Raw genomic sequence first — 72089 nt, 5'->3', positions numbered from 1 at the left:
CACAAGTTGCAGTTTCCTGCTTGTTACGTCCCAGCAATCCCCACATACAAATTTCTAGCTTTGATTTACTACTAACCTTCATTTCATATTTTCCAACTCCCATCTGCTAATAGGAATTTCAACATTTGCACATGCCCGCTCAATTGACTTTATTTAAAATAAAAATTAATAACATAGAATTTAGAATTAAACACTGCAGTTGGTAGTTATGGATTCATTCCAGACACAGTGATCAACAAGATCTCCAAAGTTTTATATTGATTCTGCAAAACTTTGAGGTCTGTCTAGGATAGCACGTCTGCCCTGTAAGAGGTGTGCGTTTTTGCAAGCAAACAGACACCACCAACAACCCCAGCCCAGTGATTTCAGCGTGACATTTGTCTGGGAAAGAAACATAAGCACTGAATAAGGATATTAGAGTTTATCCACATGTTAGACTGGAGTACTAACCAGTTCAGCCACTCTCATTCACATGTTCTAAAACATACAGTTTTCTCTTCTTGATGAAGTCAAGCAGACTCTTACTCAATCTGATCAGGAACTAGGAGGCATCAGAAGGGAAAGCCATGCACAATTTGGAAGGTATTTCCAAGAAGAGATATACCACATGCACTGCCTGTGTGTATCATCCAGCCCGCAGGAGAGCAAGTAGCACACTGAGAAAAGAGCTGACAGTGAGTTTGAGTGGGAAGGAAAAGAAAAACTTGCCCGAGGCAAGATCATCATACCATCCTGCTGAAAACATTGTATAGTCTCCAAAGCATTCCTCTCTGTATCCTAAGGGCAGCCAGTTCACAGATGACACCATTTTGGGAAATCTACTTTATAAGAGATGAAAGCTTCCTCCAGGGGTAGTATGTGGGGAACTTGGAAGAAAAGGTTTCCTGCTGGACTCTTTCCACAGCCTCCTAGACTCCAGTATCTTTTATACATCACTATTTTGTTTTTCCTCTCGCTGTCATATTTAACAATAGTACATATGCCTGCGAAAGGTTTAGGCATAAATGGACACATGGATTCCCAGAACAAGTTCCTCTGGATCCCATTTATATAGATTAATAATATCTCATCATCTCAGCACCATAAAGCTGGCTTTATTTATCTTCTTTACTCTGGGGCGGGAACAAAACAAAAAACAACACAGAGAATTTGAAAGCTTTCAGATTTCCTTAGTGGAAACCTACCCTGTTAATCCCACCACTTGCTAGCATACACAATCTATGTTCTCATTTCTCCAGAGGATTTCAGCCCACTATGGTGAACTCAGCCAGCTTTCGGGGTGTGAAATGTTCCTCTTACAAAATGCTCTTCTGTTACCTTCAGTTTTTCATAAATGCCTGAGTTCCTGCAAACCAGGGATTATCATCTTGATCAACAAGACACTTGTGAGTGACCATTACATAGCAGAAGTCACTGTCTCCAGAAGCAGCAACAGGTGTCCTAGCTACTACTTTGACCCACCATCAATACCACCTCCCTCCACGCTCAACAAAAACCCAACCCAACCCAAACAAACTCCCACCTCCAAAAGAAATCTTGCTAAAAGAAGATATTGATCTTTTCCTCCTTTTCCTTTTGCCTCAGGTTTTCTCCCCTTAGTACAAATGGAGTTAGTTTATCCTATTCTTCACCCAGACTGCAAACATTAATAATACAGAATAAGATTCTCAATTGCCTGAAGCAATTTTATTTTCCACTAGCTGCCCACTAAATAGCAGTTAGGAGCTATTCCAGCAAATGGAGTGCTCCATGGCCTAGGGGGACAACACGCCACATTCTCCTTCACAGTCACTGCTTTAGTTCCCCTGCAGATTATCTAAATTATCCGTAATACAGCCTTCTTCATTACAGCTGTATGAACAGAGCAGGACTATATGAAATTTTAACATTTCTACAATGCATCAGTAACCCCATCATTAGCTCAATATATTCATTAGTATTTGGAATATTCAGAAGCAGAACTTGGATAAATTTGTTGATCCACTATAATCCTATTTTTAAGAAAAAAAATCCCATGTTTCCACAAACAAATCAACACAGAATTGAGGATGTTTTTACTGTATGAGACCTCTTCTGCAAAATATTAAACACAAAACCCAATTTCAAATGTTTTCAACTGTGACGGCTTGTCTCTTCCTAACGTTAAAGCAAAAATCAATCTTTTCTGATTAAATTGTGTCTTTTCCTAGGACATGTCTATTTGGTAGAGATGGAGTGTGAAGCCAGTACAAATTTATCTGAAGCACGAAACTCCAAAAGGCTGTTTTCTTCAATTTATAAAAATACCTAGGTACACATCTAGAAAAAGCCTGCACAAGAGGGATGGACTTCATCTGAACTGTAAGGGGACCAAGCTGCTAGTACTTTAAACAAAGTACTAAACAAATTTTAAACAAAGACTGTGAGTGAACTTTGAAACCAATGAGTGAGAAAAAGCCAAATGAGTGCAGAAGAACACACAGTTCGGAATAGTATTTCTTAGTATGCAAATATGAAAATTCTTTACCTTATGTAATGACAGGTCAGAGGATGAAAATCAAATCAGAAACAGAAAGCAATTTCCACCAGGTAGAATTAGTGGGCAACTACAAAAATTGGGCTTGTGCTGTTCATTTTATTCATTCATAACATTGAAAAAGGTGTGAGTGGTAAGGCAAGGAACTGTGCCAGTGATGCAAAGTACATTCAGAGGAGTAAGGATGAGATCAGACTATGAAACCTGAAGGACCTTACAAAACTGTTCAATAAAATGGCAGGTGAAACCCAATAGAAATAAGTGCAAAGCGATGCACGCAAGGAAAAAGAATCCTAGCTTTACACAGGAAATGATGGCTCTGAGCTGGCCATTACCAGAGCAAGAACTAGAGGTCACAGGAGTTGGTTCCACAGAGTAACAAGCCAGTGCTCAATTGCAGTGAAAAACCTAAGGAAACTTTTGGAATTAGGAAAAGGACGAAGAACAGAACAGGTCACTATGCCACTGTTTAAATCGATAGTTCACCTTAGTGAACACACATATATATATATATATATATATATATATATATATATATAAACAGTGTGTGCATTCCTGAACCCCTTGGCTTGAAAATCACCCATTTTTAGAAAACCAAAAACATTCAGAAGAGGGCAACAGGGACAGTCAAAAGCACAGAGTGGCTTCCATATGAGGAACAACAGGTAGCCAAAACATTTCAGCCTGTGGCAGGGATTTAGGTGTGGTATGACATGTGTGCAAAATTGTGAGTGACATGGAAGGGCTGGATAGGGAGGGATAGACAGTCTTTTCAAGGCAGTCCAGTAAATGAAACTAGAGGGAGCCATGTTCAAAATAGCCAGGAAGGCACAGGGTAGCATAACCCTGGAATACCTTGCTAAAGGAGTTGAGAATGCAAAAATATTTCCATGGGTTCAAGGCAAGAAGGGACAAATGCTTAGGGGTGAGATCCATTGAGCATTATCAGACAGACAAACCACAACAGAACTGGGAAATCCCCTGAACTGAAAAAAACAGGAGGTTTGGAGAGCATGCACACGTGTGTTAAGCCTTGTACATGCTTGCCCCATTTTTATTCTTCCTTAGGTATTTGTATATGGGTACTGTTAATTTTTGTTGTTTTAGTGATTAACTGTTTCACTTCAGAAAACTGCTTTTAAACACCCTGACCCCAGTATAAACCCGTCCTCTCCCTCTGCCTTGTACTACTTCCCCCAGAGGAAGGTAGAGCCTAATTTCCTAGCCTGTGCACTTCAATAATGTGTGCTTTCAATCTAGACCTCCACTGAAATGAAAAAAAGTAAGTTTCCATACTTCCAGTGTCATTTCCTTTAAAATGAACACCAGCCCTACTTTAAACATAACTCCCCATCCCCAAGACAAAGCAAAACTATTTTTGTAAGCATTTTTATCTTTATATTACAAACATTAACTCTCAATGGGGCCTTCTTTCTTCTCCCTGTGCCCCCCAAAGTATCAGGAGTTCCACTCTCCAACATTATAATTCCATTGAGGTGGGTAGTTAAACCAGTATAAAATTAATGAAATGGACAAGAGAGGTTAGCCCATACTATACATGAATTCCTACATCCACTACAGTGAATTTATAATGCAGCCCTGCAGTTTCATAATGAAGAGGAGAACAACTACACAGTTTATAAAGAGGGAATTAGAGGAAGCAGAACAGTTGCCTAAGCTGAAATTTGGCTGCAAACACTACAAATAAAGACCCTTGCTCTTGGGAAAACAGCAAAAATGTTCTTCTGTTCAAGACATTGACACTGCTGGGGTAGCTCAGTCAATCGTGTTGGATCACATTTTTTTATACATATAAAAAAAATTATAAATATATAAAAATATTTTTATATATGAATTACATATAGATATATAAAAATACATTTTTTAAAAGCTTTTCCTGTTGTTTAAAAACTAATGATAAAAGTACAAGAGGAGAAGAGAAAAGTAAAAAGAAAGATTTCCAGGGACAAAAAGGATAATGTAACCTTTGAAAATTTGCTAAGGCTTAAGATTTGTCTACTCAGACCCTGCTTTCTACCTCCCTTTAATTAGATTTTAATTTTCTTTTTACATCCTTTTCCTCTACAGATTCTGGGAAGTAATTATTTCAATATCAATTGATTTGAAGGAACAGTCCCAAGTCAGAGTTAAGCAGCTTATGGAAGTTTGTCTTGTTCCTGGTTAAACATTCCTGCTATGCAGCTGGGTAAGCTGCTTGCAGTAATAAAATCCAGCTGAAATAATGGAATTGTGCTTGTGAGCCCAAACTTGGCCTGGCTAAGGGGAACTTCTCAAATGGCTCTCATCAATGTCAGAGATTTAGAGAAAGCCTTCCCAAATAATCAAGCAGAGGCAGAGAAACAAAGCTCAATCTCTTCCCTCCAGTGTGCCTTTCATCAAAACAATATCAAATTTTTACATGTTTCATAAACAGCACATAACATAAACAGTTCATCTTCTGCTTATGTTGTAATAGGCAATTAGGTTCACAAACAAATGTGGTCTTTACACTCCATATACAAAATGCCAATCCTCTGTAAAGAGAACTTCAAATAGGCAGTTTTTTTCTTTCAGATATAAGTTCAGAGAACTTAGCAAACCAGAAATAAAGATACTTAAAATAATAATAATTAAAAAAACCCACAAGCCCAAAACAGTGGATATTTTTGAGGGGTTTGTTATAAATTATTTGCAAGAGCCAGAGGAAGACAGAGAAAGAAATTCCAGAAACTTAGCCTTACGCTTTGGCTTTTCATCTCTTTTACCTTTTTACTTATAGCTGACAAAGACTAGTAGGAAAAAAGCATAAAACTATACATTTTAATAACATTAGTTATTAAATGAAGTGTAAGTAGGGGCTGGTCAATAATAACTGTAAAAAAACCAAACAAACACAAAAAAGGCGCCTCAGTCACATTTGTGATCTCTTACATGCTCCTTTTGTGATCCCTGTGAGTCAGTTTGCACAAGAGCTGCAGCAGCAGGTTGCTATCAGTACCCCTTTTCTACAAAGTGGAAATGGCTGCTTAGATTAGAAAAAACACAGCATATCTCAGGGTCTGTAATCGTGGACTTCACAAGACATATCTTATAATCCATTCCATTATATAGACATTAAATATGCCACAGAAAGCTACTTTGAAAGCACCTGCCTATTAGCAGAAATGCAAGAAAACACATTCTGTGCACCCATGCAGACAATTTTCTCATTGAGGGGGGAACAAAATCTTTGCTCTATGGAGAGCAAAATTAGAAGACAGCATTGCACAAATGAAACTCAAGCATTATTTCTACAGCCCTGGCCGGCACCCTACTGGGACGCTTACCAGACTTCAGCAAGGATCTCCATTCTCTGGCTATCTCATGCCCTTAAACTGCGAGGCATAACCAGATTCCAATGGTATCTCACAAGCTCTGCACTTCTAATCATGCTTTTTGGGATTCAGATATTCTCACTTTTACTCTTTCCTGAAAACTAAGACTCTGCAGTCTGACAGCCCATGTCCACGTAACAGTGCTATTCTTCCAGAGCCTTTTCAGGAGCAACTGCATATTCCCCCAGATTCTGGGTTTTGGGGCTTAGCTTCTCAACGATTAGAAATGATGCAACAGCTAAAGTGAGACTTGGAGAATATTCTCAATGGGACTCCTAAAAGAAATCATGCTTCACACATGGACACCCCACATGATATAATCAGAGCTATGAAAATAAACAGCCAAATATAACTGCCTTTCAGTGTCTCTATCTATTTTAGTCAGTTCCTTCATTCCTTTAGGTCCTCCCTCATTTTCCTGTGCAAGCCTCCTCATTTCTTTTAAATGCCTATTATTGAAGTTCCCCTTCTGTAAAGTTTCAGCCCCACTTAGTGACCTTTTCTCCCACTCCCAGCACAAGCCAGTCAATATTTTTGTTTGGCTGCAGCCCACCTAAAATACTAACTATTCCCTGTAGGCTGCAGCTAACTTGCTTGTCAAGGACAAGAAAGCAGACTCCACATTTCAAGCTAGCACCATACAATCCAGCAGGGACGAATGTCCAGAAGGAATCCAAGATACAGTGTCATTTATAAATCAAATCAACATTCACAACCACAAGTGGATTTTGCAGGCTGATATATAGCCATACAGTGTTTCAGCCTAATTTCTTAACCACCCATCTGAGATGTACAAACTGACCTTTAAACAATTCCAAAAACAGGACAGGATAAATCTCCTATCTGTCACATTAAAAGCATTGTGCAAAGAAAACCATTTACAACACATAAAAGGCTGTTTCCTTGATCTTTTGAAAATTGGAGACCATCACATATTCCTTGCTACTTCATACTTTCTTCTGAAATATATTTAGAAGTGGATAGTTCTAAGCACAAACATTGATTATTTAAAGACTGTTCCTACTGTTGCCTGTGCTAGACTTTCCTAGGACCACAGCAGACTTGGGGGAAGGGTCTGGCAGGGTGCCAGAAACAACTGCCAGGAAAGCCACAACCATACTACATAAGATATTTCAACCAGATTCCTCCTTAGCCAAATTTCTCTTCAACTTAAGCTGTACCTTCACCTTCCTGTGGAGTCACGGACTTTTGCTGTTGACTTAGATACAGCTTCTGCTCAGACGACCTTGAATGACCAGGTCATCACTGGTACTCATTGGGGACTTTATTTATTTATTTTTAAATTATTCTGTATTGGGGTAGATAGCAACAGTGACATGAAAAATAAGGTCTTTGGTAGAGAACCATGGTCTTGGTTTTTTTTACATTTACATAAATTTATATAATTTAAAAGTTATTGATAATATAATTTAAGTTAATTTGATATATAATTTAAGTTATTGATAGATATGTATAAAAAAATCCAGCATCTTAGCAGGAGATGGTTGCAGGCATAGTTTTGTTTGTTTTTCTAAAAAGGGATAATAATTAGTGAATGCAGGCTGTATTTGTACCTTGCGTACCTGACAACAAGTTCTTGCCCTCTTTCTCTTTTATTCAAATCCCCCCATTCTCTTATCTCAGACTGCAATTTCTTCAGGCAGGGAACATTCCTTTATTTTAGAGCTTGTCAGTGATTAGTGGAACAATAAACTTTATTAGAGCTTTTAGGTATTACTATGATACAAGCACATAACAAGAGCATTCAGTCTCCCATTAGACTAGCCACACACAAGTCTTTTTTCAGGGGAAAAACATAGGCATTTTTAGCTAATGTTTAATAATTTCATATACAGTGCAACTACCAGGTATGTCCTATATCAAGGGTAATCATGATGTGTTTATTGAGGAATGTCCTACGATTTATAACATCTGATTGGATAACAGTCCAGTTGGGGAATATTTTATGAAGCAGTTTTCTGAAACTATACTTTTTCTGAGCAATTGCCAGGACCACATGAGAGGCAACAGGCAGCTTTCAGTACAAAATCACTCTGAATTACCCATAGTCTGCATGCTCTAAATTGGATTGCTGCTCAGTCATACTAGCTGGGCAAAAGAAGGTAATGAAGAAACAACTCTCAGTTTTAGGCTCCAGGACTGGCTCATGTAGGCTTTCTTTATCTGCAGCTCAAAAAAGGGGGAAAAAAAAGACCTTAGCAATATTCCTCTTTCCTGCTCCAAACGGAAAAGTTGATTTCACTGAACACCAGAGAAGCTCAGTGTAAAACCTGTTTCTTCTTTGTGGTTGTTGTGGTTTAACCCGGCAGGCTCCTAAACACCACACAGCCGTTTGCTCACTCCCCACCACCCCACCCCCCGCCACAGTGGGATGGGGGAGACAATCAGAAAAAAAAAAGTAAAATTCGTGGGTTGATATAAAGACAGTTTAATACAACAGAAAAGGAAGAGAAAACAATAATAATAATAGTGATAAAAGAATATACAAAATAAATGATGCACAATGCAATTGCCCACCACCCACCGACCGATGCCCAGCCAGTTCCTGAACAGTGGTCACAACCCCCCGGCCAACTCCCCCCACTTTATATACTGAGCATGACGTCATATGGTATGGAATAGCCCTTTGGCCAGTTTGGGTCAGCTGTCCTGTCTGTGCCCCCTCCCAGCTTCTTGCTGGCAGGGCTTTAGAAGCTGAAAAGTCCTTGACTAGTGTAAGCACTGCTTAGCAACAACTAAAACATAGGTGTGTTATCAACATTATTCTCCCCCTAAATCCAAAACACAGCACTGTACCAGCTACTAGGAAGAAAATTAACTCTATCCCAGCCAAAACCAGGACAATATCCACTCCTTATTCTATACCATCTACGTCATGCCCAGGTCCCCACACTTTCCAATAAATCCCAACTAATCACCACCACTTTTCCTGTCTTTTGATATATACACACAAATATAATTCCCTTAGTCTATTGGCCATCCCTCTAAAATGTTTGTTGAGTTTATTTAGTCCATGACTTTGGGCTCCATCTGTCATAACAGTCCTTCAGGGCAGGAGAGATGGTGTGTGGTGTTGCATTGTTGCACGCTGAAGCCAGTTTTGGTCCCATCACCGCTGCACTTGTCCAGTTCTGTCATCGCTGCACTTTGCTCGGTTTCATCAAAGTTCATTCTTCATTAATCTGGGTGATTCTTACTGTGATACTCTTGATATGGCATATAGCCACCATAGAAGTGATGATATACAGTATTACATAGTAATTAACATCATACAATTTAATTCCTTGGCTATTCTCACCCAAAATCAAATCCCCTTAAGGTACACATCGGACTTCCCCATCCTCCCACAGCACCCACCAAGTGCACCCAGGTCCTTGAGCAAAAGCAATCCCACGGATGGGTTTGCCTTTGCCCGAGGCAGGAATAACCCAGACTCTCTTCCCCAGCATATTTTTTATGTGCACTACAGGGACTTCATCCCCTTCTACAGTACGTAAAAGTTTTGACTGGGCAGGGCCTGCTCGATTGGCAGATCCCCTAGTGTTGACTAACCAGGTGGCCTTTGCTAAATGTGTATCCCAATGTTTGAATGTCCCGCCACCCATTGCTCTCAGTGAAGTCTTTAACAGTCCATTGTATCGTTCGATTTTCCCGGAGGCTGATGCATGATAGGGGATGTGATACACCCACTCAATGCCGTGCTCTTTGGCCCAGGTGTCTATGAGGTTGTTTTGGAAATGAGTCCCTGACTCAATTCTTTCTGGGGTGCCATGTCACCATAAGACCTGTTTTTCAGGGCCCAGGATAGTGATCCGGGCGGTGGCATGGGGCACGGGATATGTTTCCAGCCATCCGGTGGTTGCCTCCACCATTGTAAGCACATGGCGCTTGCCTTGGCGGGTCTGTGGGAGTGTGATATAATCGATCTGCCAGGCCTCCCCATATTTATATTTCAGCCATCGTCCTCCATACCAAAGAGGCTTTAACCGCTTGGCTTGCTTGATCTCAGCGCATGTTTCACATTCATGGATAACCTGTGCAATAGTGTCCATGGTGAAGTCCACCCCTCGATCATGAGCCCACCTATATGTTGCACCTCTTCCTTGGTGGCCTGAGGTGTCATGGGCCCACCGAGCTATAAATAACTCACCCTTATGTTGCCAGTCCAGATCCACCTGAGTCACTTCAATCTCAGCAGCCTGATCCACCTGCTGGTTGTTTTGAAGTTTTCAGTGGCACAACTCTTGGGTACGTGAGCATCTACGTGACGTACTTTTACAACCAGGTTCTCCACCCGGGCAGCAATATCTTGCCACAATGCGGCAGCCCAGATGGGTTTGCCTCTGCGCTGCCAGGTGCTCTGCTTCCATTGCTTCAACCACCCCCACAGGACATTTGCCACCATCCATGAGTCGGTATAGAGATAGAGCACTGGCCACTTTTCTCGGTCAGCAATGTCTAAAGCCAGCTGGATGGCTTTCACCTCTGCAAACTGACTCGATTCACCTTCTCCTTCAGCAGTTTCCGCGACTTGTCGTATAGGACTCCACACAGCAGCCTTCCACCTCTGATGCTTTCCCACAAGACAACAAGATCCGTCAGCGAACAGGGCATATTGCTTCTCATTTTCTTGTAGTTCATTATACATTGGGGCCTCCTCAGCACGCATCACCTCCTCCTCTGGCGACATTCCAAAATCTTTGCCTTCTGGCCAATCCATGATCACTTCCAGGATTCCTGGGCGACTGGGGCTTTCTATTCAAGCCCGTTGTGTGATCAGTGCGACCCACTTACTCCACGTAGCATCAGTTGCATGATGTGTACAGGCGACCCTCCCTTTAAACATCCAGCCCAGCACCGGCAGTCGGGGTGCCAGGAGGAGCTGTGCTTCAGTACCAACCACTTCCGAAGCAGCTCGAACCCCTTCATATGCTGCCAATATCTCTTTTTCAGTTGGAGTGTAGTGGGCCTCGGATCCTCTGTATCCCCGACTCCAAAACCCTAGGGGTCGACCTCGAGTCTCCCCTGGTGCTTTCTGCCAGAGGCTCCAGGTAGGGCCATTCTCCCCGCTGCGGTGTAGAGCACATTTTTTACATCTTGTCCTGCCTGGACTGGCCCAAGGGCTACTGCATGAACTATCTCCTGTTTAATTTGTTCAAAGGCTTGTCGTTGCTCAGGGCCCCATTTGAAATCGTTCTTCTTCCGGGTCACTTGATAGAGAGGGCTTACGATCAGACTGTAATTTGGAATATGCATTCTCCAAAACCCCACAACACCTAAGAAAGCTTGTGTTTCTTTTTTGCTAGTTGGTGGAGACATGGCTGTTATTTTGTTGATAACATCCATTGGGATTTGATGACGTCCATCTTGCCATTTTATTCCTAAAAACTGGATCTCCTGTGCAGGTCCCTTGACCTTACTTTGTTTTATGGCAAAACTCGCTTTCAGAAGGATTTGGACTATTTTCTTCCCTTTCTCAAAAACTTCTGCTCTGTTGCCCCATACGATGATGCCATCAATGTACTGCAGATATTCTGGAGCTTCACCCAGTGCAGTCTGGATCAGTCCATGGCAAATGGTGGGGCTGTGTTTCCACTCCTGGGGCAGTCGGTTCCAGGTATACTGGACGTCCCTCCAAGTGAAAGGAAACTGTGGCCTGCACTCTGCTGCCAAAGGGATTGAGAAAAACGCATTAGCAATATCAATTGTGGCATACCACTTGGCTGCATTTGACTCCAGTTCATACTGAAGTTCTAGCATGTCCAGCACGGCAGCACTCAGTGGCAGCGTGACTTCGTTCAGGCCACGATAGTCTACTGTTAGTCTCCTGACTTCGTTCAGGCCATGATAGTCTACTGTTAGTCTCCACTCTCCATTAGACTTTTGCACTGGCCATATGGGACTATTAAAGGGTGAGTGAGTCTTGCTGATCACTCCTTGGCTCTCCAGTTGATGAATCAGCTTATGGATGGGAATCAGGGAGTCTCGGTTGGGGCGATATTGCCGCCGGTGCACCGTTGTGGTGGCAATCGGCACCTGTTGTTCTTCGACCCTCAGCAACCCCACAACAGAAGGGTCCTTCGAGAGACTGGGCAAGGTAGACAGCTGTTTAATTTCTTCTGTCTCCAAGGCAGCTATACCAAAAGCCCACCAGTACCCTTTTGGGTCCTTGAAATACCCTCTCCTGAGGTAGTCTATGCCAAGGATGCACGGAGCCTCTGGCACAATGGGGTGCTTCTGCCACCCATTCCCAGTTAGGCTCACTTCAGCCTCCAATACAGTTAGCTGTTGGGATCCCGCTGTCACTCCAGAAATACAGATGGGTTCTGCCCCTTTATAGCTTGATGGCATTAGGGTACACTGTGCACTGGTGTCTACTAGAGCCTTATACTCCTGTGGGTCTGATGTGCCAGGCCACTGAATCGACACAGTCCAGTAAACCCGGTTGTCCCCTTCCTCCACGTGGCTGGAGGCAGGGCCCCTCTAGTCCTGGTCATAGTATTCGTTTCTCATTTCTAGTAAATGTGAGTCAGAAGTCTCTTCATTAAGATCAGAAGTAAGATCGGCCCTTCTACTCTGTTTGGGGAACTGCCCGCTGAAAACTGGAGCAGCAATTTTCCTGGAAGAAACCGTTTTGTGATTGTTTTTTCTTGCAACTCACGTACCCATGCCTCTAGGGCTGAGGTGGGTTTTCCATCCCACTTCCTCATGCCACCTCCGTGGTCATGCAGGTAAAACCATAGGGTGGCCCGTGATGTGTACCCTTTATATCCTCTCTCTTGAGTAAAAGAATGCTGACTCGTAATAGAATAGAAACGAATACTATGACCAGGACTAGAGGGGCCCTGCCTCCAGCCACGTGGAGGAAGGGGACAACCGGGTTTACTGGACTGTGTCGATTCGGTGGCCTGGCACATCAGACCCACAGGAGTATAAGGCTCTAGTAGACACTGGTGCACAGTGTACCCTAATGCCATCAAGCTATAAAGGGGCAGAACCCATCTGTATTTCTGGAGTGACAGCGGGATATAGTCGAGATACTGGTCCGTACAGGTGGGGAGTAGGACCTATCCTCTTCAAGTTGCTGGACCTTCCAGGACAGTTTCTCCACAGCTGAGATGAGGGAGGAAGAGAAACTTTCTTTGTATTGCCAGAGCTGGCCAGCCAATTCATCCACCGTTTTTCCCTCTGTCTTTCCAGGTCATTACTGCCAATGAGTTGACATATGACAATGGCGTGCTCTGTACAAACTTCCGCCACATGGGTCGCGTGCACTTGACTTCATCTGGATCTTTGGATAACTGCTCGTTGTTCAGGTCATCATAAAACACCTCCAGCACAGCTAATTCCCTCAGGTACTGGATACCTCTCTCCATGGTGGTCCACTTGCCTGGGTGACATAGAACATCTTCCTTGACGGGATACCTTTCCTTCATGCCTGACAGGAGTTGCCTCCGGCTACTGGCCCTGTTATCCCAGCATTGGAGCAGCCAGGTGACAACATGCTCACCTGGACGACAACTGAAATCTTCTCGCATATCTTGCAGCTCACTCAGGGATAGGGATCGGATGGTTACCATCTCATTTATGGGTTCTGCCTCTTCCTGCTCCTGTTCTCGTGATGGCCCTGGTTCACCTTCATCCCTTACTAAATGAGTTGATTTTCTTGTGTATTCCTTCTTGTGTATAGGGATGACTGTTACTGGCACGGGTTGGTTCTCTGGTTCAGCCACAGTGCCTGTCATCGGGATTTGAGTAGCTGCAGTGCCTGTCATGGGGGCTGGAGTAGTTGCGGTGCCTGTCACTGGGGTTTGAGTAGCTGCAATGCTTGTCACAGGGGTTGGAATAACCGCAGTGCCTGTCACCGGCGTTTGAGTAGCCGCAGTGCCTGTCAGCGGGGTTTGAGTAGCCACAGTGCCTGTCGTGGGAGTTGATCTCTGGATGGTATTCTTAAATAATTGTTTAATTTTAAACAAGACTTGAACCACATTCAGGAGCCATAGCAATAGGACCATGCTGGTTTGAACATCCCAAGGATATTCAAAATTCTCAAGAGCTGTTGTAACTTGCCTGAAGGAGAAAGGGAAGGTGAAGGAGCAGGGGAAAGTGTTCCCCTGTGTCTCCCCGATAGATTGGTTCCCCAAGGATAAAAGTAAAAGGTGTAATTATTAATAGTTTCCGAAAAGTGGCTCCCAAGGTACGGAGATGACAGCAATGCTGAGTAGAAATACCAAAGTAAAATACACAAATTAGTCTCACGACCAATAATTTTATCATGTCCTAAACCAGTAGTGTTACACAGTGCAGCAAAATGATATCCTTGATCCAGCTCCCAGAGGTGATGAACAGCACAACAGGGAACACATACAGCAAGCAAGGTGTTACATAACACAACTTTGAGAGCAAGCACGACAGATTTGAGAATAAATTAATCAACATTCTGACCAGTGACTATTAAACCCATATAATGAATGCTTGTAACAAATTTGCCTTAACACGCTCTGGTCAGATCTGTCATTATCTCAACTGTTTGTGTCCCATGTTGGGCGCCAAAAAGACTGTTGTGGTTTAACCCGGCAGGCAGCGAAACACTGTACAGCCGTTCGCCCACTGCCCCTGCCCCCCGCCCCACAGTGGGATGGGGGAGAGAATAGGAAAAAAAAAAAAAGTAAAATTCGTGGGTTGAGATGAAGACAGTTTAATAGAACAGAAAAGGAAGGGAAAATAATAATAATGATAAGAGAATATACAAAACAAGTGATGCACAATGCAATTGCTCACCACCTGCCAACCAATACCTAGCCAGTTTATATACTGAGCATGATGTCATATGCTATGGAATACCCCTTTAGCCAGTTTGGGTCAGCTGTCCTGGCTGTGCCCCCTCCCAGCTTCTCACTGGCAGGGCTTTAGAAGCTGAAAAGTCCTTGACTAGTGTAAGCACTACTTAGCCACAACTAAAACATCAGTGTGTTATCAACATTATTCTCAACCTAAATCCAGAACACAGGACTGTACCAGCTACTAGGAAGGAAATTAACTCTATGCCAGCCAAAACCAGGACAGTGGCCAAAGCTGATTAGGTAATCAGCTACACATGTGCCCATCTCCACTGCTGAGGCATCACCTGCCCCCTTTGCTGTTCCTGGGAGAGTCTGGCAACACCTGCTTGCCCACTAAGTGAAAGCCATTGCACTTTTAACTTCTGTATAGTTGACCACAGTACAATACTCTTCAACCAGGCTGAGCTGGACCTAGGCTTCAAAACAACTTTGCTGTGACTGGTCTCAGCCCAGGGGTCACCTGAGGTACTCCTTTTCAGTTGTAAATACACCACTGACAGTCTGTGGAGGCAACACGCTGCACTTCCAGACAAGTGCAACAACATACATCCACAGACAAGATTTTTAGTCTTTTTCTTTCCCTTGGAAACAAAGCTTATGCAATCAAGCTGTGAGGGCCCTTCCTCCAATGACTGATTTCAACCAAATTTAAAAGAAGATTAGATGGCACAAATGTAATTAGGATCCTAAAAATGTCATGAATGTATTAATGTTCTGGCTGACAGAAGAGCTGAAAAGTGACCTCTTATTAGACATCAGGCAATCCACATAGGAGAGAAGCTTCAAATTCTATACCCCCAGTAGTGTCTGCTCACCTCTTAGAGATCAAGCTTAATTTACCACAGGGTATTAATCTATAGGAAATATAGCTCCCTTAGTTCTGGGATGCCATGATCTCGGGGTTTTAAAAAAATTTATTAACAACTTCTGAACTTCGTAATCATAATAAATATGCTTTTCTATATTTAACCAGTTAGGGCAACAGTTTCTTAGGTAAACAATCGAAAAACCAAATAAACACATGAAAAATCTTGTTTTGGCTTTTGAAACTGCCAGTTAAACAGAAAAAAAATTGCTTTCATTACCTCTTGTTAGCATAAACAGGACAAAACCCAAATGAATAGTTACTGATTCAGTTAACCCAATGGGTTATCCATTAGTTGGCTATTGCCAGATGCCTCCTGGAGAGGTGTGTAAACTTTAGGCAAGTATGTAACTCAAATTTTTTTCTTGTTTTACACCTGCATGTAATGGGGTCAGTCCAATATGTCACCATTAAAAAGCTCAACTGCATTCCTGTTTCTGGGGTTGTGACTGATATTGTAATTGTTCTGGCACGGAAGCTGCTGGGTAATCCCCATTGCTAGCTGTAAGAAGGAGTCAGCTGGTGCTGAGGAAACTGCTGTGCCACCCGGGTCCTGCTGAGTGTCCAAGTACCTTCCCCTACCTAGAATGGGGTAGGATGGGCTTACTTTTGTTGGAGAAGTTGTGGTTAGGGTTCTCTTCCCCCTTGAGTTTTGCCTCATGTGTGATATGTGGTTTGAGACTTTCTGGTGTGCAGAGAGTTTTAAGAGTTGTCTCAGAAGCTGAGAGATGTTGTTTAATCCAGGCAAGCAGAAATATAAAGCCTGCCTACAGGTTCTGAATGTAAGGTGGGAGTAGTAAGCAAAGTGCAAACTTCAAATTAGAATTATTTGTATGTTCACTGCATAAGTTATTTGATTTAAATTTGTGGGGCCTTTCACTTTACAGGGTAGTTCTTGTGTTATATAGTACTTTACCTACGGTCAAGTATCTTATACATTTAAATTATGGAAATAATGAAGCTAATGGCATACAGCTATGGAAAGATGGTGGGAATCCTACTTAATAATTCTGTGGATAAGAAGGATGGGACCTGGGGGGTAGTAAGTGCCCCAGTGTTTCTTTTAATTTCCTAGGTTTTATAAGAAAGTGAAGGGTCCTTTGAAGAGATATCTAATTTTCCTAGTTCTCTCTTTTTACTTGTTAATTCTGAATAATTCAGGTAAAGATGAGTTACATCTATTTATCAATATTTGATGTTTAAATCACCACAGTACAATGTTCACAGTGCTCTCATGGTTGAGCTTTCTGACTAACATGAGTGCGGTTTCTGCACAAGATACATCAATTCACGAAGACAGCAATGTGAAGTGGTATATATAGTGTTTGTAACCAGACTGTGCTAGCATACAAGATTACACACAGGGTGTTTGAGGAAAGAATGTGATTGAAGTTACAAAATTTTTGTTAAAGAAATGGCAGTAGTTAAATTTAGGATTAAATATCTTAAACTATATGAGAACTTGAAAATATCTTAGACATTCCACATGAAGCACCACATTTCTGTGTCTTGTTCCTAGCTTGAAACAAATTCCTTTTAATTCAGTAAAAGTTAACAACATGGTTCACACTGAAAACTGTTCTGCACATATTTTCTTCGACCCTGCTTTGGGTGTTCACTGAAAGCAGGACAAAGACAGGCTATAACAGCACGAGTGATTATATATGGATAAACACAAAATGAACAACTTGACCCTGAGTGCCATTTGCTCTGACCTCAGCCAAGCAGCAATACATTTAAACACTATTACAGGAGTTTTGCTGTTGCACCAGTCAATTGCTGCAGATAAAGACTGAACTAGTTTTTAGAGAAGCAACTAATGGTCCTAAGAGGTTTTGCCCTATTCATCCTCCTCTCTCTGAGATTGACCGAAGAGGAGCAGGTCAATCTACCCCTTGCACTGTGAGGAAAACAGTCATAGAAATATGAGTAATACAATGCTAATAACACATTTGAGTGACAGGGCTGCTTGTTGGATAAAGCCATGACAATCCTCTGATGCATTATCAGAAAGCAGTGCTGGAACACTGACTGAAGATGATCACATGAACAAATGAGATACTTGTAACTTTATGAGCTCATAAACAGAAATTCAGCTTGAATAACAAAGATTATAAATTACAAGATGTCAATAGTTAAAAACAATAAACATTTAAAAGAACCTTAAAAATATTAGACATTACTTATGGATTTGGTACCCCATTTGGATTAAAGTTTTACTAAAAACCTGCATTCTTGAAGAAGAATGGAGAAACACAGAGATTCAGGATTCCTGTTTCTTTTAATAAATAAGACTGAGATTAATATTCTGTATTTCTTACAAAACAGAAATAGGGGCTTGGAAGGTGGATGCATTTAAAAAAATGCTGAAATATAATGTTTCCAACTTAAGTTGTCCTTTTTTGTCACCCACAGGGGTAGAATGAGGGCTGGTGCCCCCAGCCACTCTAGCTCTAAGGCAACCAACTCTCAGACTGTTGCTTGCCTATTGGAGGAGCTTTCCACCCAGGACTTGCTTGGAATTGGACCCCACATCTTTTTAACTCTGCACTCTGGATTTTGTTGATTGCTCATGAATCTCAGAAATACTGGACTCCTCTGCTTCCAACGGCTTGTATGCCCTGGAGCTGCAGACCCTGGAATGTTCTTCCAACACTTTCAGGCTTCAAGCGTCAGACCTGTAGAAGGGAATTTGGAAGCTGAGTCCCAGTGCATACAACATCCTGTACAACAGGATCTCAGCAGCCTGCTAGGAATCAAGGTGCATTTCCATGCTAGAGACATTGGTCAAAATATTTTATTTGAAATATTTTATATGCAATAAAGATTTCAACAAAGTGCTGCTGAAGATTTGCTGATCAATTGTATTCCTGAACTCTCCTTTCAGGCCACTAAAATAAAAAGTGAAAAAAGAATGGTCTGCCTACCTATTGATTCTCGTGCTGCCACCATAAAAATGTTTAAGCACTGCATCTTCTGAGCACTTCTCTATAGTACGAAATATCCCATTCTGTGAATAAAGTAATTCAGATACAGAATAATTAAATTATTTTCCCAAGGTGATAACACTTCTTCAGAAAACTGAAAAAAAAAAATTATCACAGCCGGTATATTCTGCTATCACAGATGAAAAAATCTTGGGGTAGAAAATTTGTCTGTCTCTTCAAAAATAAAATGGACTCAGAAAAGCTAGAATAAGCTTGTAGTTGTATTTTATAACCTGCAATAAAATCTAATGAACTTAAAATATCATTAAGGGAAAAAAGTGCTTTCAGCTAATATGTTCCTAGATTGATCCATCCAAATTTGACAAAAACAATGATAGATCAATTATTTTAGTGTGCGCCTATCATCTATAGGATTTGACTTATAGGTGGTGACATCCTAAATGAGGAATCTGTGCTACACTCATCAGAGATGATGTAACAGAAGGAAATGTAGCTAAAAAGATGCACTCTGAAACTCAATATACTACATTCAGGTATTTTAACAAATTACTTTCAGACCTAAAATGCTTGGATAAAACACTGAAATTTCACCCTAGAGCTCCTTCTGGTAACCCTGAAGATTTATCAAAGGAAAGTGTTATTAGGTAGTACTGTGTTATTTGAAATAAAGGTAGACTAAAAAAATATATGTTCTGACCACTTGAAGTGCCACTGTGAAATGTACTGAAACTTTTTATTGATTTCCCAAGATGCAAGTGTAGTTGATTGTCAAAATCAACAATAAAATCATTGATTGAGAAGAAATAAATCAACATGCTGATTACACTTCACAAATGCCTGACTTGTATACATTTGTCTTTTTATCTAAGCAATGACACTTTATTTTAGACTATACTGTTAATTTTTCATGAGTGGCAAATGGTTTACACTCTTGTTACCATTTTAAGAAGTTCCCACTCCCTTCTTCCCCCCTGTTACTTTGTGTACAGCAATTAATTGTCATTTGTATAAATGAAGAGGAGGACCCTCCATGGAGAAGGCAAGAAGTGGCTTTGGGGAGGAGGAGAGCAGAGGATGGGTGGGCAGGAAGGAAGAAGCAGTTGCTAACTGAATAGAAACTTTCTCTGTTGGGGTAATGCCACGCTAGGAGACTCAGCTGTTTGTTCCCACTTTCCTACGAAAGGTTTCTAACCCCTACCTCTGAAGAAAGCCAAGTCAACTGTTGTGAGGCTGGGTTTTATGAGGGGAATATAGGAAAACAATTACATAAATATGTGTGTGTGGGCATACTGTTTTCACATCTCTATCACTGGTTAATCAGCCAAGGCAAAATGAAAAAAGCTTTTCCAAATTAAGGAGAGTATGGTTCAGAGAGTAGCAGCATAAATATATTTTTTCTTAACTTGCTTCATTTTTGATGCTCAGAAATAAATGTTAATTCTGTAAGTCACCAGGAATGTAGATACTGGCATATATTTTATGCTAAACTTCAAGACCTGTACATCACAGTGTAGACCCATGTCTCTCAGAAACATTCCCAGATGAATCCAGTCAGGTGAAGGGTCTAAGACAACGGAGAAAACACTCTAATCAGCTCATTGGTCAAACTGATGAAACCAGGATTGTGTGCTCAACTTTATGCAAATGTTCAAGATGAATGTAATGCTGAGAAACATCAATTCAGCCAAACTTGTAAGCAAATGAATGACCTTAATCATGTGAATGTTCCCATTGGGATCAATAAGCTGGCCTGTGCTATTGCCACAAAGCATACTAGAATAAATATTCTTGCTGAAAAACAGAAGGTGATACTACAAAGAGCCCAACCTAACTAAAGAAATTCAGAATTAAGCTACAGACATGAAAAATAAGAAAGAAAAAAATGAAAATAACAACAACCTTTTAGCTGAGATTCTCAACATTTTACAGACATCAAAACAGTGCTCGCGAATGATGCAAGATGAGGCAGATATGACATTCTTGACAAGTCAGGGCAGACAGCACAGGATACAGAGACATTCAAGCATTAAGATTCCAGTAGTCTGTGCAATAGCCAGGACATATGTCATGGTTTAACCCCAGCGAGCAACTAAGCACCACACAGCCGCTCACTCACTCCCCCCTGGTGGGATGGGGGAGAGGATCGGAGAAGTAAAAGTGAGAAAACTTGTGGGTTGAGATAAAGACAGTTTAATAGGTAGAGCAAAAGCCACTCACATAAGCAAACAAAACCAGGAATTCATTCACTACGTCCCATCGGCAGGCAGGTGTTCAGCCATCTGCAGGAAAGCAGGGCTCCATCACGGGTAACAGTTACTTGGGAAGACAAACACCATCACTCCAGATGTCCCCCCCTTCCTTCTTCTTCCCCCAGCTTTATATGCTGAGCATGACATCATATGGTGTGGAATATCCCTTTGGTCAGTTGGGGTCAGCTGTCCCGGCTGTGTCCCCTCCCAACTTCTTGTGCACCCCCAGCCTACTCGCTGGTGGGGTGGTGTGAGAAGCAGAAAAGGCCTTGACTCTGTGTAAGCACTGCTCAGCAATAACGAAAACATCCCTGTATTATCAACAGTGTTTTCAGCACAAATCCAAAACACAGCCCCATACTAGCTACTATGAAGAAAATTAACCCTATCCCAGCCAAAACCAGCACAACATATAATTCCTGTTCTGTTATTCTAAGGCCATTGATTGACCTGAAAGCACAGTGCTCTTTTAATAAACAGGAAGGATGATAATTTTATGCTTAGGTCCTTTTCTTGTAAGTAATTCGCACTCCAGAGCAAGGGATGAGCTTAGAAGTTCCTTGGTAGTCTAGGTCCTTATGCCCAACCACCTCCTTGCAGCTGGCAGAGAGAGTAAGCTGGGACATCTATTACATGAGTTTGGATTGTCACAATAGCCTGTGTCTCAGAACTGCCCATTTAAGATGTGACGGTGCCATAGTTGTTGTTTTGGAGATAAACTCAGAACAGGCTACTGCCAATATCAACACCCAGTTCTTAGCTGCCCTGACCATTTCTCAGCTCTAATTGAGGATCAGGCCCATCACTTTGAGCAACATGAAGAATACCTTGCCAGTGCCCTTTTTAAAATGTCAAATTCTCACTTTGTTTTTTGCATATTCTTAAGTACTTTAAACTAAAATTGCCCTTGGTATCATTTTCAGAGGATCAGTCTCTCTGGGAACAGAGATTTTTCTTTTGACCTTTACATTCATCGCTAAAGAACGTATTTTCCTGACACTTGCTTGGAGAAGGTTTACAAAATTTGTCTCATTCCATAGTTACACTGCACTTCCTCCTCTAGTAATCCCAGCAGCTACACATGTCTTCGTTGGGCAAGTGCTGACATACACCACGGACTTTTCCACTAGAAGTGCAGCTACAGCATTGGCTCCAGACCATGCCAGGACAGTGGAACAAATGTAGGAACTGACAATGCCATCTTATGGTGGAAATCTAAACTGCAAATGCAGTCTGTAAAAGAAAATACAAAAATGGCAGTTTCCCCCGATGGGTAAAAACGGTACATTGAACGCTTAAGGATGCAGCTGGGTGTGAGGGGATGAATAATTACCAATCTCTAGCCTGTTTTTAATGTTTAACAACGTCTAGATTAATTTATATGCCAAAGCTGAAGACTTTGTTTGTGATGACAAGTGAATATAGAAAAGTACAAGGAAAAAGGGGAGAGAAATGCTCTTACTTTCTCTACTCATTGACTTACTTTCATTTTCTCTTCCCTCTTCTTTAGCTCCCTTAGCATGGAAGTAAGAACTCACTTAACATGGATGACATTGCAAATGGCCAATATACCAACTTCCCCACCAGCTTAAGCAGCAAACTTAGACCATCTGCTATATCATTATTAGATATAAACTGGCCATTACAAATGAGACTAAAAGGAGGAAATACAGATTATTTCCGTGTTGGACTTTCTCACCATGCAAAATCATCTCCACGTGTATGGGTAGCAGCAATTTGTCCTGGAAGTTGGGGTATCCAGCAGTTAGGACTGGGGCTGTTAGATGCCCAGAGGTCCAGAAGATTACTGTCAAAAATAGCAGGGCATGAGGACCACTAAATGCAGTAATGTGCATCCATATTGGAGAGAAAGTCTGTGAATACACCCTGCAAGTTTCTGTGGGAACCACATGGATTTTTATCATTGGACTGTTGTTACACTGGAGCTGTGACCTTAACAACTGGTTCCTGAAACATTCCTGGAGGAATACTGAGGCAAAACAAAAGGAATCATTGCTAGTCAAAATTAATAGAAACTTTTTGGTTTTCAAACAACAAGATATATAGCACAGTTGAAGTTCCTCTCCTCGATGTGAAGGCAGGGCGGGGGCGTGTGTGTGAGTGTGTGGTTAACAGAACATGGGGTTAACCCTAGTACAACTGTGGTCTCAGTGCTATGCCACCACTTCTGCTCCTGGAGATGAGAAGCTGGATTCCAGCAAGACCATGTCATTGGAGTCGTGACAGCTGCCAACAAGGAAGCATCCTTACACATGGTGGGCTGTGGTTCCACTGTTGGTTTTTTTTTTAGTGTTGGTATTGGGTTCTGTTCCTTTATATCTGATTTTTTTCTTAAAATGCAGTGAAAGTTCCTATATTAAACCAACATCATTAGAATTTCAGACAAAGCTTGTCTTATGACAGCAAAAGTATTGTGAATTTAACCTGTCCTCAGTGAATAATTGTTAAGTGAACACTATTAAGTCTTCAAGCGTGGGGAAAGCGTGGGAATATGCATTTTTGGAGCCATTTATATAATTTCTACAGGTTTTTTTCTTTTCATTTTTATTTTTCTGTTGAGACATTTAAGTCAAGCCACTGCCCTGAAACAGAGAGAAAACTTGCCTGGGAGGAACTGCACACATGCTGAATTTATATATAGAATGACAATGACATTTGACTTCAGATTTTCTTTGACAGAAATCAGTTCCATTCAGCTGTGACCCATATCTCTTTGTCTTGACAAGCTGAGGAAAATATAACACCTTGGACCAAAATTGAATGAGGTCTGAATTCCTCATTCTGTCCCCAAAAAACACTGACTTAAATTTGATACGTCTTAGAGGATGAATGTGTTTTAAAGGGTGAATTTTAAAAAATTATGAATGTTGTTATTCTGGCTTCTATTTATCCATAGCACAATGTATGAAGTGCTGTTCAAACACATGCATAAATTTAGGGTGGTGGTTTTTTTTTCAAGAACCTTATTATTCGAGGAGAGTGACAATAAAACTAACAAATAGATTGAGGATAAGAAGGGTGTGATATAGAAGAAAAGTGGTTGATATGATCATTGCTCTCATTTTGGTAAGGCTACATTTAATAATAGTGCCTTTCTCAGACTAGTAAAACTTGTCCAACTTTTCCAAAATATTCTAGCATATCTCTGAGTACTACAGCTCCACTAGAATCACAATCTATTAGGATTTGGCCAGATCATTTATGTGATTAGGACAGCACTCCCAGAAAACTGGGCTAATATGGAAAATAATATTGATGACTTGACATCTCATGATCTCTAGAGTCAAATCTTCATGAGTCCCTCTGGAGGCAGCACCTGAAATAACCTCTTTGAAATGAAATGGAAAGCCACAGTTCTGAACACACAAGAAAGCCCACTACACTTTGTAAGTCTAGGAATATTAGCTTAAGCGTTCGTTAGTTCTGCTGTAAAACTGTTTAGTCTTCTTTCTGACTTCATAGCCTGATTCCCTTGTCTAACTATTTAAATTTCACTTTAAGACAATATTGGTGCTGAATACTGAGGCACTCAAGAAGCCACAGGTGTCAAAATTAAAGTAGCTTGTTCAACTTTCACTCACCACTTTGTGCATAACTGTTGCTTTTAAGTTATCACATACCAAATCTGTTATTATAATACACTACTTGAAATTAATGCATTTAAATATAATTATTTTCCTAGAACAGTAAACACAAATATAATTTATTTATACGTACTACTGTGTCAAAAATAAAATTCAGAGAAATCATTTTATGAAACATCTGCAGAAAACATCTCAGCAAGAATGTCTTTCACCATCCTGCTCACAAAAAAAGTTTCTGTATTTCACATCAGAGTCACTAGCTTAAAAATCCAAATCAAAACCTCTGCCCTAGCTCAGAAATTTGAATCCGACCTTCCCTTGCTCCTGAGCAGTACATGCTACCCACTATGCCACACAGCTGTGCTACATTTTTCTTGCTCTCCTATGGTGATGAATCTAAGCAGGCTGCGTGTTAGCTGCAAAGTCACAAGGGTCACATAAATATCTGCAAGATAGGCAGACAATGATGCTTCTGGAATTTTTGAAAAGTAAGGGGAAACAACAGAAAATAAACCAACCCATCTGGAATCTAAATCAAGGGTTGTTTTCCTTTTAGCACACACACACAAACCTCAGAAAGAGAACATTCTATCATTCTTGCTCTTTGCGTAATACCTCTGGGCCCTTTTATAACATGCAACTATCAGAAGCCAAAAATCCCAACTCACACAGATTATTATTGCAGTGCTTGGAAAGTTATTCCAACGAATCAGAGACACAATAAAAAGAAGAAAGATATCCCTGTTCATTCAAAGGCTGTCCCACAGCTGCTTAAGGTTATAGGCTGATTCACTTGGTTTCTCTTGGTTTTTCACAGCTAGCAGAGACCTTGGATGCTCTGAGTCTCTTGTATGCCAATCAAAACAAATTCTTAATAAAGAAAGAAATCTTGCCTTTGAAATCCAGAGAGAATCATGCTGGAGAGCAGCAGCTACGCAATATTTTCCTTTCTGACAAAGCAGCAGTAACCCTCTTAAAAGAATTCAGGAAATGTCAAAAAATATCCTTTTCTCATGCTCCAAACTGGATTTTTTTTCCCTCATTATCTTCACAGGATGAACTGTTTGTGAATAGCAGGAAAAAAAGCTGTTTGTTTTTAGCAATGAGGAGTCAAGCAACTTTTTGCATCATGACTATTCCAGCACCTGCCTCAGCAGAAGTTGTAGCAGGGCTTCAAAGAGAAATTGCTCCAGTTTTTACTCCTTTTAAGGTCTAGGACATTCTACTTCTGATCATAGTGTAGCATTAGAAATCTTGAGTAACAAAAACAGTAAGCTGAGAGCAAGAATAGCTTTAGTTTTCCTTTGGAAAATTTAGTGTTACTACTAAGGCTCAACTTCTGAAACACTCACAAAAGCAAAACTGGTGATTTAGGCTCCTAAAGAGTGTGAGGGTACTCATAGTGTTTTCAAAAATTATTGATAGATGATGAACCCTGACAGCCCAGATGCAATGGGCATGAAGGATTTAGGGGAATGATTAATCTATCTCATCTTACATTTCTCTATGCTTGCCTATTGCAGTAATGTGTGAGATTGCTGTCAATGCTTTCTACTGCAAAGTCTCTAGCAGGCACTATAAAATCTACTCATTTCAAATTTCCAATAGCCCAGGCCAGAAGTCTCTATGTTACCCAAACAGCTATTGTGATTCTCATAGCGTTAGGGATACAGATGGCTCAGCTAAGAAAGACAGTATGCTCAATTTACAGGTTTCCATTGACTGAGATCAACACCAAAGTCTGACAGGCCTTGTTGTACGTTGATTATAAGGAGTTCCATGTGTCCTGAAAAAAATTTGAACAGCAGTAAGAGGCTGGGATTTATGGAAAAGCACAGAGGGGAAGGGGAGAGAGCATACCGTTATTCTGGGAGTACAAGATGATGAGGAATAGTGCATCCTTTAGATAAGAATGAGGAAATCAAGTTAAAGAATAGTTGTAGCCTGGCTGTGACAAAAGTGCCTGTAGAAAGAAATGCATTTGCAGGAAAAGCTTTTGGAAAATCAAGAGGCTCAGTCAGAGTACAAACATCTTTTCTCCCTCTCATCTCCCTTTTTGTCCCTCTTAAAGGTGACCTCTCTCCAAGGATATTTGCTGGACAGCAGATATAAGGATTGGAGGGTGACACAGGACAGAAGTACAGGGAGTGGAGAGTTAACTCCTCCACACATTGACCACGATTTTGTGAGTACCTGTTTTGATCATGGAGAAAGGAAGTACCTAACGTCCAGGCTCTCACACCACTATGGCACTTTGCTTTAAAGGGGACATGTTCTGACTCATCAAATGAGTCCGCTGGAACAATGCAGAGCATACCATTACAGATTCCACACATGTTTACTGAGACATTTCTGAAGCACTTCCAGCAGAAGTTAAAAAATATCAATTTTCCTAGTTACTCCTTTCCCTAGTTTGGCCCACTGCTCAGTCTTTCAGTCAGTACCACCTTGAGGGTTACCAACAAACCTGCCAAAGCATCTGTGAGGACTCTGCTGAGTTGTGAATCCTACACTACAGCTGCAGCGGGAAAGAGCACTTGGTTTTGGTGTGATGCTGACCAGAAAGCTGAAAGTAAGGATATTTTGTGAAGTAAGTAGTAGAGTTTGTTCTGCAAATTCTGGGTACGCATGGTGGCACTTGCTAACACATTGGTGAGACAGCCTTGAACATCTCACCCTTCTATGCCCATGCTGCGCACAGAGTAACAGGAGAGCCACAGAGAAGAATGCAGATGTGCTGACTCAGCAAGCATGCACCAGGAGTCCTTCCATTGTAAAAATGTATTCCAGGACTTGCCAATGATCAACTGCATCTAACCCAGAGCTCCGCATTCACTCTGCTGCTATTGCCGAACCCCGAGGCCAGGATCTGAGCGTGGTGCCATATTATCATTTTACTGCCGAGAATGATGGCTGAGAAAGAAATATGCATTTAACTTCTGGCATCTGCAGCGTGCCTACAGGTAGTCCTTGTTCAGTAACAGAACCAGGTAAATGCTCATGTGTGACTCATTTATTTCACTTAAATTCTAGCTTAGCATGTAATATAAAGTGTAAACAACTATATTTCAGCATATGGGTATATAAATGGTTGGCCCAGTGGAGTCTCATGTGCACAGAATTGTGAATTATGCACAGCTATGAGCGCTGCAAGAGATGAAAGTTCACACTTGACCCTTAGGTGTCTCTTGTAAATTTGTAGTATAGGCATTGGAGTCAAAACAAATCATTCATTTCTTCCACAGCTCCTCTGTCCCTCATGTGAAATTTCCATTTAAGTGGCTGGTGATCAGTGCTGCCTGCAGGATGCCTGCTGATTTAAATAGGTTTGTGCCAGTTTTCTATAGCCTTGTATTTGAGTCAAAGGACATGATAACGTATGTGGGTGAAACCTGTCTGGAGAGTGGGAATAAGCAGATCTAAGAGTTCGAATGCCCATAATTGCCATTTCCCCTTTGAGCAAGCAATCAGCTGAATCCTCCAAATTGCAGTTTTCTTTTGTTGTCTGTACATGTTTAAACTCAAATCCCTATTCAAGGATAAAAAGGGACGTGATCTGACAGTGAGACTCATACTTTTCAAATCTAGAAAGTGGCCACAGGGGAGGGGAATAATATTGATGCTGTAGCCCTGAATCCCACTTTTTTGGTAGACAAAGTTTAGCACCCATAGAGTGTGTGTGTATATGGAAACACCTTTAGGTTCAGTTTCAGAAAAAATGCCTAACTGAAAATGTTTCTTTTCTGCATGACCTCCAATGTGCCAACTCCCTGCTCTTCTCTGTGTGCTAAAGCAACAGGGAGAATTGGGCCCAGAGGAAGACAGCCCAAATGAGAGCAAGGGGAGAGAAAGACAGTATGAGAATAGATGAATTTGGACAACAATCAAACTGGACTTGTCCCACCCCCTTCCCCTCCTTTGTATTTTAATTACTCGGTTTAAAATAATCTCCTCAACTTTGGGAGGAAATCTGCTTGTCTGTGAGTATTTGATCTAGCATTGACTCTGTCTGTATCTGCAACCCCATTACCACGGGGAGATCCTGGGGTTCCTTAGGAAGAGAAGAGGAGATGAAATGGGATGTAATATGCTGGAGCCTGGCAAAAAGTACTGAATAGAATTGGCCAATAGCCACATGCTTTCATTCCTAGCAGAAAGGCATTAAATGAGACTGGCCACATTTACCGGGCATCTTTCTAATTAAATAAATAGATAAAGAAAGCTCTGTGTATGTGCACGTGCATTATATATTTACATACATATTTTGCCATTCTTAAATACTTTCCTCATTCCCAGCCTACTGTAAATTGCTTTAAAGTTTACAATAAGGTTGAGAACACCCAAAGAATGAAAGAGGAGAAGATTCATGTCAGGATTATATTTCTTTGCTTATTCTGTGTCATCTGGGGCCAAATCCAAGGCCTGGTTGCACATTAGGAATGAACCTGGCCCACTGTTTTTGCAGCTCTTAGATAAACACTGCTTCAAAAAAAGTCAAGATGCAGAGAGGTCTAGTCTTTCTTCTGTGGATATTTTGCAGCCATTCATTCATTGATCATTCTTCTGGATGACTCTCATAAATACAAGATTAGTTAGTAAGTTGATAGAGGTAGAGCAGAAGTGCTGTCTTGCATAAAGGTTGTCTAATACTCTCTACTGTGACCTTCTTTCTTCAGCTGCATGTAACTTAAGTAAACGCTAACTATTTGGGCTTGTGATTTCTGTGTTTTATCTCTTTCTAAAGTTGATTTATGCATGCATCAAAACCAAAGATTACTCTGTGGCAGCTCACTTGCCTCAGACACATATGCTGTGGAATCAAGCAATAGATATTACTGAAACTGTTTTTTGTACGTCAGGAGGGCCAAAAAAAGCTTTCAGTGTTTCAATGACAAACTTCTCTGCAATGCATAGAACACTCTGAACATCAAGATTATTCTGCCATTTTAGAATGAAGTTTCAACTTTGGTTACTATTTATTTCTTTGCTAAAAATGCTGGTCATCCAGGGACGTGTTATCACTTACTTTATTTACTAAGTAGAGTACCATGATAACCTTTGAAATCATAAACAGTTAAGTAAAGTCCTTGGTAAACAAGAGTTGCTGAAATGGCTAGATCTCTAAATCACATCCCTTTTCCTAGAATTCTAAACTCTACACATATTTTAGTGAAATATCACTAGATTTTAGCTGCAGATCTACCAGTCCAGCTACCTCTTCTCATGTTCAAGGTTTGGTGTCGTGTTTATTTCGTTTGGTGCAATTTGTGTCCTTTTGTCTACCACCATCTTCTATGTATGTAAATTGGTATTCTCTGCCTATATTCTCTGCTGACACAATTCCTGTGGGGTTATTTCCATTTCTGTAAAATCCATGCAGAGAGGGCATAAAAGGCTGTCAATTTAGAATTATGGCATTCACATTGATTTTCTCCAGTTAGAAGTGACTGTCTAAGCTGCAGAGCAGCTTAAGAATCCTAAGATTCTTAAGTCGGTATGTTCAAGTGACCTGTGACTGCACTGTACTTCATAGAACTTCAATGGCTTTTGGCACTAGAGTCATGTCTGCAGAACTCCTAATACCCTAATCCCACTGTATTCTCCAGACCTGATTTAATGAACCCCCACTGGCTACAGGGAGACTAGCATCAACACTGATTTGCGGTGAAATTTAACATATATATGTTCACCAGATGTTACCAATTCAGAGTATATATATGTATGTGTGTGTGTGTGCACGCGCGATTTAAGTTAAAAATTCTACTGGCTTCACTGAAAAGGCTAGTATTTAGAAAAATGATAGTCTTTCAGTTTTATCCAATGGTCTGCTGCTGTAAAATGCTCGAGTTAAAAAACAGCACGTTTTTAGAGATAATACTAATATCAGAAGTTTGCAGAGATCAGAAGTGAAGTCTCTGACTGCACCTAACTGGGCACAGTATCTAGCTTCAAAGAGCTGAGGGAAACGGAGGTCATGACGCATTAGACTGATGAAAAGTAGCAGCTTAGTTCTGTGGGAGCAAATCAGATTAGTTGAGCTGATTTCAAAACAACTGAAAATCTATTTTAACATCTTTCATTCTCTTATCGAAGAACTGAGACTGAGGGTACTTTTAGATGATTCATGATGGGGTATAGCAGTTTTAATTCCCTGATCATTCACATGTCTGTACATTAGTTTCAATTTAGGATTTACTCTTAGATGAGCTAAATATTCCCTGAGCTGGGAAATTTCTTCTAGGGCAGGAGAGATCTCCTGACACTAGCACTTGGGAAATCAAACTTCCCAATCATGGCTAAACAATATTTGGTGGGGAAGTTAAGGGCAGCATCCCTTTGGGGACAGACCTGGCTTTCTGCAGTGTACAGTATGTTTGTGTGGTATATCTATGGTCCTAACATCTATCCTGTTGTGGACCATTCTACAGAATGTCTTATTCCATGAAGTGACGTTCCATGTTCTGATCTGTCACCTGTATCACTAACGACAGCACTAGTACCACCAAGCAAGACTAGGTAGTCAGTGCAAAGGAGAACATGAGCCACTGTGTCTGGGATTTTACACAGAGCACATTGGAGCAATTATGGTTTGTGTGTGAGGTGGACAGACTGGAGTGGGCTGCAGCCCAAAGAAGCATGCGTTGCTGAGATGCAAAGGGTTGTCGACAGCTCTATTGCTATGGTGTGCCCATGCTGATGTGTAACATGGATGCAACATTTCCATCCCAACAGGTGAGGAGACTTCAACAGCAGAGGTGCAAGCCTGGCCCTATCTCTTGGCTGGGAATTGTGGGATACTTGCCCACATTTATTCTTCCTTGTTTATTTTTTCCTTTGCAAATAGCTCCACTTGAGTGAAGCATACTCCTACAAAATGGGAGCTTACCGTGAGTAACATTGTTAGAACAATAAAAGGAAGAAACAAAGAGTTATAACTCCACCAATGTTTATTTTATTACCAGGATGAGGTATTTCTTTTGAAGTACAGGGTTTTGTCATTATGTTTTGCCTAGATTATTTCCAGAGGTTTTTATTTTCCCATAAAATAATCATTTCACATTCTCCATTGCTCAGTTACATGCTGTTATTATAAAAGCTATAATCTTTTGGCTTTTCTTACATAAATCCTTTGCATCTGAATAGGTCAAATATTTGTGGATGGTAGGTACCTTCCTCTTAAGATACGGGATTGGAAATGTTTGCCTCTACATTTGTAATCTCAACAGCATTCCCACAAAGATCTGAATTTTAGTTTTGGGTCAAGTTTGACTACAGGGGTGAGTTGGTGTTTAAAAGAATTATAAAATAGTTGCTCCCATCTTAGCCAGGTTCACTCATTTTGTTTTGTACTTTTCCTGAAATGTCTGCACAAAACCTTTCATCTCTAGCTTTCCAATGAACACTTAAAACTGTTCACATTCTGTATGGCAAGGAATTGATTCTGAAATACTGTAGCCATGCATTAAATCAGTACCGATCATCTCCACAGACACAAAGGGTGAAATTACACAGGTATTAAATACTTTCATATTTATTTATTTATTTAATCCCTATTCTACTTTATACAAACACCAGATTATGTGAGGGGTGGCTAGCTGAAATAGTTAAGTTGCTGTTATCCTACCAATTAAAAACTCTTGGCTTTTGAAACTGTAAAACTAGAACTAAATGAGATAAATATGGTATAGGCTAAAACTTGACAAGTTTCATCTGACCAAAAATTTAAGAAAGAATAAGGAAAGAATGGATAGTAAAATAACCCAGAACAACATTAATTTTCCATCTTTAATGCAAACTGGCATCCTCAAATGACTATAGACTCTTGAAGTAGATAAATAACAGCAGAGGGAGAGGCACAGGCAAGGAAAATAAGAACAAATTCATTGTGCCAATGTACTCACAACAAAGCCACAAGAAGAGAGACTCAGGAAGACCAACAACTGTATTACTCTCATTTCCTTAAATCTTTACATCCATCAGTGGTCCTCAGGCTCTTTGTGAGAATATGAAGCAGCTCTTATCACATCCACTAACCAGAGTGCCTGCATTTCACATAAATGGCATTTTTAATTGTATGGAATGAATTTCTTAGGGTGTGGAGTACTGTTCTTTGTAATGTTTCACAGTCTGTAGCCGTTAAGAAAGACGATTTGACTATAAATCGGTTAGTCATAATGAACCAAAAAGGCTTATGCTAGAGGTAATAGAGGAAAGCTTTAGAAGTTTCCATTTTCTTTAACCATGCAGAATGTCAGCAAAACTTTCTAAATTCAAGCACCAGTAATTGCCTATGCCCTTTTCAAACAAAACCGCTTACTTTTGATTTCAGCATTTACTGTGTCTTTCTCACACAGCTGTGCACCATGCTAATAGTGTCGCTTTATCAGCTTCTCTCCAGCCTGTTCACCTCACCAGAGAAGCATTGTTCTTTGCAGAACATCCCTTGATGCTTTGCCAAAGCCTAAATTTGAACAGCTCTAGTGAAGGGATTTCCAATGCTCCCCTTAAGAGGTTGATAACACTGTAATTAGTCTTTCTATTTGGCAAATAATTCTAGCTTTTCAGCCTTAGTTTCCCCTTTCTTTGTTTAATAGATACTTTCTTTCCTGTATTCACAAGCAATACTTTTCATCTCTTTACTATTGCCCTTCCAGTATTTACAGGCAGATTTCCTACTTCTGCTTCCTCAGTTTGTAGTTATTTTATGCACATTTAATTCTTTCAACCTTTTCCTCATGAGCTTCCTTAGCTTTTGGTATGCCTTTAAAGTAGCTAAAAACATTAGCTTTTCAGACAGGATGCATGTGCAGTGCTGATCATGGTGACTTTATTAAGATTACATAAAGGGCATTCCACTGAAGACGTATTTCACTAAATAATTAAATGTTACTGGAAAAGCAGCTCCTTTCAACAAAATCTTCTGCAACAACATCACCAGGCAATTCTTTGTTTCCTCAGAATTCTCCAAGGGCACTTACAAGAGGAAAATTGCATTAAGCTAGGGGTTAAAAGCCCTGTAGTGTCCTCATTATGAATTTAGAAAAAGAAGAAGGGATAACATGACATTTCTGACACACATGATATTTATGTAGACTTTTCTTGAAGTATAGAAGTGTTGAGTTACACAGAAAAAATAATGAAATAAAACATAGTTTTTTATTTAAAAGTTAACATATAGAGATCAGAGAAAAAAATAGTTAAGCCACTTCAGGGCACGTATTATTATGATATTACTTTAAGTGTTTTTTGTTCTAGAAATTTTTCATCTAGAAAACTACCCAGATAGTTCAAATGTCTACTGGAGAATTATTGTACCATATTTTGAGATCTAATTAATTTTTAGCCAATTTTCTGAAAGTATGGAACAGAAGAATTTGAATCTTAAGTGGAAATCTCATTGCAGCCTTAACTATAAAGTTATTGCTCACATTTTCATACTAAAAAAAACAAGTTTCCATGTGATTTATTAGGTAGGTGAAATATTTAAATTTAATTTTCCCTTGGTACAGTTGTGTGTGTGCATGCCTGGATGTGTGATTTCCTAAACAACACAAGATGTAGTCAGATCTTTGCTGTGTTAAACAGCCACCTGTACAAGATATTCTAACTTATTTTATTAGTCATCGGTACCCAAAGAAGAAAAGTAGCCAAAGCAAAAGAAGACTTTATCTTCCAGACTGGCATCTTTAAACTCCAAGCAGATACAAAGGGACACTTTTCAAACCAGCATCTTCACCTAGCTAATGATTGTTCACAAATTGTTATAGAAATAGTCCCTTTTGTCCATCTTAGCTAAACTCAAAGGTTTTTTTTGTGTCCTAAGGATAAATTCCAGTCACCTAACAAAATGTTGATGCAGATGACGGCATTGAACAAGTGTTCAAAACCCATTTATTTGGGAGCCTGTGCTACATGATTCCAAGTTTTAGGAGACAGGTGAAAGTGCTGCAAGGGACGCTGTTTCTCCTGAAGAAGGGAAGGGTGAAATAAGGAGGTTATCATACAGTGCCCCATAGACAGAGGAGGAGGCAGACAGGGCATGCTTCTGTAGTATACCATTACTCTCCCACTGCACAAGGGCCTAGGGTCAAAATATGAACACCACACCTGTTACAACAGGAGCTGTTATGACAAGAGAGGTTACAGGAAACAGCAAGAGGTGTTGCTTTCAGAAGCAGCAGGGGTATCAGCAAATGGAGAGGCACCTCATCAGCTCCTGTCTATACACTGCAGATGGTTTGCTTTGCAACTTCTTGTTTCTCTTTGTGAAACTCCTCATAATCAGTTCCCAGCTTCCTAGGAAGAGGAAGAAATGAAACATGAGAGATGCTTCTCTCATGCCATTTGTTTATTTTCAAAGAAAGAAAGTGAGAAAATCTTGCAACTCTGAATGGAGAAGGAATGACCATCACCATCCTGATCATAGCGTCATGGATCAATTTCCAAGTTTGTCCCTCTGAATTTCTGTGCTGTAAGAAGCTCTGCCTCTCTTTTCCTACTCAAGAATTACACTCACAGCTACTTCTCCTGCTTGCCATCTTCCTTTTTTTCCCTCTTCCTGCCCCAGCATATTAAACACCCTCCTCATCCTCTGATAGTAGAATACCTGGCAAAGTTGCTTCACTTTTGACCACGTGTTCCTTGGTACTGTGCTGAAGTTTTTATTATTTACACTTGTCTCCCTCTAAAAAGAAGCTTAATTGCTTTTAATTGAAATTAAGTCACTTCAAATCCACCTGCTTTACACAGATTTAAGACTGCCTGTGGATCAACACTCTTCCTAATGACAGTCGTGAGAATCTGAGTGTGCTATGTGACATATCTAACCAGTCACAGCGCAGCCAGCTCAGTTTCTGAGCAGTGACAGCACGTTGATTGTAAACAGCCAGATAAACAAAGCAATAAAATATAAAACTAAACTTTGCCCCTAAAGTAAGGATAACTCTAGGAATTGCAGGTTCTAAATGCTATTCCACATGCACAGTTACTCTTCTAATGAATCCTTCCAGTGGATTTTATACCTTGGCTACCTTCTGTTGAAAATAAATACAATAAAATATTCAGGAAGAACAAAATAACCCTATTAATACTGCTTTTCAGACCTTTCTGTATATTCTCATTGTCATCCTCACTGTATAAAAATTAATAACACATTATTATTGGCTTTTTTTACTTGACTGAATAAAATCTATGACTTCAGTCTGAGGAGAAGTAAATGATGAATCAGGAATTAAGACAAAGCTAGCTTCTACGCAAAACAATAAAAATCTTACTTTGGAAAAGTCCAGCCCAGGCAATACACATTCTTCATAAAGAGATGAATCACCTCTAACAAAGGACTGAGACATTTATTCCATTCTGTCCCTATTCATATAGGACCACTAAGCCAAAATGTAAATTACTTATTCGATATCACTTAAAATATCACTTCCTTCATTCCCAATTCATCTTGCCCCCCTTTTGACAAAATGTCATTCATTACTGGAATTGGTCTGCTTAAATACTGTAAATATTGTTTGTTCTTACTCCTAAGAAAAGAATGTTGGATTTTAGTGATGGAAAGAGAGAAATTCAAAACTATATGCCCAAGATGATGATTCCCTGTGAATATCATGTGGTGTTTTTAATAAATAAACAATTTACATATAGATAATAAACAAAAATAAAGCCCTGAACAAACTCAGGCACTTTCCTTGTCCTGGAATAATTGGTGTGTTTCAGAAGCCTTACTGATTCAAAAAGCACATATTCTTTGAACATCTAAAATTTGTTTTGTGGCAATTATGAGTAAATACAATGAGTAATATATTCTTTGGCTCAGTGCTGTCAGCACTTTAGTGGCTGATGGTGAAAAAAGAAAAAATGTGCTTATCAAACTCAGATCATGACAGAAACCATGTTCACCATTGTGCTGGTTTTGGCTGGGATAGAATTAATTTTCTTCATAGTAGCTGGTATGGGGCTGTGTTTTGGATTTGTGTTGGAAACAGTGTTGATAACAGAGGGATGTTTTAGTTACTGCTGAGCAGTGCTTACACAGAGTCAAGGCCTTTTCTGCTTCTCACACCACCCTGCTGCTCAGGGACTGGCTGGGCATTGGTCAGTTGGTGGTGCGCAATTGTTTTCATTTGCATCACTTGTCTTTCCTGGGTTTTATTTTTCTCTCTCTTTGCTATTTTTTTTCCTTTTCATTATTATTATTATTATTATTATTATTATTATTATTATTATTTACTATTACTGTTTTAATTATTAAACTGTTTTTGTCTCAACCCACGAATTTTCTCACTTTTACACTTTCAATTCTCTCCTCCATCCCACCGGGGGGTAGTGAGTGAGCGGCTGTGTGGTCCTTAGTTGCCGGCTGGGATTAAACCACCATTAAACAACCATAAAGGGCAAAAAGGCTTGGGTTGATATTTAAGTCTGCTATTAAGCATCTCAGAAGTGAGAACTGGACTGTACCACATCTCAGACCCAACAAGAATATGCAGGGCCAAGGCGGAAAAGGACAGTGGGTAGTCATTCTAGCCAGGTGGACTACACAGCTTATCCTAGCGCCAGGGGAGGACTATCTGCTGCATGTGCTCCCCACCAAGGACAATATCTCCTGCACAGGGGCAGTACGGTCAACTCATTCTGACAGGAGCAGCCTGTGTTCAGGCACCATCATTCTTTAGGGTCCTGCAACTCTAGGATAAGCATTGCTAAGACTGAGCTACGGGCCAAAGTAATTTTTCTAGTAGGCCATGGTTTGAACATTCCTATTCTAACATGCCTAGGTGCCTAATTCATACTGATTATATATGAGCGTCTATGCATAAATGATAATGGAATTTTTATCAAAGCTTGAAACAACAGACTTTTCCCTTGTGGTCATTGCAGAGTTCACTAGACCCTTTTGCAAGTGTAAAAGCAAGTCTGGAAAATGGAGAACAATTACTCTGTGTGGGTGTAAGAGTGGGAAAAAGATGGGAGAAAGAGGAAGGGAAATTGTGCTAGGAAAAAAACCCTCTTAAATTATCTATTTTATTGAAAACAAGAACACGTACTTCCAGCACAGGGATCTTCTTCAGCATGTCCCACCATAGGTTTACACAATCATTGCAGACAAATTTGTTCTCTGATGTTTTTTTTATTCTGCATTCTTTCTTTGGAACAGGTCCAGTTTCTGATTAAGTCAATGGATATCACCCATCAACTTCTTAAATTTATAATCAGACTTGTGCCTAGGCATGCATTTTAGTGGTGGCATACATCAGGTCACTTACAGCTTGTTACTGCACCTGTTTGGGAAATATAGTTCATACTAACCTTGCAAGAACTCACAGCTTGCAGAGACACTCTTTCTAGCAGTAACTTTGCTTTGACTTAGCTATTAATTACACTGCATATAGTATTGTCATTAATTAGTTGATCTGTTAATTGCTCAGTTCAACATATAGCATAAGCTATATCAGTAGTGTATAAAATAAAGACCAAACATCTCATCTAATACATATTTAATGTAAAAAGGCTGTGCTTTTCCAAATTGGCAGTCATGTCTGGATCTCTGTATTCTCAAAAGTACATTAAAGGACTACAATTTAAAAATATTTTGAAGTGTCCTTGTAAATCAGGAGCCTAAGTTCTATTTTCCAATGTGACTTGAAGCATTGTGGTTTTCCATGGCATTTGGGAATCTAAATGCCCAAGTCTCATTTTAAAGTGGGACTTAGATACTTTTGGAAATTTTACTTCTTGTCTAATGGTCTGTAGTCTGTTGCATTCATGGTATTGTCAAGTTGGGAAATCTTCTGAGCCTACTATATGTATGGGTATTGCAGAATTCTTCTCCAGTTTCTCTTTCATATCACAACCTTTGAGGGACGTCTGGAAATATTTTTCATCTTCCTTCAGGTCTTTGCAAATCTCTTGAGGAGGAAGGGATTCAGGAGGCATTTTTATGAACATTTTAGTTTTCCTTGTATGCCAAGTAACAAATGTGTAAAATAAAGGACTGCTATCGATAAGCAGATACGTTATACACTGAACCCATGTCATGGATCAGAGTTCTAAGACAAATACCCAGCCACATGAGAAAAACCAGAATCAACTGACTCCAGTAGTTTCTGATATACTACCAGCCAGAAGCTAGAGGGCATTATTTTTCTCTGGTAGACAACATTTCAGTTCCAGTAAATATTCATTGACTGTTAATTTTCTGAGTAACTGTGGTGCTATTATAAATTTTGCCAGTTTGTGTAAGTCAGCAAAACGCCATGAAAGCTAGCTCTTAATATCACACATGGACAGCTTAAGTCAGCACTGCAGTTACTACTACAGGAAACCGAAGTGACACAGAATAAGCTAAGCTATATTCTTAAGGAAATTTAAGAACAAGAAAGAAAGGAAAAAAGCTTTTCCTACAATTTTATGCTTGCCCTGTTATTTTGTTATGCCTTGTTCTCTGGACTCTACAGCTCTTCTTCTCCAACTGGCCTGCAGGCATATAACTCTGATTTCAACAGAAGCGAGACACTAACTACTTTTGAGAATTGGGCCTGAAACTTTCTGGATTAGGAACAGTGATTTTAAAAAAAACCAAAAAACAAACTTTTTTTTGATGTCTAGCCCATCTAGATGGCTGAGGTCTCCAGACATTATGATAATTTTAAATTCTAAATACATTGCTATAGTTAATGACAAGAAGACACAGATTGAGACAAAAGTAACAAATGAAAAAAAGAATAATTTTGTGCAGATGCTGTTGATATAACTGCTTTAGAAATACTCCACTTCATTGTGCATGCCCTCTCCAATATGTCATTTCCCTCATCTGCTCCATACACTTATTTCTAACAAAGCATACTGCAGAATACAGTATGAGCTGGGTATTAAGAGTCATGAATACCATGTTTTAATATGAGTCCTCCCTCTGACTTATTGAGTGAATTGGGTAAATCACTTCACTCTGTATACTCAGTTTGTCCATTTGTATAATGGATTATAACTATACCTGGACCAGAACTTCATCACCCGCTAGCATCACTTCAAGAGCTTGGTACTCATTTAACAAATACTTAAGAGCTACAGCTATGATTCTGGTCTAATCTTTATGGAAGAAATTTTCTTTTACAACTTCCTGCTATTTCTAAAGATCTTGAGGAGAGTGAAATATGCGGACCATAAATTTTATACTGAAGAGAGAGAGAACCATAATAAGCCAGTGTTCTGGGAATGATCGGGATTATAGTTGGCCATTGTGCTGCTTATAAAAAGAGGTGCTAACAGCAAGTTGCCAAAGCATATTCATCAGGGCAATTGGCAATCACCAACTGTTGCAATTTGGTGTGTTCTACAGTTTATCCTTTGGGACAATTTGGTGTCCACGGGGACACTATGACACAGGTCAGAGGATGATAGATCAGACTGGATCAATGATCGATTCCAGTCTGCTATTCCACTTTCTATTCAGCATGATATTACACTTATAGAATTTTCCATTCAGTGACCTCAATAATTTGAAGGCACTAGTGAAGTAATTTCTCACAAGGGTACAATATTACTGTCGCCACTTTTTAAGGAAGATAAAACTCATACTGACAGTCACTGCAGTTCAGCAATAGAGCAAGGTGAAACTTTGGGACCAAATATTTTTTGTACCCAAAACAAGTAGATTTGAGTCAACTGACATTTAATAAATTAATGTCCATTTTGTGAAATGGTTTGAAATTATTGGAATGGGGAGGCATTTAAAAAAATCCTAATAATTGGAATTCCAGGCAATTGCAAAATTATTTTAAAATTAATGTTTTGTTTTGAAATTAAGTTCAATTTAATTTTTAGAAAGTAATTATAAATAATCATATATTCAAAGTTGAACATAAATGAAATATAATTGTGATTTAAAAAAAAAAAATTTGCGCAGACGTATTTGCAACTGTGCTGAAAATGAACTCAGATCAACGAGGTCTCTTTTCTAGCTTGGACCTTCTTTGCTGCCAGTAACACAGCAAATAATTTGGAGCTGACAAAGACTGGAATGCCATTAATAATAAAAAACCCCAAACCCTAAGACAACTAAATGCCCACAGAAATGTTATGTTTCTTTCAAGAATGAACAAATGTATGAATTGAGTATTTATAAACAAGGTCTTTGAATTTTAATGGGAAGATCAATAAAAAGGTGACAGACTTCAGCCATCACCATTGTACTTTCTGGAGAGAAAATTCTTCATTGACTTCAGTCTACATCTCTCTGGTGAGCAAAACCCTGATCTTCTCCCGTCTGGTTTTTGATTCATGATTATCTTGGATGCAAGACTTACCTCCAGGGCCTCCTTTGGTTAACATAAAAGAGTATTATATTATGAAAGCATCCTCCAAGATCACCCAAGTAATAAAAAAAAATAATCCAGTGACATTTCTAGTGAAAAAATGAAGCAGTATGAGGCTGTGGAATACCAGAGTCTCAATGCACTTTCATAATAGGAGATTCTCATTTCAGAGAATAACTCAGAGCTGACCACCGAATGAGAAGGGTAATGGTAGATCAGCTTATATCGTCTCTTACAAATTACATTCCGTGTTAAAACTCTTTCAGTGGGAATGGCAGATATAAGCTATATTTACTGTTGATGAAAATATACATTGTCACTTGCTTTATGGTAGAATGGAAAAGAAAATATTTTTTGTAGTATGAAGCTCCCGTTTTGGTTTTATTGACTTTAGGACTCATTTAGGGAAGCTAGGACTTAAAGAATATGAGTCACTAAGACCCCCCCAAAAATATTTTCTGTTCCATTAGGAGGAACACATAATTTTTTTTTTTTTACTTAAATAATCATAGATTTAGTCCAATCTTTTAGACAGTTAGGAACCTCAAAGCTAGGCTGCGAGGAAACCTCACACAATCAAACACTATCTTGGAAGGAAATCTCAGCTTTAATATCCACAATGCCATGAGAATATCACACATGATTCTATTGGTGAGAAGAACAAAATTAAGTCTAAAAATAGAGAGAACACAAAGTTAACTTTAAAAAGGGCTGGGATGGCAGTATTAATTCCAAATTTGAGTGGTAATTTTGAGAGAGTCTCCTTACTTTGTCCAAAGGAACATCCCCATTACCGAAATAGGTTCCTTTCTTATGCAAGGATTCCTACTGCATTCTGGTTTATCTGTTCCTTCTCCCCATTGTGAAGTAAGTCAAGAAAATAAATAACAATCATTGTATAATAGAAGCCAAATTAAATGATTTGCCACGTGGTGTCTGATAATTAACTAAATAAGATTCCCTCAAACAAGCAAATCTAACTTGTTTTTATGGCTACATTAAAATGTGAATCTTAAGCAAAACAAGAACATAAATCTCACTAGAAGATGTTATAGTAAAAATCAAACAGGATTCTGAGTAGAGCGAAGGCTTTATTGAAAGCCATAAAACTTCTTCAGATGCCAGTGGAAAAAATTATGATAATAAAATCAGCTCCAGTTTAATGGCTTGGTAAATGAAGAGAACATTATGCGGAGTCCTGCAGGGTGCTTACAGTTCATCCCATTATCATCTCCTCCCCACAATCAGAGTGCTTTCTCTAAATGCCTCACTTTGAACTGTTTACCTTGGGGGCCACTCCTCTCTCCCCACTGACAGAGGTTTTGCTGGCCAGTGCATCCTTTCAAGGAAGCACAACTCTGGTGAGCTAAAACCTGGTGCGAGTCAAAGGCTGCAGCCCTTACATGGGTGCATAGACATCGCTCCAGGGAGGTGCCTCGGGAGAGTACATACGGCAGGCTTAGTCTGTCAGCAAGATGCACAATAAGGTGGTTGTTTGTATATGGAGGAAGGGCCCATTAACAGAACAATAATATCCTAAACTAGGATTAAATTCTTCACACTCTATTCAAGAGACTCTTTTTTCCCTTAAGGAAAAAAAGAATCAGCATATAACCATCTGCAGAGCTCTTACCATAAAGTGGGGAAAGCCCCTGGCTAAAAATGAAAAATGAAAATAACATGGTGTCTTTTCTGACATACAGTCTGTCAGGGTGCTTCAACTTCTAGTGTTCTAGTCCTGAGCCTTGCTTTGGAGAAAAAGTCCAAGAAGGAAGATTTCAGTCAGGATATAAATGCATCATTAGGCCCCTACATGTGTGCAAATCCTAAATTAGAAATTTAGAATATCTAAAACCAATTCAGTTATAGAAAAGCACACTGAAAACACTCCCTGAATTCCTCTTCCTTTATTTCATGGAAACCTCTCTCCTACATGCTAGTGAGTTAATCGTACAAACACCTTTTATTGGAGACAGTCTAAAATAAAAAGGATTTGCCAGAACTTGGAATTAGTTTAATTTTTTCTGGAAAGAGCTTTTCCAATTCCCATTTCAATTCCAACTGTTCGTGTAATATTCCCAATTAAAACCGCAGCTTTAAGCTCTCACGCAATTTTTTTTTAGAAAACAATTAAATATTTCACATATACAGTGAAATTAGGCAGGACAGATGCTGAAAAAGACTTCTACAGAATGAGAGAATGGTGCAGGAAAAGGAGGTGAAAGTTTCTAAGCCTAGACCTAGCTGTTCAGGACACAAAAAGAGAAAAAAATTACAACACACCACAAGATACACCCTGTTCAGTTTAAAGCCACAGTTTCCTTTTGGCCTAGACTAGCAATTTCCCCTCCAAAATGTGACCCTCCAAATATGATCAAAGAATCATAGAATCACAGAATCATAGAATCACGGAATCATAGAATAGTTTGGGTTGGAAGGGACCTTTAAAGATCATCTAGTCCAAGCCCCCTGCCATGGGCAGGGACATCTTCAACTAGATCAGGTTGCTCAGGGCCCCGTCCAACCTGACCTTGAATGTTTCCAGGGATGGGGCATCCACCACCTCTCTGGGCAACCTGGGCCAGTGTTTCACCACCCTCAGCGTAAAAAATTTCTTCCTTATATCTAGTCTAAATCTACTCTCTTCTAGTTTAAAACCATTCCCCCTTGTTCTATTGCTACAGGCCCTACTAAAAAGTTTGTCCCCATCTTTCTTATAAGTCCCCTTTAAGTATTGAAAAGCCGCAATGAGGTCTCCCCAGAGCCTTCTCCTTTCCAGGCTGAATGACCCCAACTCTCTTGGCCTTTCTTCATAGGAGAGGTGTTCCATCCCTCTGATCATTTTTGTGACCCTCCTCTGGACCCGCTCCAACAGGTCTGTGTCTTTCCTGTGCTGAGGGCTCCAGGGCTGGATGCAGTACTGCAGGTGGGGTCTCACCAGAGCAGAGTAGAGGGGCAGAATCACCTCCCTCGACCTGCTGGCCATGCTTCTTTTGATGCAGCCCAGGATACGGATGGCTTTCTGGGCTGCGAGTGCACATTGCCAGCTCATATCCATTGTTGGCTCATGATGGGGGGGAGAAGTTTCCCTTCCCATCATTCATGGGGTCTGCAAAAGTTACATTTAAAGCAAGGAACTGAAATGCAATTTTCACATCAATATTCTCAGATTATCTGTGAGCCCGTATTAGCAGACTATGAAACTGGAGGTTTCCTCCAGTTCTTCTTCATTTAAGTGAGCTGATAGGAGATGTGAAGCACATAGGCATGAATACATTGTTAAAAAATAAGATAGATTAATATAGCTTAGAACCAACTAGATAGTGCAGGTCAACCCTGTTAAAAATCTTAAACATCTTTGTGTGGGCAAAGCTGTGGGTCATGTGCATTTGAGGCACTGATGCATTAAATGAAGTGTTGCCCTTATGTGCTATCAGCACCATCCCTCTATATTTTGTGAATTCCACATGAAGCAGGCGAATAGCTTTATGCCCACTGTTTTCTTGTCTTTGTGCTTACACTATTTTCTCACAGAGAAATTAATGATGGTGGTGATTGTTCAGCAGCCCAGAATGAGAGCTAATCTGACAGCTTGTGTCACAACTACAGTTTGTAATGGAATTATTAAAGAGAGGGACAGGTCTAAAGGGTAAGCTTCAAATATTACAGGTTGAGAGAAAGAGAGAGGGAGGAATACGCACTGAATATGTGCATATATGCAGGAATATGCACTGAAGCAATGTGAGAAGTAGGGAACTAAAAAATTCTTTGAAACAGGAGGAAAGAGCAGAGTCAGGTTCTGATTTTGCAGGGTTCTATGTGACATACTGGGAAATGGTCATTCTGGCTATCTTCCCTCTTCCCCACCACACACACTTATTCATGCCAAACTCTGTGTTGCTCTACACACATATTATGTCCCCAATGTTACGCTTGTTTAAGGATTTGTTGCTAGCTATTCAGCCTAGGCAGCCCAAAAGTGAAGTCAGAATGAATAGTTAGTTATTCTATACTATGATCTGCTAGCAATAGCGGTAAATATGTCTGTGTGGTGAATCAGCAGGGGTGACTGGAATGAGAGGTCAGTAGTGCGTGTAGGTTGCAGTGCAAGCTTGCAGTGCCACAGATTACTGACAGGTTACACTGACAAGGGCTGACTGATTAAAAATGAGCTTATTACTAATGTCTGCATTAATTTGCATATCTTCGGGGAGGGGGGAGGAGTGGGTCTTGCCCATTCTTGAGTTTCTTCTCTAATTGGAAATAAACAAGTTGGAACCACAATTCTTGATAGTGTGTCACATGTGGTTAGCCAGCATTGTCAGCAATGTCTTTCAGAGTCCTTTGAACCTGCTGTTTCAAAATTGTAGCAGCAGAACAATGCAAGAAAATATATTTCATTTTAGAGAAGGCTACATCTCAGCCTGCCAGGGAAGCACCTACAGAAGTAAAAGCTAAGGTTGGGAATACTTTTAATGTTAACAGGACATGAATACACTTTAATTAAGCAATAAACTGTGAATAAGTCAACTTCCACAACATAATGGAATTATACCAATATGAGATCTAGAGATGGACAGCACCATGTGACACATGAAACAAACTTGAGATATGTTATTAAAAAGGCAAGTAGTTTTCAATTTGCCCCAATTTATTCCAAAACAAAACTAATTCATCAGAAAGACTGAACAAGGTGAAAATCAGAATATCTCATGGATATAGCTGACACCCCTACTATAAATCAGAAATAGGACATTTGAACTCAGCTTTTCTGTATCTTAAGGTGAACTAAAACAGCATAAACTACAAAACGTACTGTGATTTACACAAGTTTTCTGGATGATTTATTCATTCCAGCTGCAGTGGGCAAATAGGGCAAATAAGAACCTAAAAGCAATGATCTCAGCTAGCATATAGGTACCTAAATATTTTTTTTAAATAGTCCTTATTTCCCTTATTAATCAACATGAAAAATTGAAAGAACAATTTTGGAAGTATTGGAATGTTTTGTTTTGATTTTTCTGGAATTTGTGGTGGTGTTTTTTTCCCCTCTGCCTAAACAGTTCACCGTATGTGACCTTTTCCTAGGGGTATGTCAATTTTTATGCTCTGGAAAAATTCCAGACTTGTTAGTTAGTATGTCTGAATGAATAACTGGTTTACAAAGTATTACCTCATTTTGGCATCCTGTCCCATAACAAGAGAACTACGTGTGTTTCATAAAAAGTAAAAGGGAGTCTACTTAAAACCAGCAACAACAAATTATCATGCAGTTTAATTTCAGCCTGTAGCACTTTGTACCACTCAGGATCATATATTTAAATATCAGCCTGAGACAATGTTACGTTTCTATTTGTTAAGCACCAGAATTTGTGTTCCACAACACAGATGTTAAAGCCTCAGAGCACGGGCAGTTCAAAATAACTATAAAGAAAAACGCAGTGCAGGTGAGGCTGGGAAGAGAGGGCACTTGTTAAATCCTATACAACTTCTATCTAATTTAATATATTACATATATATTTACTTATTCTAGAGGAAGAATGAAATCAATGGAAGAGAATGGAAAAGAACGACAAACTGAACATGCACAGTTTATTCACTGTTTAGTGTACTGATATTCATCAGGCATAAGCCAATCGCTTATGCTGATGCTGAAGAGATCAAAATTCATCCCAAGTAATCTTTCTTCCATGTGTAGTGCCATAAATTAGTCAAGAGTATTTTCAGTGGGGATTGGCTGTCTGAAACACCAGGATTTGCCCACTGCTAGAGCCAAGAATGGAGGTAAGATTGAACTGTGGCTCGATCTGATATGACTATTCCTATACAAAATCAGCAGTGAGAGCACTCATCAGGTAACAGGACAGCACTGATGGGCACGATGTTGTCAAAGTCCTTGGCAAGGTATAGGCAGGAAGGAAACTTGCATGCAGTGAGACTTTAGGCCATAAGAATTGAGAAGGAATGAATTGAAAGAGAGGTTTCCAAATCGTCAAGCACTCCTCCAAATATATCACCTACAGCATTGCACCACCAGGGAACTGCTTCTGATTTCTATTGGAACTGCTATTCAGTTGTGACTAGAAACATGGAAATTGTTGGCCAGAGTATCTTTAATCAACTATTTGCTTCATATTGTTCCATTTTTAACATTTCTCTTTGTTCTACCACCACTATAGATATATTAGATAATGACATTTCATTCTAAATTTCAGTCATCTTTAAAGTTAATCAGAAATATTGAAAATTTTTATCTTCTTTTGTAGCTGCCTGGGAAGAATATAAGAAGAAGTCTGAAAGTTGGCTTTGTAACTTTTTAGTGAAACATTCTTGTCTGAAAACGTTAATTCATTAAAACAAACTTTTCAATGGTACACGTGAGTTTTAATGAATCCTTCAATAAAGGCCTTTCAGCTCCAGTTTGGGATTTGGAGTCTGAGACACAGACAGAGCCAGCTCGATTCTCTAAATTATTTCTTACATAATTCAAAATTCTTACATCACTAGTGAATGCCCTAATCAATCCATTCCTGGCTGTTCTGGAAAATGTACTTTCTTCTCATGATTAAACCATCAAAATATTCTTTTTGTGAATGTACAGTGGGAAAAAGCCTCAAGATCTCCATTTCACAGGAGGAGAGACAAAACCTTTCACAGATCTACTCTATCAATACTTTTGCTAAGTAGAAGATTTGAGGGCCTTGGGGGAGGGGTAGAGAAGGCACTGAGACAGAGGTCACTTTCTATGATAGTGTTACCTTATGTTTTACTCCAGGATAATTCCAAACAGAAGAAGTTCCTTTGGCCAATAAGTCCTAGAGGACTGTATGTATAATCCTCATGAATTTTAGATTGTGGTTATGCTTATATTTCAGTTATTAGTTCATAAAATATGGGGCTTATAGACTAGCACCAAAATTTTTTCTCTGCCACACTAGATACAAATGAAAATTTTACCATCATTGTACCAGGGTTCACTATTACAAAAAAATACATTAAGACTGAAGAAATACTTATAAAACCATTTAAACCGGTTTAAAACACATTTCTGCCGGTTCATGTTCCAGCATACAGGAATTCTTGTCAGCTTTGTAACATATAACCTTTCCCTGAACAACAGGAGTCTTTAGCTTCCAGTACTGATGTTGTCTTGCTGGAGTAATGTGCACAAACATGGTTCAGCGTGCTAGGAGATGTTCCATAGTTTTCCTCTCTGTGGAAGCTTCACTTAGAGGGAACCAGAAGGAGCCATACTTTAATGTCTTCAGTAGGCATTTCCTCTCTCCTTCACACTGCACACCATTTTCATAAACAGCTAAGCATTTAGCAATACTTCATTAAGTTTGTAAGGTAAGGTGTAACTGAGCAACTGTGAATACTCCAAGGAGACTGCGTTTCAGCTGCAAACTCTTCAAAATGCCTTCCCCAACAGTATCTTACTCTGATTTGGTTTCTGCCAGGCCATTTAAACAAGTTAATCTCAGCCAGCCCCTTGCCCACTGGTCATATTAGTATGGTTACACATACCAAGGCAAGGGATAGCCATTTTCACCACTTGTTGCTGGAATCCCAGAAGAATGTTATTTAGCTATTTCAAAAACGGTTTCTGTACAAGTATCAAAATCAACTAGAAAGTGACTGTCAATCACTTATAATTCTCTTTTTTCTTCTCATAGCAAACAGAAGTACATGTATTGTTTGGAGAAGAGCAGACACTGGAAAAAGACCTTTCCTTTAGAACTACACATGACCATCTAGACTGGACTAGAAGGGCCTTACATTGGATTTTAGACAAAATAATTAAATAACTATCAGAAGGTGAAGAAATTTTGGTAAGCAACAACCTGGACTAGAGAAAACCCAACAATTTCAGAGGGAAAGGCTGGGCATCCCATTATCCATTCCCTGAGCAACACAGACCCTAAAAAGATCTGCCCTTTAATAATTAGTGGTGATAAAACTTCAATGATTAAGCTTAGTTAATACACAGAAGTTCATATTACTTTTTTACTACCTCTAATTCCATTTTAAGAGACCAGTCTATATTGAAAAAATTAGTGATACTTCAATTTTTAAATGAAAACAGATATTGAAGACAACATCAAATTCTGCTCTATTTTCTTTGCCCTGCATGTCAATGAATGACATAATAATGACCATAATCATACAGAAATGTAGGTATAAAATTGTTTTAAGAGTCTCAATTGAGGTGTCAATGAACACTTCATCTATATAGTTATTCTAGGATAAATTAGGTATAATTTCTTCAACAGTTATGAGACCTTAAGTCTAAGACACATAGTATTTTGAAAATATCTGTCTTTGTCTGTCATTTGGATTTTTAATATTAGATTGAATTAGCTTTTAATGAAAATATTCAAGGACATGTGTCTTTCATGACATCCAAGGAAGGTTGCCTTCTCAGGCTGCGCTTTAACAATGAGGGGTAAAATCTGATCTAACCTCTGGAAGCCAGTAGTAATTGTCTTTAATTGACCAGAGTTTACTCTGATGTTAAATGGGATAAATGTGACAGAAATCTGATTAAACTGGTTTAGGCAAAAAGCATGAATTACTGAGAATGGTGACAAAGAGAAGCATAAGAAACGGAGGCAGAGTAGAAATTTCACTTAGGGACAACATGGACCTCTCCACCAAGATCATATTAATTTAAAGTAATAATTTAAAAGTCTGGATAAGACAAACAAAAAAACATGGAAAGAACATTAAGAATGAATGGCACGAATCAGAAACTAGCTTGTGTAGACTAAGTCTAGTTTCCTAAGAAACAACTGGAAAGTAAGAAAAAAATTACACTAACGTGTAGTTAACATGGTTAATAAAGCTACAGCTGAGCTACCTGTAGGGTAGAGAGATTTGCAACAGAAGCTGCAGTCTCTGCTTTCAGACTCTTTGACCACAAGGAAAATTTGGTACACGATCCATGCTTTCAAGCTGTGACATGTTAGCAGAATAGTAATGACAATTATGAAGTTTTGGGAAAACAGTTCTGATATCCGGAGTGCTTCCAGCACCTTTATTTTGGTTAGCCATATAGGGGAGCGGGGCTATTTAGCTTTTATTGGAAATGATATTTTAAGTTCTGTGTCCGGAACTTCAGAAAATTTCAAATCAGACATAGTGGGATGAAGCTTTTTTCCTTTTGTCTGTTCGTTCTTTGCTCTTAGTGACACAATCCGAAAGCCTGTCATGTTTCCAGAAGAAACATGTACCACAGGGAAGCACTGGTTCCAAAGAATACTCACAAGCCAGTGAGAGCTGACTCGAACAAAAACATACTAAGGGGATGTAATCAGTTTTCTGTGTGTCCAAACTTACTTTAAAGCACACTATTCCATACATAAATATTGAATAATACTCAGTACTATACTCTGGCTAGAAATATATTTTGTGCCAAAATCTGAAGTCCAGAGAGACCGTTCCTTCATATTGGAAGAGTATGAAACTAGACAAAAAGGGGACAAAATGTCCATTACATATCAACACCAAAAACTGATATCCAGGACTTTTTTGGTTAAGTTACAAAACATGATTCCAGTTTGAAAAAATCAAACCACTTCATCTGGATAACTGGGAAACCTGTATTTCAATCATTTTAATATAATTAATTTCAAGAGCGCATTTAGATACATGTGTTCTTCAGCAAAAAGTTTTTCTGTTAAAAGATTTCCAACCAGCTTTCCTGTATGGCAGTCAATACAGCTGCAAAATTGCCCTGCATTCCTCTACACCTGTCGTGGACTTGTAGGGTTTTTCTGGGCAGATATCATGACTAATGTCACCATATGAAAATCACGGTTGGAGGAAAGGAATGTTGTTCAGTTCCATTTCTTTTGTTAAGAGCAACATTCGGTTTCTCTTGCTAGAAGAGATTATAGTTAGATCTTGATCTAAAGAGCCCACTTATTTCTTGATTTTGGCCAATATACTTGTGAATGTGAAAGACTCACACCTAATGCCAATTTTGATACATACTTATAACTGATGAGCTTGTATTAATATCTCATCAGAAATGGGTACTTGAACTGATGAAAATTTAGGTATAACTTCTAATTGCATTTTTTTCTTGTATTTGAACAAGTAGGGTTCTGGTACTATGCACTCAGAGGACAGAGGATGCTGACATGATAAATAAAATTTGTTTATGTCCAGGAGGATCCCTGAAGAGGATGATGAAGAATATAAATTAGATATATACATGATCTGCAGTTTTTTTCATTCCTGTGTGTTTACATTGTCTTGTGCTTCATTGTGGCTTCAGGGTGCTTATGGCAAGCCTGTGATTGGCAGCTCAGCCATACCAAGCTCAGGCAGAGCAAAAGCCTGTGCACATTATTGGTAGTCAACCCTTAGAAGGAAACTTGAAGGCCACTCTGTTTGAGAGTATGGTATGGGAATAGCATAAAATGCAATTAGTATTACTATCAGTATATCTTCTTGTGCAAAAAGGTGACTAGAAAACTCTAATTATTGAACAGTGCTTTAAATAACTAAGAAGAAAACTGCTTTCTGGGAAATACTTGCAAAATTAGGTATCTCAAACCACATTATTTTGATTAAAAACTGATCAGTAATTATAGATTCCAGAGTTCATTAACATTTAGTAGAGCCAGTAGGAATGTTCCTACTGTGTTTATCTCATTAGTCCAACTATTTCACTGTGATTACCTTTCATCACTAGTGTCTGCAGAGCATCAATTAGAATACCTCCATACTAGCTTATTTCAGCATAAACGCCACATCACATGCTGTGTGTTGGTAGGTTCCTGTAAGATATTGAGTGACTTAAAAGAGAACTCTTAGGAGTACTGAGAGTGTTGAAACTTTTTAGATGTGATATGGAAAACCTTATAGTCATCTCTACTTACACAGGAAGTAGTAGACAAACTATCAGGTAAAACACAGGGGATCCTGCCCGGTTAGGAATGTGACTCAGTCTGAATATTTTGGTGGTCAGAAAACACCTGGAACATGGAGAACAAAACAGAAATTGACAACAATTTATGCTGCAAAAGCCAATGCAAGGATGAGTCGGTACTACACAGGCCACTGATTACTCAATACCTCGGTTGCCCTGAGCTGAAGCACAGCCCAAGCCCCCTGAGTACTCCAAGGGTCTAATGAGACCACCTGGTCTGTTGGAAAGAGTTTCACTCCACTGAGATTTCCAGATACATCAGGTCTCACACATTCAGTTAAACTCAAGGACACAGTTAACGAGTCTTTACACAAACTGATTCACCACTGTATTTTAGTTAAAAACAATGCCCAGAGAATACAGAATATATTCAAAGAAGCTAAAAGTAAAAAATCTACATTCTCAGATTCCTACCTAAATATTTTTTCCCCACTATTAAGCTGCCAAAGTTTTTGCTTGTAGGCATTTGCAGAGTCCTTGAAACAATTTTGAGAGTGTTCATTCCTTGATGCATATCTCAGGGCAACACTTCTTCCACCTGCTTCTTCAAAAGGCTCCATTTCACTATTTAGGTTTGAAAAAATATGCTAAAATTATTTTCTGGATTTAATATTTGAATGAGGAGTTTTTCAACTTACATAAATTTCATTTTTATAGTACATCTTAATATTTATCACTTTTATAGAATCCAGATGGAACAAGCTTTTTTGATCTTAAAGTTTTTGTGCTATTGTCTTTCATTGCAGCAACAAACATCTTAGAATAGAATTATAACTGAAATATGTTTGACACTTAGGGATTATTCAACACTTGAATTGTACGTTATATTTCTTGAATTTTGTAGTTCATATAAAAACTCTGAGCACTGAAAATTCACTGCAATACTACCTGTTTTCTGACAACAACCTAGTGAATTTGCTAAAAAAAATGAAAAGGAAACTGACTCTGTCCAGAAGTGCAAGGAGTCCAGTGAAAGGAGTCTGCTCTTTCTTGCTTATAACCCTTCAGAATGTGTGGTGCTGTCTTATTCAGCTCTATATGAAGCCTCAAGATACACAATGTGTGGTGGGGAAGTGACCAGTGACATATTGAACTAAGAGAATTCTCCACTGGATATTTATAGATAATTTTCTCCTCTAGGCAATTATTAATTTCTAGGCCAGGAATTATTTAGAAAACCCCAGGGCTGACACAGTAGTCAGGGTTATGGAAACCTAACAGTGTTCTCATTCCTCATTTCCCTTCAAAAGAATTATTTGAAGACAGAAAAACATGTTTATGGTGAATGACTTATGGAGCTTAAATTTACTTAGCTTAAAAAAAAAAAAAAAAGAGGGTTACAAAGGTGACCCAGAGCAGATGAACAAGAAATTTGGGCAAAGATTAGAACTCGTTATAAAATTCTTTAATCAAGCAGAGAAATACTTCATGGCTAAAATCCAATAATTCGCAATGAAACTAGAAAAAAACAAGTTAGAAAGAAGGTATAATTTTGTTTTAATGGTAACTGTGTACTGATGCAGTTCAGTTCAGGTTGTACCTATTTCCAGTAGCTGAATTTGATTGTATTTCCAAGAGAGATTCCCTAGTTCAAACCAGAAGTTTCAGTGGTTTAATTCAGGAATTAAACAGCATGATTTTATGACTGAAAGGCAGACTATTTATACATAATGGTGCTTTCTTGCTTCAAAAATTTCACTCATTTCCCTAGAAGTTGGATGGATGCTGTTTCTATCCCATTCCACAGGTAAAGTTTCATTATCTTGATTAAAGAAAACGTAAACTAGTCCTTGAAATACCTTTGCTTAGTGCCCGTAGAGTAGCACAAAGCAAACTTGGAAGTAATTTAGTTGTCACCTTTCTTTCTGAACCTGCATCCCCCTGTATTCCAGTATCCCTGCCACCAATCTCAAAACCTTTTCTCATCATAAAGTTCATCATTGCATTCAGTACAAACTGAGTAAGTTAGGTTTTGAAGGCTTGCTTTTTAGCTGACACGGGAACAACTCCAGATGTTTTTTAAGATGATAAGGCATTTTATCTTTGGAGTAAGTTCGGTTAAGGATCCAATAGGAACTGTTAAAGGCTATTTTAGTATGCTTCAAATTACATGAAGACATCTGACATTATTTGTTGCCTCAGATCTAAAGTTATTTTAAGATGAAAGCTACCTGGAGTGGTCAGAGAGACTCCTTATCTGTTGTGTGCAAATTTTTAGCAAACCTGGGACATGTTTTTGCATAAACCTGAAGCTGAGTTATAACCTTTAGTGAATTTATGAATTTGAATGAAAACCTTTTGGAACCCATTGGAGTCTAATGACTTCAACTTCAAACCAGAAAAAGCGCGTATCAGTAGAGACAAAATTCCTTTAAAATTCACTGGGATTGAGATACCACTCCTTGTATTAACTTCCATCCTTAGATTCCTGCTATGATAATATTTATTGAGTGACTGTTACCTACTTTGCTTTGCACGTTTTCTCTAATACGAACTGAAGTCTACAAAACAAGAAGTAAGGAAAGGAGGGGAAGCAAGGGTGATTCTCATGCCAGTGGTAGTTCCTTCCCATGAGAGAACCTGCTGTAACAGCACTATTGAGGTTGCAGGTGCCAGGCCATGAGAAAAACAGTATGGGAATAAGAGCGGAGAACAATAAAGGAAAAATATTTCCACAGAGGCTCTGGAAAACACTGTTACAGCAGGCTGGGTGAAAGGTTACAGAGCTGCAAATAGCAAGCCCTTAGAATTACTAATGCTAAGAAACCAAGGTAACTAAGGTACTATGGAATGCAAGACAACTACATTTTATGTGTTAGGATGGAGTTTTCAGATATATACCAGCAATGTCCTTATTTTGAGCAGTCCTACTTCCCGCATGGAGGCCTACTGTCCTCTCAGAATGAGACTGACACTTCTACATCACCTTGACTGTTGAGAACACCTGGCTCAACCATATGTTTTCCTGATAAGATGCTGAGTGCCAGCAGGGCGCATCAGTCCTTGATTAACATCCTATCGCGGATTCAAATCTCAAATGCTTAAGCAGGCTTTTCATCTAAGGACACTTGGCCTGGGCCACCACTGTTGGTTAATGATGGCAAGTGGAATGTGGTCATACAAAACTTTCACAACAACCAGAAATAAAGGTGTTGAAATGGGTTTCATTGTATTCCTCTTGATGCAGGGTTTATGTATGCAAGGTCTTTTTCCTTCCAGCTTTAACAAATATGACAGTTACACATATGAGCAGATGTGATTTAGTCCTACAGAGAAACGGGTAACACTTAGGTCCATGGAAGACAGCATAGAGGCTTTGCACACCAATTGTCAAGTGTATATGCACATCTGTTTCAGTCCAGAAGAGGGCAAATTTTTGCGTAAATCACCGCTAACTACATCCAAAAGACCATGTGATACAGTGCTGAAGAAGAAAGATTCACAGTGCTTGTTCAATATGCATTATGAGTGTAATGATAGGTTTCCCCAAAACCAAATAGTTCATATTTTCCTCAGTCTGTGAAAATGTCTCTGAGGCAAGAATACTGTTTTTATTTCACACCTGAGAATGAGATGACTCAAGGCAGCTGCTTCTTCTGTTTCTCTTATCTTCGCTTACACTATACACCTTCAAGTTGCTTTTGGAATGAATGTGCTCTGCTCAGACCTTTTTATTACCCTTGGGATAGTTTTGAAGCATAGACTAAGAACAGACTCTCTTGCTTGTAATTTAGTCTTTCATTTGCATTTCCATTAATTAGTAAGAGGGAAGGAAGTTCATAGAAAAGAACTAGCTCTAAAATAGTTAATTGTGTTTGTGCATCAAATCAGTGAGCTACGTGTCTACGCTACAGTCTTCTCCTAAATGTCTAAATGGTGCGAAGGCCAAGAGGACACCAGTGTATCAGATCCACTGTACCTGAGACACATTGTCTGAACTCTGTGCAAGGACATGCTGGTTATAGGACAAAACTTCATTGGTCATCCATGATTTATGGACAACCAACAGCTTAGTCAAAGAAGTAGCAAGGACTCTAACTACATAGTGCATATACAGCAATTTTGCCTTTTCCAGAAAGTCAAAATCTTGCCTGCACAGTAGCTGCCTGTGCAGTACAGTTATTTCTGCATTTGCTCCTTCTCAATTTGTGTTTGATAGAAAATATAGAAACTATAGCCAGCCTCTTGCTTTCTCCTCTCCATTCACATCCAGGCTGAGTAGCAGCTATTTCCCAAAAGACAACAGGGACTGCAATTCTTACTAGTCGTTGCACAAATGAGTACAAGGAGGGAGTGACAGCTCCTCTGCCTTGCCAGCTTTATACATCTATGTAAGGCCAGGCATAGAAGGAAGTGTGAGATACAGGAACGAATAGCTATCTACAGCAGCTGTAAAACACTAGGGAGGAGCTTGGACCTTCTAGCTTGTCCTGAAGTTACTGCAGTAAGAATTCATTTTCACGTGTTAAAACACATCACAGATTACCAAAGAGAATGTCATGTGTTTTCACAGAGCTGCATGTGGCAAGTTATCTGTCCTCTTTACACACTCTGTGAGCACCTGTACCCCCCATCAGTTAAAACAGGGTCATAAAGAACAAGTGACTGATGCTCCCAGAGTGATAAGCTAGATCACCCATTTTAGTATATCTATTGTTTCTTCAGTAGGTATCTGCCCCATATTACCCATACCACAACTTCTACCTCAGGTTTGCTGAAGCAGGTTCACACTGCAGGTTTTTAAACACAGATATTTATTGTATTACAGTGCATAACCAGAAACTGATAAGAAAGTTTTAACTTTCATAGAGCTCTGGCTAGTTAGTGCTAGATCCTGCCACCACACTGGACTGAAAAAAGCCACAGAGGCTGGACTGATGAAATGGCTAAATGGAGGGCCAAGGACACTATATACTTCCGTACACTCAGACGGTGCTCTTAAGAAGTAGTGAAGACCCCATAGCACTTACTACCATGATAATTAAAACAAATAAAAGGGTGACTGAAACCCCACTTCTATTTCCAAGTCAGTTGATCTTGGTGGTTGTGGACACCTCAAAGACAACTTCTGCTCAGAAGAGTGTTATGAGCCTGAACTTAGATTTTGTATGCAAGTCATGTGGTGGCTGTGGGCAGTGCTGCCATGCCTAAATAATTTATGCCATCTTCGTTTTCAAAGAACTTTTGCAGTAGAAACACACCATCTGGACAAGAGCTCCTCCAGGGAAACCAGGTTGGGGGATCTTGCAGCCACACTTCCATTCTCCTTATTTCATACCCTTATCTCTTCAGCAACAGCTTGCAGGGAATTGTAACCTCTGACCCAAAGAGCCTATTACTGATGCTTGGACTTTAATGTCTGGAGAATACCAACACTGAAATAACAGGCTGTGTGTGGAACAGGCACAAGATGAATAGTACTCTAGACTGTTTTTGCTCTCATATCACAGTCACACTAAAGTTCTGCAGAGCTGTCACAAGTGCCTGCAGAGATTGCTTTTTTCCTCATTCACAACACGAGGCCATTTATTTGCAGATTTCTGCTATTTACAAAGTAGGAATATAATTGTTTTTATTTCTAGCTTTGATAGGATTATAGATAGATACCTCTGGCAATTACGTAACATAATTTTTTGATTTGGTCTGCCTTCCTAAGAAAGTATACTTAACATGCTTGTGCTGTCTGTTCAACTGACCATTCAGCTATTAGTTTCTTCATATTATATTTTTTCCCTATTCACTAATTTCAGCCAAATTTGCCAGAGTGTAACGGAATACAGGAGAAAGAGTCAAACTGTGTTCCATAGTGGAAAGTGGAATTAAAGCTTTTTCCATCCCGAGGCAGCAGTCTAACAGCATATGTATAGATTAAAGGCACCCACAGCACATGCTGCCACTCTCTCAGGCAAAGAGGCAGGGGATGTAGGAGTGTTCAGGGAACACAAAAGGAATTGAATAAATCATTATGGTATGTTTAAGGAATGCAGCACACAGATCTGCAGGAAATCAACCTTCATTAGCTCTGTGGATCGTGGAAAAACTTGCTACTCCACACTTCATTGTGGCTTAACCTTTCAGGTGAAAGTCTAAGCCACCTCTCCCCTCACCTGGCCCAGAGGGGTGACTTTTCACCTAGAACTCTCTCCCTCCACTTTGTAATTTAGTTAGCCACTGTTGCCAGCACCTTACTGTTTTGGAGAAGTGTTCAGAGAGCACAGCAAATGCATTCACCGCTTTTCCAATAATTGCTGACGTACAGGGCATTAATAATTGGTTTGAAGGAGCTGATGGCCTGAGGCACAGCTCCAGTAATCAATAATCCTTGGAACACCCTGTGCCAAGGTTATTTCTGCCCACAGAAATTAAATAGGGGGCAGGGAGATAATATATTTAGCCTATTCATAAAAACATTTATTTAGAGGTGTCTAAGCACAAAGCAATAGAAACTAAAATCATGATGTTAAAGATAACAAGATACAACATTTGAAAATAAAAGCAAATCTTGCAAATGAGTACAGCCAGTTGCTGTCAGCTAATGTACTCCAAATAAAGAATGGATAGAACAATGAAGAGCAGATAAACATGCAATGGAAGAGCCCTAACTATTATGAATAAAATTTCTCTGCTCCTGAAGCAACCTGCTGTATATTGTAAAATCAGCCAGCAACAGACACTCATGAAGCCCATTTCAGCGGTAATTTCACACCTGAAGGTTTGCAGCTGAGAAAGATGTTTGTCAGGCAAAGTAGAGGAATATCAGGTATCCTTAGTTAATCTCCAAAATCACAGCAGATCCAACTCAGCCTAATCCTAAGAAGGATAGGTACTAGATACAAAATGTTGAAATATTATGAGTTATTCACTTGGCACTATTTGCTTCTTATGGTGTTGCAGGGTACTTGGAGAGCTGCAGCTACTTCAATATAATACTAATACATCCTTCCCAGTGTTGTACATTTCTAAAGGAAAGTGAATTGCAGCATATTTATAACTGGGAGGTATTATTTATTTCCTGACCATCTAAGAGTTCAGAAAATTTCACGTTATGTATATAAGAGATGCTGGTGCTTGGTTGTTCTGTTTGATCATTCAGTTTCTTCTGTACTCAGGGCCATTGTAAGGGTGCTGGAGACTTTGGACATTATGCAGCCATGCACGGTGCTATGCATGTGCATGTGCATGTGCAGATCACTGTACAGTTGTGCTGACTGTGAGCAACCAGGCTGAAGTGTCCCAAATCAGATCTGCTGTGTTTTGGCTATTGGACCCTTTTCAAACAGAGTCCAGGGCCTGGAACTGCAGCCCCTGAAAAAAAGCATCTCTTTGTGTTACTGGCTATGGAAAAGGACATTGTTCCATCAGAGCTGGCCACCAAGCAGGCTGTGGTGTTGCAGGGATCCATTTGCTGTTCTCCTCAGAGGTCAAAAGATTTTAATCTCTTTTGGGTGAATTCAGAAAATGCATCCCACAGCAGTTCTGTTCCCCTGTGTAAACTATGTTCCTCTTAGAAATTATTGGAGGTTCCTCACCTTCTTTTCTACTGTTCTATCATTTTACTAGTCATTTTGATCATGAATTCTCTGTACATTCTTTCCTGGTCTGGAGGGTTTAATGGGAGAGCCACAGGAATTAGTTCGTGCTCCTGTGATTCTAGCAGTATCTTACCAATGTACCATTTTCAAAAGATACACACTCTCCACAGGTCCCAGGCCCTGTATCACAGCCGTCCTCTAACGGCCCAAAGGACAACCTATGCTTTTCCAGTTCCAGCTGGCACAAAAGCAACACCACAGCCAGCCAGCCACCCTAGGTCGAAAGGGTGTAGTAGTAATTAAATTGCAGTTCCGTGCCGAAAAGTGACAGTGTAAAAGTGCCACTCTAGGCTTCTGTGTTTATCATGCTTCTTTGACTCCAGATGTACTCAGTTTGCAGCTAAAAGATTATCTTTCTTAATCTGCCTTTTTTGCCAAGCCAACGTGAATCAGAGTCAGGACAAGGTCCTTTCTTCATTCCCTGGATTACTACTAGCAATAAAGGGCATAACTGGCCAAAATAGGCCTTCAGCAACACAAGTATCATCCTGTCACATCAGAATTTATGCTCAGGTCTGTCCGACCAGCCTGAACCCAGTGCTCCTAGAACTGTTTACTGTAGAAGGTTCTACTTACTATCACTGGTGATGGCTCTGCAGGGATAATATGCAGGAACATATGCTTACTGCTAACATCAACACATGAAACTGATAGAGGAAGGAAGCAGCTTTGCGGGCAAGAAGGTGCCATTTTAACACAGACATTTTTCTGCCTAGGATGGCACTTTCTATGAGCTCAGGCCCCAGGGCAAATCACTTTATGATGATGGTAAGTGAGCTGAAAGCCAATCTCAGTCAGCAATAAAATGACAGGATAGGATTAAGAAAGAAGTAAGTGGTGATCTATCAAAAATATGGAGTATTTTTGACAAAAGATGTGATATGGAAGCCAGAGGCTAGAGAGAAGGAAGTAATGAGGATGAAAAACTGGAAAACCACAAGATGGACAAAGAAAGATGAGGGAATCTAAAAGGGTTAGGTTGAGGAGAGCAAAAATAAGGACTAGAAAATCAACTGTAAAAACAAGGAATAGGAAGTTAACTATAAAAACAGAAGACAAAGATCATTAGAAATCAAGAGAATGAAGGAGACAACAGTGAGAAGAGGGATCACAGTGACAGAAGAGGAAGGGAAAACATTGAAGGGGAAAGAAAGAGAATTTTAGGGAAAAGAGATTAGGAAAAAAAGAGTTTTGCATCACTCAAATGTGGAACCCTCCCTCCCCCAACACTAATGAAGTCTATCCCTGCTAATCTAAGAAAAAAAGAAAGCAAAACAATGAAAAAATAGGCATTTTATTTATTTATTTAAGGGGGGGGGGCGTATTTTGCCTTAAGTTGCACTTCCAAGGCAGGAATATTTTCATTTTAGGGCATCCTCAGAGCCCATGTGCTGCACCATTTAGCAATGTTGTAAAAAGGGTAATCCCACTGGCTGTTCTCAAGGGTACTTGACAGTGGAAGTTTCAACAAAGCAGAGTCATGTGGGGTCATGGCTATTTTGACTTTGTTCTTTTTCTAGAAGACTTTCCTGAGGCAGTATGTCATTTCTTGACTTCCCACCATCCTTATTTCACTAACCTATCTATCTTGGGAAGACTGTCTACTAACGTTTATCTTGTGCTATGAAAAGTTACTTCTTAATCTCAATTCTTTCTCTTCATATAATAATCATCTTCTGCTTTGTTGAAAATAGAATCTATACAAGTCAAGAGCTGGTACACATTAGTCTTTGACACTTATCTTTTAATTCCAAATAATAATTTTATTATTCTACTTCATGCCCATAATCCATCTTCCCATTTATCTGAGCTCAGTCCTCCTCTCTGACTTTACACTTCAGTCATCTCATCTGAAAGAATTAAACAAAGCAAGATCTGACCTTATGTATATGATCTCCCAAAGGTGTATTTGCATTGTACCAGGAAAGATTTAACTGTCTGGCTGCTGCTGTCACTACTGTCATTATATCATGGTGATAACTTCCTAAAGATCAGATGCAGAACATATTCTGCCTGGACTTACCTAGAAAATTCGTAAGTACAGTTCCACTCTACCTGGAAACAGTTTTAATCTGCCTGCATGTAAAGCTCCTCTGTGGTTGATGCATAATACTCTCAACTGCTGGCTGGATTGTACTTGTAGGATTTCAGACAATGTACAACACCAAACTACAGTGGCACCATTTGAACGTTTCACGAGCAGGTGAATGTTGTAGGCAAAAAATACTTACATTGCTAACAGTAACAGACAGTGGATAATCGGGTGTATGTGCGTGTGGGTGAATGTCTGAAAATGAACTTTCAAACTCTCAAGCAGAAGCATGCCACTTATTTGCTGCAACTGTTATAGGCTGGTTGTAAATTTTGCTAACAGCTGGACTAAAGAAGTGGCACATCCTGAATCCTCAAATTGATAGAGAGACATGAGAGAACCACCACTTAAGAGGCTGATCGCATGTTGTGCTTCTGCACATAGACTATTTAGATTGGGTTCCCAGAAAAAAGTGGTCTCAAAGAAGAAGTGGGCCTGGAAAGAAGGTGAAGATCCTACCTGGAGGAATGATCGTAGAAGTGGGGAAAGACTGTGCAGATCAGAGAGCACATGGAGACAAATGCTGGGAGATGCTGAAGGACCTTGGCCAATAATACCTAAGACTGGTAACTGTGAGCAGCTGCACAGCACAAGCTGACACAACTTTCTGCCCAATCTTCCTGGATCAGCAGTGATCTCCCTGCTAGGAACAGGGAAGTGAAGCCCTAAGGAAAGTAATACTGGGGTGGGAGCGAGCGAGCGAGATAATCAAGTAAAATCTATAGAGTAAAATCTATAAACTCATTGGTTCTTAAACAAACACCAGTATCCAGATCTGCTACTGGTTGTGGTTTACTCTGTCTTCCTTGTGACAGTGAATAAGAGGGATGCTTTTCATTACATAGTATTATGTTTTATCATTTTTTAATGATAAATATAATGATAATTTAATGTTTAAAAACACAATTTCCTGCTAAGGATTCTCAGAATTTTAGCAAACTTCCCATGCAGTACTAATTTGTAATATACCATAAATTATGCCTGCTGAACATCAAAAATAACATAATAGTCTAAATTCTACCTCATAGTAGAATTTATGGTCCTCTAAAGAGGACACAAATTACCAGTGCAGAATAACTTTTTTACAGATTTAAGTACAGTTGCATCCCCTTCCACCATCCCCTTTGCTTAACATTATGAGCTGGTACACAAACGGAAGTTGAGAAATTCTATTCAATAGCAATAGTGTTCTTGTTTCTTTTACAAAAGAGATTCAACTGTCTAAATTAAATGTTACATGCAAAATCACTCACTTTGTCTGTCTCCACATCCTTATTCCTTTTCTAGAAGATACTGTAGATTGTGATTCGTAGATAAGGAAATAGAATTCCTAAGTAGAATACGGTAGAATAGTAAGACAAAGTAACTCATGTAAATGCTCTTGAAAAGCTCACACTGAAAACAGACTATACTGAATAATAAGTGTTCTAACTGTAGCTAAAATTTCAGTGAGAGGATCTCAGATGCATGTGAAGTGGAAAAAAAGAGTCACCCTTACACTATTAAATTAAAAGCCCTATAATGAATCTACAAATGTTATGAAAGACGACCAAAAAGCGGGGATCTGAGATAGTTGGAAAACTACATTAATGGTGGAAGTATACAATAGGTTGACCTATGTAAACAGAGTGCATAGAAATATATCCACTCCTTTAATAAAGGTAAAAATTATGGGTGTAAGGTGAATACAAGAAACAAATTCTGTACTGTAAAGGAGGTTGCTAGAACATCCTTCTGAGAACACATGTATCATAGAATAAAGGGTTTGGATTAACTGCTGAGCTATGTTCTGATATTTATATATCTGGCTATTTAAACCCATCAATTTTTTACACAATCTCTTATTCCAAGAAAAGACAAAAGTAATCAAAAGGATATAATGCTTTATCAGTATAGTTGCAACATGGGATACAAACAGGCCATGGTTTCTGAATTCTTAGTCCCAGTCAAATTATGACCAAGCAGGTCAGAGTGAGGAAAAAAATAAAATAAAATAAAATAAAATAAAATAAAATAAAATAAAATAAAATAAAATAAAATAATAAAATAAAATAATCACTGGAGGTTCTCCAACCTCTGAAAGAAGAAAAATGCTTCTTGTGCCTAAAGAAAAATGTCACCTGGATTAGAGCAGAGAAAACGAGGAGAAACTTCTTTCTACCACTGCCATTCTAGACCACTGCCACATTTAGGAGAATTATCATATTTTAATAGTCTACACAGCTCTCCCTATAAACAGGATCTAATATCTGCAGAACATTTTAAGACAAGTCTACTTTTGATCTGTTCAACAAGAACTGAGTTGGAAAATGATAAGCTGGGAGACTGGAACACATTGGATTGTAGGTATGGATTAGGGAAAAACACGTGCTATTCCATATTCCCTTCTGCAGTTAAACATGTTTCTCCCCATCAGCATTTCTTAGGTTCTGCTGTAGTGCTGTGTAATCGCATTTCTATATATCAGGCTCCCTTTCCTCTTGTTTCAGTTGTACTGCAGAGCTCTGACATCCCTATCCCAGTTTTCACACACTATCTTACATAATCTTATAAGAATTTCATCGGTGCCATGAACGTCTTCCCAGAACACATGTCAGTCTCACAGATCCTTTGCCAGGAAAAGCCATAATGTCACCCTGAAGCAGTATTACAAGCACCAAATGAAAAAAATCCTCAGGTTACTGGAGGGATAAAACCAAAAGAAAGCCAACACACACATTAAAGGAGGAAACAAAGAGAGGTAGGAAAAGAAACTGAAGGAGGAGAGAGTGTGAGACTGATATGAAATATTGATTTTAAAAGTTAAATATTTTAAAGTCTTATCTGTCTGAACAGTAGCCCACAGAAGTACAGCAATGCCCCTTGATATCCTGGCAGGAATGGGCAAGACTATGTGCCTTAGTCTCCCTCCTCTCCCAAGGGTTTTTAGCAGATGTAATGCTATTTAGTGGAATAATGAAACCAGTGGTTACTCCCCTGCAGTCATTGTACCTTTCCAAATTAAAAGGCAAAGCTGAGTGAGAACATCATGCAGTCTTTGAAGCAGGTTTAGGCAATTTATACAAGGATAAATACATCAGATTTGTTAATACACACTGCCCTTTTACAGTACCTCATCTCAATGAACTTGGTCTGGTTTATGAAGATTCATTACCACAAATGTCATAATCTCAGCAAATCAAATAAGAGGTAGATAATGACTATCTCCATTACACAGGTGGCAAAGAAAAAATCTAATAACCTGGTGAAGGCTTTACAGTGAGTTAGAGAGATCAAGGAACAGAACTTGGCAGACAGACTTTCTTCCCTTTGGCACCAGGGAACCTGTAAACAGAGATTAAGAACTGTTCACCATTCAAATTAAAAACGCCATACAGGACCTATTACATTCCTGGTGTTCTGCTGATATTCCACCTTTATGGGTAATGGGGAAGCTTTCAAAACTTTAGATAGTTCCTGAATTAGTTTTAATTTCATGGTAATGCCCTCTGCTGAGAGTACCACTGTGTCAGTACATGTAAATTTATTTATTTATCTTTAGGATTTCTAATGTCTTGTTGGGAATACACTTGAATCTTATTTAAAATGTCCCATTTTCACTGGGCTATTCACTCAGAAGGCTGCTTTTGCAAATCCTTTTATATATTATTTTACATTTTAGGACTTCTTGCAGCATGTGGATAAATATGGCAAAATCACTTACAGTGAGATGCTTGGGGAACTAAGCACGACAAGCTAGCTCTAAGACAAAGATGGGAAACTCCTTTTTAGTGACAGACAGAAGGATCAGGAGTAAAGTAACAAGCTCAGAAAATGCCTGGCAACTAAGGAAGCCTTTCAATTCCTATATTCCTCTCTTTAAATTTGTCTTAATTTTAGTTGCTGCATAATTTTAACTTATTTAACAATAAATGATAATTCATAGAAAACATGCAAAAATTAAATATAAACCTTTAAGAAATATGAGGTGTTAATATTTAATACACTTTGGTTTTTTTATAATGCAAGGAAAAAGTATTTCCCTTCTCAGTCCTGTCCCTAAATCAGGAAAAAAATAACATGAGAAAAGTAGCAGATTTAGTACTTCTACTTAAAGAAATACCCACTCAGTCTTGCTTTTGGAGAGCAAGACAGCAAAGCTCTGAATTTTTTCCATTTAGAAACATAAAGTATGCTGGCCACAGTTAAGGTGTTTAAACACTTGCAGGGATAAACCCCATTCAGAATTGATGATATTATGTAAGGAGTTCCTGTTCTTTGGCTGTGTTATGTGATCTTTCACTAGGAGATGACCTCACAATCTTGGACAAAATAACCCAGAGGCCAGGGACTGACCAGCCTTTAACATGTCCTTCATCCTTCTCATGACCACATGTGATCTCCTCCTCTCATCGAGACTGAGGCATATTGGCAAGGGCTGAAACTGTCAAGCTGTCAAGCCAAGTAATACCCATTCAGGAGATAAACAGAGAGCTTCTGTATCGAAGGCTGGCAGCGTAGCACCAAATTAATTTGCAAATACAAGATTAAAAATAAAAAAAACCCTTCATAGACATGTTTTGACTGTAAAATTCAGGATTCCCCACTGCTTACAGTCCAATACAAACTGCATTTCATCTCATTCCAAGATCTACACATGGGATAGTTAATATCTTTTGCCTCAGCTGATATATGGATGAACTCAGATCTAATTAAAGAGCTTTCAGAAATAGCACAGACATAAAAGTCATTCTAGAACTGATTATTCCTAATTGACAAATTATCCTGCCACCTCTGCAGAGTGGGCAACATACTTATTTCCTGTAATTCCACAACTTTAAATAAATGGTCCAGAAATCGTCTTGCTCAGGGGCAAGATCAATAATTCTGCACTAGAAAAGACAATAACAAATAGAAGAACAACTTCTCCTATGTATCACTTCCTACTCTAATTAAGACCCACTAGCCACTACCATTCACAACCATGTTGTAGGTGTGGGGAGTAACAAAACAGATTTGTTGGGTCTTCATTTCTGGGCAGGAGTTTGGTCGAAGACACTAATGCTACACTATACACTTGCTGGAGCACTCTCTGGGCTGCCTCTAAAGCTATCCACTTGGTAATTCTCAGTGATAAGCTCTGGGTGCAAGCTTTTCTTTAGAATTTACCCAAGGTTCAGTTACTTGCTGTTTGGATGGAGCCAGCTGCATGTACTTTGCACAAATACCTCCACTTTGCCATCTGTCCTTAATCCCATGACAAGTATGAGGGAGACAAGATAAATCACCTCTGCCTGCCCCAAGGATAGATGAGATTTCTGTGCACTTTGAAGTCAGCTCTCCTGAGTTTTCTGCAGTCCAAGTGTTTGTACATATTACTAGAAGCTCTTCATCACCATAAAAAAGCATGTAAATAGAAAACATCTACAATAGATTCAATAACACACATAGAGAATCTCTTGCTGTTGTAAATTGGAACTACCTATTGATATCTATTTTTCTACTAGTTCTACTTCCAAGCCTCACAATGACTGGAGGTCCTGCCCAGTCTAATGGCAGTGCGTCTGGAGAAGCTGAAGGTATTGCTGTTGTCTCATCACACTGTACCATTTCACACTTTAGGATGAGGTCAGGAAGCCTTATTTTGTACAAGTTTGGAAATTGCCTATGTAGAGGTGTCTCCTCCACAGTTACTAAGGTGGCACGCCAGTGTCTTGCACCCTGCATAGTCCCGTCCTCCTCTTCCAAATGAACATGGACAGAGGAAGAATGTAACGCTGACATTCTCTCCCACCTTACTGCCACCAGGACTAACCTACAGGCCAAGACACTATCTTAAAGAATACTATAGGCCTGTACTCTGGCCCTGAACTGGCAAAGCGTTGCTTGGCTCAGCCCAGCTGCACACGACTAGGTTCTCCTGTGCTCCAAAACCAGGTTGCATCATCCAGCTGCTGATGGGTATTGTCCCCTGGCGTGTTTTAGCTCTGGTACCATGTTCACACTTGATTTCGGAAAACACTAGTCAGTGTGGGATAGCAATACCAAACTGTTAATACTAACCTGCCAACAGTTTAAGTGTGTGGATGGTAACAAGGCAATGCCCAAACCTAGGCTCTCTGGTGCCTGTGTAGTGATATAAGCATAGTCTCATATATGAAAGCATGGATCCTTATGATCTGACCTAAGTGGGCATAGTCTGCTGGTTGGGCAATATGAGACTTGTATCATTCAAGGGTCAGTCATAAAAATGCTTGCCATGTTATTGGGTTGCTGTATTTCCTCCCTTTCCCCAAATGTTATTAACTTTGAGGGTCATAACTAGGCTGCAAAAGCACAGAAACAAAACTATTTGATAGGACTGGTGAAGGAAAAGAGGATAATTTCATTTTCAAATGGGAAGATTTTTTTTTACCCCCGCAGTGAGAGCCAAAGACTGTTTGACTCTGAAATTCATCACACCATTATTGTATTAATGATGAAGAAATGGCAATTATATAATACCATTAATTCAGTGGTCCCAAAGTAAAGGGCAAACAATTAGTAATGTGCCCTGGGGATGCTTCCAGTGGAAGACCGCAAAGAGAAGGACAAATCAATGAAAACTGCTTCTGGCTGTTAACTCACAGCTGCTGAGCTTCATCCTCCATCCCTACTGTGCCGGCGAGAGCCAAAGCAATAAAAGGCTGAGGACGGGACCTGAAAAATAGCCAAAAGCAAAGGTTATCTGTGAAGTTCTGTGTTCTGCTCAGCCTAAGGAACGTTTTCTTTTCTTGCATGGTATTCTTGAAGTAAAACCTCCTTTCTAGCTATGGCAAGAGAGCTGGCTCCATGTTCATTAGGTTGAGTCCTTTAATAGCATCCACAAAATTTAATGTTAGTTTAGCTAAGAGCTATCAGTGAGAACATATTGTCTAGAGCGGGGGCTATTTCCCTACCTTTCCCTATGTGTGAAACAAGCTACATTTGCCTAGTTATCTTTCTATCTGCCTACTTATTTGGCTTGTAACTGCAGCTTACAACCTTTGCATGTTTTTATGCCTTTGCTTTAAATTTGTCACTTACACATCAAATACTGTTAAATAGTTGGGCAGGGTAGTGCTTTTTAAGCTTGCTGACAAAGGTATAACATCCAGTATCAGGAAACTGGAGTCAGATAAATTCTTGAAATGAGATACAATTTTATAGCAATGAGAGTAATTAAAAGCTAGAGTAATTTATCAGGGGATGAGGATTTGCAACTGCATGGAATGTTTAAAGTCAGATTCCATACTTTTCTAAAAAACTGGCTTAATTCCTACTTTTGGAAAAGTTCTATAGCTTGTATATCCTGAAGATCTGGCTAGAAAAAAATAACACATTCAACTCTGGCTTTAGAACCTACATATTTATATGGACTCCTGGGCAGCTAAAATGGCAACCTTTATTTTTAAACTCCATGGAAAGATAGCATTCACAGCAAAATACTTCTATATGCCCATTTATTGTCTCAGTGTTGCCTAAGAAATAACTCTGTCACCAGTATAATTTTTATTGTCATTATCACTGAATGTCACAAATGAGGCCTTAGAAGCCTTGAAACTTTTAAGTCCTGCAATACACAGTAAATGAAAATATAGATTTACCTTGGGGTTTTTGATGGGCTTCTTTTGTTTGTTTTTTGAGATCCAGATTTTCAAACATTTCTTTACAAGGCTAGAAACATACTTTTAGAAAATGAAGACCAACATTCTCACTGGAATTACAGGATATCAGAAACTGTGAATTTATGATAAACAAAAATACTACAAGTCTCCAATACTGCTTGTGATGGGCCACAGAAATATTTTGAATTCTTCCCTTATTAATGCTATATAGACTTCATAAGGTGGTTTCAGTTCCAGTTATTGCATTGATTTTTTTCTTTAACTTTAACCAAGCTTACTTAAAACACATTGGCAGAAAGATAACTTTAAAATATTTTCAGTTCAATATTGTCAAACAATTGGTCTTTTAGTGTGGGACTTACTTGTCTTTATTTCAGTTAACCCACTTCAGTTCAAATCACACAATAAAAACTTTTGACAATAAATGTTGAGTTATATTTGTGTAGTAAAATAAAAATTCAGCAAGGCTCTTCATGTTTTCAGGAGTAGTTATTTTGGTATTCTAGAATGTACAGGAAGGCAATAAGATGTTTGCCTTAGCGAAGTAAGGCAGATATCCTTAAGAGAAATATATTTCTCATGGTATGCGAGAAAAGCATTTGTTTTAATGGTATACTCCTGTAGCAGAAGTTAAGTATGGTGATGAGAAACTCAGAAGCTGATAAAAGGAGGATCACACTGATCATTAAAATGTTTTAAATATTTCCCTACTATAGAGATTACAAGTCTCAAGTGGCAAAGAAAAATGGCTACAGTTTTAGGATGTCAAATTTCTCTCTTATCTGAAAGATATTTGGTGAATATACTTTGAAATCTCCTGCAAGCAGGAGTTGGTGCATCCTCTAAGAAACCTGTTCTCACAGATAAAAAGCCAAGTGCACATCAGAGGTGATTAATGAGAAATGTATAATCTCTTCTAGTGATGCAGGGGGCAGGTGGAGGACAGTGCAGCAAAAGTGTATGGAAAAATAGTCATGGCATCTCTACGTATGGTATCCTGCACACGCTAGTGCCACAAACAGCATTGTTGCAATGCCTGTCATTGCTAACACCCTCCATGAAATTGCTACTGACATCACCATGCTAGTGTAGTCATCAGTCCAGCTCTCCCAATCTAGTACCAGTGCAACCAGCACACCTTGAATTTGAAATCTTCTTCAAAGCTTCCTTGTTTCTCAGTTTATATCCATTCTCAGACAGCATCCTTGTGCAATCTGCTCTACTGCATACACAAACAGCATTGCTGTTGTAACTGTAATCAAAAGCAATTATTATTCCTGCAAAACATTAACAGCAACACTGCCATGACAATCCTGGCAAGTACTGTTGCTATTAATACCACTTACCTTCACATCCACAAACACTTAGAGACTTCAAAGCTGCATTGTTCATTCCATAGAGCTTTTGCCTTCTGTGATCTATTACTTTCAATTGTAATTCTTTTTCCTGCATTTGCACTGGACTAGTCTAACCACATGAGACAGAGTTATGCATGGGTTAATTTACTGAGTTCTGATGTGCTGCACAGTTTGTTTCCAATATCTAGGCTAGCTCATTAAAGACAGAATTGGATATCTCTCTACTACAGTGCAGTGTGCAATATAGACAGTTTAAAAAAATAAAAATCAAACACTGCAAGATGGCATAAACACACACCTGCTGAATTTCCTGCAGCACTACTAAAAATTATAGTATTAAGTATACGAAACAGCCACTAAAATAATCCTAACTATGAAGTTTTATGTCTATACTCGGGGGTTAAAAATGAAGTCATTGCTATCAGTGCCAAGGTGTTGTGTTCTCTGACTCTAAACATTACATTCCACAGGCATATATAAGATCTACCAAGCAGTATATACATTTGAGAACATGTTCTGTCCACCAGCTATCAAATGGCATTGAAAAAGCTGAAGTGTAAAAGAAAATCAACATTTTCCTTAAAAATATTGGTTAGCAAATTCTATACATTTTTGGTATCCAAGCTGATAACATAATGAAGCTTCATTTTCAGAAGGATGGTGCGGAAAACAGTAAAAACAATATCCCCAAAAATCAGACAAGTCAATCTCCATTCACTTTACACAATTCAGATTACTATTTTCTAGGTTTGTATTATTTTCTATGTTCTCCAAAAGTATAGTCTGAGAAATTATCAAAGATCTTTGAAAAATGGTTTGTTTTTTTTTTCCTTCAGGGAAATTTATTTTTAACTAGCTGGTATTTTTATAAAAAAAATAAGAAATGTTGGTTTTCAAAACCATTCTTTTCAAAAGCCAACAAACAAATTGAAAAATGAAGCTAAGAAGTTTTGCCAGAAAAATATGGGGAGCTTAATTTATTTCCTTCAGGGTACGAGGAGGAAGCAACAAAAAACCAAAATCAACAATAACTCTTTCAAGCTAAGTAATATTTTTATGAAAAGATGTGCTTTAGGTGTGGAATCTTTTTCACCTTAGAATTTATGTTGAAAATTTCCAGTAATTAATAATGTGTTCACAAGTTTGTATAGTCCTCCACTTCTCTTTTCTTCATATCTGCTCTATTGTCCTGTTATGAAATATATCAGAGAACTCCTAAAATAATTTATTTAGCAGCAACACCAACTGTCTGCAAAGTTACACGTGTGTGGAAAGAAACATCTCTCCGTCATACATCTTCCCCTGCATACATAGATCAGCTTGAAACCCATGCTTTTCCTTACACCATTCTCCTACCACACATCCCTTTGTTCTTGGCCTCTAACTCCATATTCCCACTCACTTCCATATACTTGTGTCCAAAGTATAGGCATAGTATTGTCTTCTGCTGGACAGGACCATAGTTACTTACTAGTTTAGTATAGACCTTAAACCACTAATACTACAATGGATTTCTTCCTAATATGGTTGAAATCAAGCAATGAAGTTCTTCTCCAAGCTAAACTCATCTTGTTATAAGGTCAAAGTTCACCTTGACAATTTCAAATGTGCAGTTCTTTTTGTTCTAAAAATACATATTTGTATCAGGAAGCTGTTCCTGTAATACCTGCTCACACAGGCATTACAGCACACACCACACCCTCCACAGAAAGTCTTAGATTCTACAACATCTGCCATTATGTTG

Source organism: Aptenodytes patagonicus, chromosome 7 (assembly GCF_965638725.1).
Source record: "Aptenodytes patagonicus chromosome 7, bAptPat1.pri.cur, whole genome shotgun sequence".
NCBI classification, from domain to species: Eukaryota; Metazoa; Chordata; class Aves; order Sphenisciformes; family Spheniscidae; genus Aptenodytes; species Aptenodytes patagonicus.
This window is presented reverse-complemented; position numbering follows the sequence as displayed.